This window comes from Amborella trichopoda, chromosome 13, assembly GCF_054954075.1.
Source record: "Amborella trichopoda isolate Santa Cruz 75 chromosome 13, AtrichopodaSantaCruz75HAP2 v2.0, whole genome shotgun sequence".
Classification (NCBI taxonomy): domain Eukaryota; kingdom Viridiplantae; phylum Streptophyta; class Magnoliopsida; order Amborellales; family Amborellaceae; genus Amborella; species Amborella trichopoda.
Genome location: NC_142348.1, coordinates 52,221,023 through 52,282,218, shown reverse-complemented (window position 1 = coordinate 52,282,218; position 61,196 = coordinate 52,221,023). Strand labels below are relative to the sequence as shown.

General features: G+C 34.6%; 3 protein-coding genes across 4 annotated transcripts; 1 reads left to right on the top strand and 2 right to left on the bottom strand.

Moving 5' to 3' along the window:
- The first annotated feature begins 2,042 nt into the window (after positions 1–2,042).
- LOC18445830 (uncharacterized) lies at positions 2,043–7,179 on the top strand. The gene is made up of 5 exons (XM_006855959.3): positions 2,043–2,351; positions 2,718–2,779; positions 2,877–5,552; positions 5,822–5,930; positions 6,251–7,179. Exons 1-5 carry the CDS (start codon positions 2,237–2,239, stop codon positions 6,886–6,888), a joined length of 3,600 nt encoding a protein of 1,199 aa, XP_006856021.1. The 5' UTR covers positions 2,043–2,236; the 3' UTR covers positions 6,889–7,179.
- Positions 7,180–7,293: 114 nt separating this feature from the next.
- SDH1-1 (succinate dehydrogenase 1-1) lies at positions 7,294–19,358 on the bottom strand. The gene is made up of 16 exons (XM_020674587.2): positions 18,962–19,358; positions 18,123–18,278; positions 14,194–14,281; positions 13,573–13,719; positions 13,346–13,486; positions 10,951–11,036; positions 10,683–10,775; positions 10,515–10,578; positions 10,237–10,380; positions 9,759–9,946; positions 9,473–9,647; positions 9,210–9,380; positions 9,019–9,088; positions 8,787–8,907; positions 8,648–8,685; positions 7,294–7,595 (listed from the first exon to the last, which is right to left on the bottom strand). The coding sequence occupies exons 1-16, from the start codon at positions 19,070–19,072 to the stop codon at positions 7,493–7,495; spliced, it is 1,896 nt and encodes a 631-aa protein (XP_020530246.1). The 5' UTR covers positions 19,073–19,358; the 3' UTR covers positions 7,294–7,492.
- Positions 19,359–35,990: 16,632 nt separating this feature from the next.
- DWF4 (Cytochrome P450 superfamily protein) lies at positions 35,991–42,788 on the bottom strand. Of its 2 annotated transcripts, none has more exons than XM_011629373.3 (8): positions 42,177–42,788; positions 41,504–41,828; positions 40,733–40,885; positions 40,383–40,637; positions 39,722–39,817; positions 39,516–39,594; positions 39,191–39,297; positions 35,991–37,004 (listed from the first exon to the last, which is right to left on the bottom strand). In XM_011629373.3, exons 1-8 carry the CDS (start codon positions 42,377–42,379, stop codon positions 36,930–36,932), a joined length of 1,293 nt encoding a protein of 430 aa, XP_011627675.1. In that variant the 5' UTR covers positions 42,380–42,788; the 3' UTR covers positions 35,991–36,929. The 2 variants fall into 2 exon arrangements, with proteins under 2 accessions (XP_011627675.1, XP_006856023.1); XM_006855961.4 differs by having other exon boundaries at positions 35,991–36,836.
- Positions 42,789–61,196: the final 18,408 nt, after the last annotated feature.

The following is a 61,196-nucleotide window of genomic DNA, read 5'->3' as shown; positions in this document are numbered from 1 at the left end:
TTTTTTTCTCTTCAATCGGATGGTTTTCCAATATCGAAACAACATTTTATGATGAATTTTTTATGTGCACCTTAATTCAACATTTTAGGGTTGCAACCTTATATAAACTTTTTTTTTTAGAATTGGGATTGTATACTATAAGACATATTCCCTTTTAACGTAAGGAGGTTACAACCACTCTTAGCCATTAAATGTGAAATCCGATAGAATAAGGTGTCACAACATCCAATACTCTTTATGTACATTAAATAGGTGAGCTTAGATACTGAACCATCAAATCATCTATGTCGTACTCACATAGTCAATTTCTAAAGGGCAAAAAAAAAAAAAGATTTGGAGGCTTATAAATGGGCTCAATTCAAATCTCTGTCAAAGATGATCTGGACCATCCACCTTGATGGCCATCTTTCTCAAAAGCAATTATGTTTTCACAAAATTGCATTTTGATCAATGGGAGAATTAACATGATTTGAACGTATGGCTGGTGCTGGGACCTTTTTCAGAAATGTTTTTTGTTGGTATCGACCAGATGCCAAAACTAGGTTGGTGAGAGATCCAACTACTTAGAAACAAATAATCCAAGATGAAGCTGTTGACATTGCTCCAATCTATCACATTCTAAAGCTGAATATTCATTCTAATAAAAATCATGTTCCTATTCTTTCTTCTCTTGAATCCATGGAAAAATTCCCCTTGTTTGTGTTTTGCCCATGGGACTAAATGTATAATTCGGTTACGCAAGACCACCATCCAAGTGCCTTAAAAATAAACCATGACCCTGGAGGCTAACCGGGCCTCAAGGGTCAGGCTTGGGAGAAGCCCAATTGTCAATCCAGGCCAAGACTCCACGCCCGAGACCTGCCGGCATGCCTATATGAAGCCCAAGAATTGTCAAAATGGGGCAAGGCCAATCATCCTAATGCCATGGTACAAATACATGATAGGGGCGTCTGCCGATAATAGACGGAGTTTAGCTCCAAAGTTCACAATACAGATATACTATTGGTCTATGTATCACATAAATAAATTCGTGTATTGAAACACAAAAATCGGCCGAGTAATGTTTTAAAAATTGGCTGAGTTTCTACTCGACCGAGTTACTCGGCCTCGGGCCTTGGCCGAGACCGAGTTGGGTGTCCAACTCGGGAGTATTAAAAAAAATTCAAAAAAAAATAAAAAATCCTAAAAATAAGAAAATTTTTTGGGATATATTTTTTTATGTTTTATATCATTTTGGTGAAGATTAAAAAGAAGTTTTTTCACCATAAGTACTCATTTTTATATTTTCCCATCTTTTTTTTATTAACAAGTTTTTTTTTTTAATCTAGTTTTTTACTACTTTAATATCATTTTGGAGTGATTTTGCTTAATCTTACTTTTAAACATACATTTTCTATTTTTTATAATTTTTTTTGCTGCTACCGCACTCGACACTAATCGGACCAAGTTACTCGAACTCAACCCAAGTAATCGGCTCTGGCCCAAAGCGATTACTCAATCCGGATTGCACTTTCTAACACTAGTTTAAACCAAAAAGACCATACACTCCTGAACAAGCAAAATACACATTTTCTCTCTAAGAGAAACCCTAGTTCTAAATAATTTTAGGACCCCAAGTTTTGGAATGCGACCACCTCAACCTATCAACTAATCTGGAAAATTTTGGATACTTCTTGGATCTGCCCAAAAAGAAACTGCATAAAAACAATTATGACTTAAAATTGTTAAATACCGTGTAGTGATTCTAAAGTGGATCCCGAATTTAAAGATCAAGAAAAAAATCCTCACTTGCCCAAGAGGGTAAATGCTCCTGCCAGAGCAAGATACAATGAGGAAAACAACAGGAACCTCGTGGATATAAGGCTGCAAAAGGGAAAGGCTTAAGGAAGAAGGCCTTTGTACTTTGCTTGAATTGAGGTGAAAGTCGGCTTTCTCACTCATTCCCCTGCTCCCAAGAGCTAACGTTCACGTCAAACATTCACAGCCTCTCTCTCTCCTGACCAAGACTCCTCACCTCACACAAACCCAAGTTAAAACCCCATACCAACCAACTGCAATACCCTTAACATTATAAGAAGACAAGAAGAAAAATACACGTTTCCCATTTAGCTAAAAAATGGAATAGGAAAACCATCAACTTTATGTAAGTATCTCAGAAGAGAATCGCAATCCGTGCATTTCTTGGATTTTGGATTTGTATGATAAGAAGCAAAAGCTTCATAGAGATTTTGGAATCATGGCGAAGAAATCCGATTTCACACAGAAATTGTTGGATGATCTCCGCCTGAGGAAGGAGCTCTTGGCCATGGCTCAGAGTGCGCCGGACAACTCGAAACAGGTCACTCCACTAGGTGAGTTAGAATCTCTCTCTCTCTCTCTCTTCCCTACCATCGGTTGAGATAGGACTAGAACGGTGGAGACACACTCCCTCTCTCTGTAACACATGCACGCACAATCTCTCTCTGGTCCATTTCACTTGGCTCTGCAATTGGTTAAGTTGAGATAGAAACAGAAGGGTGCGCATGCACACACTCTTCCATTGAAGTGCTAACTATTTCTCAAGTGAAATTTTATCAATCAAATCTCTCTCTCTCTCTCACACACACACACCCCAATCAAGGTCAGGTTACAACCGTGCTTAAGAAAAGTCTTGAGTATAGAGAAAACACAATTGAATTACAACTTGATCTAATTCTCCTATTTTCTATTGTGATTAGACCAGTATGAGTATTTCAAAAGATTATCTCATGGATCCAAAGAAGGAAAATTGTATAAAACTGTAAGTCCCTTGCCCCTCCCAAGTCCCCTTCCCAGAAGAATGTTTCCAAGTTCTCTCAGCTGAAAATTCTCTCTCTAAAATCTTCTCTCAAATGCAGAATCCCCCAAAGCCAAGGCCCAACAGTGCAATTCACAGGTTGCTTGATCTCCCATCCAAAGCCTCTGAAGAAATTGTATTATATGAGAACCCGAACAACTTCAAATCCATCTCCAACCTCTCAATGGCTCTAGCATTTGCAGCAGCCACTGGCAAAGAATTAAACCATGTTCTACCTGCTAAATTGATGGATAATAAGAAGGCTATAACCCATCATTCGAGGGGGAGATCTCTTGATTTAGGAAAGAAAAACAGTGACCAAAACTCCCATTACTATGGCCCATCTTTCTTGCAGATTAATGAGATCGCTAAAGGTGCACAAAAACTTAACCAAATTCTTAAAGCCTGCAATAATAATGGATTTGAATTAGATGGGATCTCTATAAATGTTGGAAGGGACCTATTGAGAGGGGCTATGGATTTGGAAGCATCATTGAGAATGCTTGTGAAGCTACAAGAGGCCTCGAAACAAGTGGCTCACACACACAGAAATGATATTCGACTCATTGAGGAGGAAGACAGGGAAACGAAAGTGGTTTCCAAGCAGAGGAAGGGCAGTGGATTCAAAGAGAATAAGGAGAGAGAAACAAAAACAAAAGCCATTGAAGCATACTCCCGAAAATCACAACATGAGGGTCCTAGATTTTCCTTTGATGGTTCCTCAGGAAACCCTCCTTCAGATCTCCGGGAGATTATTGCAAGCAATCTCACTAAACAAAAGCTCCTCACCCTACCCTCCACAAGTTCAAGGGTATTGGTTTCTGATCATAAAGCCCAAACTCCTTCCTCTTCTCACAAACCATCACACCGCCGGTCCATGAGTTCTACTCTAGATTCAAAGGCAGTGCGTGAGCTTTCAAGTGAGAGAAGCAATGCCTCTAGTTTCAAGGAGCTCTTGGTTTCAAAAGACGCCAACATTTCAGAGGGTTGTGGCAATTATTTTACTCCCAATGGAAATAAAACCAAGGATGATAAACAGAGAACTCCTGAAAATAAGACAGCAAGGATTCCTAATGTAATTGCAAAACTAATGGGTCTTGAAGAAGTTCCTCTGCAAATGGAGGCAAACAAAAGTGGGGGGCTGCGAGCTCAAGAGCCCAGGCATGAGTCTGGCGGTAGAGAGAGAAACTCAAACCAAAAGCGACAAGGAAATACAAAAGACATCGATATCAAACCCATTTTAGATACGAATTTGCAGAAGAATGTAGTACCACAACTGAAGAACAGTTGGGGGCAAAGGGGTCCAGACCCAAAGCATGAAACTGATGATAGAGGAAGAAAGTTTAACCAGAAGCAACAAGAAGTTTCAAGCAACAAGGATGACAAAACCAATTTAGCATTTAATTCATTCAAGAACATGGCATCACAGATGAAGAACAGTGGTGGACAGAAAGGTCCAGATCCCAGGCATGAAGCAGAAGATAGAGAGAAAAATATGAACCAGAAGCAACAGGAAAACACAGGAAACAAAACCATTCTAGAGATAGATTTGCAGAAGAATGTGGTACCTGAGCTAAAGAACAATGGGGTACAGAGAAACAGAGACCCAAAACAAGAAACACAGGATAGAGAGAGAATTTCAAACCATAGGCAACAAGAAAATGGCAGAAATAGAGATAACAAACCCATTTTAGAGATTGATTTGCAGAAGTATGAGATGAATGAGCTGAAAAAGAGGGAGCAGCAAAAAGATCCACACCCCAAGCAAGAAACTGGGAATGGAGAGAGAACTTCGAACCAGAGGGAAAAAGAAAATGCCAGAAATAAGGACAGCAAGCCAGTTTTATGCACTGACTTGCAGAAGAATGTGGAATCCATGAAGAAGATTGCAGTGTCCCAAGATACAAGGTCAGGAACTGTATCAACAGACAAGAACTCCCATGAAAGAGAAGTCGTGAAAAATGACGGATTAACTCTGGACAAGGATTTTCAAAACATACACAAGGCCAACTTATTGATACAAAGGGATCCTGAGAAAATGGTCCTCAAAAATGAGCCAAAGAAGAAAGATCTAAACACATATCGAGTCACAGAAGAGAGAAAGTCAGAGGAAAAAGAAAACAAACCTGACCAGAATGAAAAGAAAGTTTTAAAGGAAAGTATGTTGATGCCAAGGAGCTTATCAGAACCAGCCACAAACTCTGAGACACAAAATACTAGGCTGGCTAACCAAAATTCAGAGGCCCATAAAAGTTCAAAGGGAGCTCATAAAATGCAGATTAGAGGACCTCAGAAGAGTAATGATCATGTCGAACACAAGAACTCCATAGCTGCCTTGCTCAGAAGCGACACTGAGAAAACTACATGGCCTGTTCAGCCAACAGTCGTCACTGAGCAAGTTCTTATGCCATCTGCACAAGTCAAGGGAGGAACCCAAGAAGTAAAACTAAAGAAGGGAGTGGAGTCCAAGAAACAAGAGGAATCAAGGCCTCAGAAAGCCACACTTCGATCCATAGAAGCAAGGCCACTAAAGCCAGAGAACCTGTCACAGGAACTGAAAAAGAAAAGGAATGAGAGAATTAGGAAGTCAAGAAACGAGTTAGTGACTAGTAAACCAATGGAACTGGAAGAACAATTACCAGGAAAAGATAATAATAAATTCAATTCAGCTCCCCTTGTTGAAGATGAACACAAGAGCCCACAAGAACCAGTTCGGCCCACAACTGTAACACTAGAGGTAACTTCCCTTCATGTGCCTAAAAGCCAAAAAAAAAACTTCAGAATATTGAAAGAATGAAGCATTTTCTCTGAACAATAATTAACTCAAATTCTGCTGCTTTTCAAGATGAAGCTACGAAACTTGAGCTTTCAAAAGACACCAACAGTGCATGTTATTCTGATCATTCTGGGTGCCCTTGTATCTAGAATCACACAAAATCTGGGCATAATGCCATCCCTGATGCTCTTCTAATACTGTTCCTTTTCAACTTTTTCATTGTTACACAGGATCATGGCATGGACATAGAAAACAAGTCCTATATACAACCGCCATTGCTGGCAATGAAGGAAAGCAGCTTTGGAGATACCTTCAACACCGGAGAAATTCAATTCAGAGGTACAAAAAGTCAGCCAAAACATGGTCTTTCATCCCCAGCTAGACTTAGTCTCAATTGTTCAAGACTTGATAGTAGACTAACTGCTTGTCATTGTCAATTGTTCCACTCTCCTTTATAAAAGTAACTGCTTGTTATTTGCTAAATTTTCATACAAAAATCAACAGCCTAAGTGCACATCGGTGGATTTGCATGGCATGTACTCACCAGCCAACCCAATTAAAAGGTCTCCATGATCTGCCACCATGCACTTGAGAGACAAAAAATACTACGTAAAATATGTATGCAGTGAAGCCACCTAACGTAATTTTCCATATTTCAGGTCCCTTACATGGAGAACAAAGCTACTCTAACATTATTTCACAACCAGACCAGCATCAAATAAATCCCACATCCAGAAGCGACAGCAGGAAAATGAAAGTAACTTCAACACTCACAGACCAGGAGAACCACTTGAAGCTCTTGCTGATCAACAGTCCAAAATTTCTCAATGCAGCAGTTGCACTGTTTAACCTCCTGATTCCTGTTGGTTTTCTTCATGCAACCTCTCTCAAATCCGCAGATGAAGAGAACAAGTTGATGGCAGATTGTGCATGTGAAATAATGAGAAGGAAGAGCAGAATAAAAGAACTCGAGATATACCCTTCTTGTAAAACTAAAGCTGTTCTAGTAAAGGTGACATGCTTGGATGAATTGGTCAAGGAATTGTACAAAGACCTTGAGCATCTGAAATTCCACGGTGATGATGGTGCTGATAATTACAACACCGCTGATTATTTGCATAAAATGGTACAGAGAGATGTTAAAAACAAGCATCCTGATGTCAATAGCATGTGGGGACTGGGGTGGGAGGATACTTTGTTTGCAGAACAGGAAAAGGATGAACTTTTGAGGGAAGTACAGAAGCATATACTAGATGGCCTCGTACAAGAGATCCTTGGAGACATAATTATCCAATAACCAAAGTGGTAACACAATACCTTCTATAAGAATCCAAGTCGAAGTGGTTTTGTAGAGTGTTAGCACGAAGAATTACTACTGCAGTATGATGACTACAATAGCTACTTTATATACGGACAAAGAAGAAAGAGAGGATTATGTATGCGAATAATGGGATCAAGAAACTGTACATACATAGAAATTATGTATTTATCCTTTCTTGTTTCCAAAATAGTTTCTTTATAAGTGCTGTTTTGGTATTGGCATCCAGAACTTTTCCTATCAGAATATATATATCTTTTTATTTGTAAATCTCAACATATAAATGTGTCGTTGAAAATAAAAGAATAACGCTTCAAATATAGCACATCATAAGGAACAACATTAGTGTGCAAGTTAGCCAGAAAATGTGGAGAGATGTGGGAATGTAAATAAAAAAACCCACTTCTAATTTCAATTATTATTATCCAGAACAAATAAATCTGAATAGTTCAATCGTACACAAATGCCTCATCATTTTGAAGCAAGCAAGCACCTACTGCTGCGAGACTGCTGATTGTCACTTTATTTTGAACAGCTAAACACAATCGGTTGATTCTCCGAGACATACAAACGATTGAGGCACTCAATATACACGTGCTTTCGGAGGGAATGGTTCGACTTCTTCATCCAATGTGTACATGTGAACAGGTCTGTATGCTAGCCCGACCTTCCCATTTTCCCAGTACCTGCAAGCCAATTAAGAAAAATATGACCCATTCACCAAAAGAAAAAGGAGTTTCAAGAGAACATAGTTAAGCAAGAGATGCACAAGCCTACTCGTATTGATAAAGCTATAAGAATTACATCTAATGAGTGACAGAAGAGAACAAACAAATGCTTTGCAGCATACATGTATTGCACAGAAAGTTGTTTCAGCCACCCATTAGAGAAAAACCATGATTATTTTGATCCAGGTACCCATATACTGGACTTAGCTGCAGGTACCCAGGGCCTGTCAAAACATTTTCTGAAAAACAGACGGCTTGCTTTTTTTCATATTGAACTATTTTGCAAAGAAAACAACCACTTACACCACTCTCCCTCCACATTCCCTTCTTCTTTTTCCTCCTCCATACACACACACACACACAAATAAAAAAGAAAGAAAAAGAAGGAATCTATGGCAGGAGGTTTGGGAAGGGATTAAAGACCATAAAACCCTCTCTAACGGGCAAAGAGAGGATTTTGGTCCTAGTTCCATTGTAGCCTCTCCAATGTTTGTCTCACAACCATTATAACAACATAAAAAGTAATACAAGAATGATAGACAGTCACCATAATTAGAGTACAGATATACTAGCATTTTTTCAAGAGAACAATTTTTGCTCAAACCACTCTATTGAGAACCTAATTATAAACACTCAACCTAAAAGCTTAACATTGAAAAAATTATCCAAAAAGACAATAAATAGAGATAAACCCTGAAAGCAAACCCTACATGCAAACTTCATATGATTACCCAAAGCTCCATAATCCAGAAAGAACTACAAAACTCTACAACATAAAACAATGAGATCTTAAAACTTTCAAATGTCAAATCCACATTGAATGTAAGAAGACCCTAGAATTACAAGACATAAAGCAACACACTAAGCCCTGAAATAATGAGTAGTCCTTAGCTTTACTCATGAGTAAAATCCCAAGCGAGGAAATAGCATCATTATAGCTCAAATCCACATCCATGGACACGAGAGAGAGAGAGAGAGAGAGAGAGAGAGAGAGAGAGAGAGAGACTAACCCCAATGTATGCTTCATCCAGTTTTCATCATCTCTCATCTGCAAGAACAATCATAAGAATTATAGAAATGTCATAAAAGTATAAGAAAGGGAAGCTTATTGAAAGCCAACACTTGGTTGAAACATCTAGAATATGTTACCGGGAAATCTTCACGGGCATGTGCACCCCTGCTCTCCTTCCTAGCCTCGGCAGAGTGCATTGTTATACATGCATTTATCAAAAGGTTTTCTAGTTCAATAGTTTCTATCAAGTCAGAGTTCCTGCAATAGAGAATTTTAAATCAGATCATGCACTAAAATTATATTGGACAGCATTTGATATCTTTTAATCAAAAGCGAAACTTGATAGTGAATTCCATGCAGCTTTAATACCATATCAGGCTCCTGTCATGCAGCTTAACATCATGGAAACTCTCCCATGCTTTATCAATCAAAGTACACCCTGGAAAATAGGGGAAGTTAAAAAATAAAGAAGTTTTATGCAATCTTGGATGAATTGTCCAAAGTCAAATAAAGTTGTAAGAAACAGCATGCCAGCCTATAAGAGGACATAACATTCATACCCTCTTCCAATGTTTCCTGGGTGCGAAAAACTGCAGCGTGGGTCTGCATCACCCGCTGCATATTGAGACGAATCTTTGAAGTAGGCAAGGAACCATTAGAGTTCCTTAGCTTGTCTAACCAAGCAATAGTCTTCTGTCCAGCATCACTGGGTAAAGGCTTTTGCTTCTCACCTACAGAAAATCAAGAGGATTTTGTCATTGATCAGTAACCGCACAAATCCAAGTTTTGGCAACACCAATCTTCAACAAGAAACTAATCTTGCCTGGCTTATATATCTCCGCGACCCTATTGGCACAAGCTCGGCCGAATACAACAATATCCAGAAGGGAATTGGCACCAAGCCTGTTAGCACCATGCACTGATGCACAAGCTGCTTCACCAGCTGCCATAAGTCCAGGAACTACAGCATTGGGGTCGTCTCCCTTAATATCCACCACCTATGAAGCAGAGGGACCAATTTGCTAAGGCAGAGATCAAAAAAGAGAACACCAACAAACCGGCACGAAGGAATTACAGCACATCAAACCATCTGTAGTGCCTTATTATACCTCTCCATGGTAATTTGTTGGGATGCCACCCATATTATAATGAACAGTGGGTATCACAGGGATTGGCTCCTTGGTAACATCAACTCCTGCAAAGATAGCAGCAGTTTCTGATATACCAGGAAGTCTTTCCTTAAGTACATCTGGTGGAAGGTGATTCAAGTGGAGATAGATGTGGTCCTTCAGAGGTCCTGTAGTATGTAAGGTGTAAGAAGCCAAAGATTACAACCATGAATTCCACACACAAAAAAATCAAAGCAGCAAATCAAACCTCCACCACTAGACAACTAAGAATACATATACGCTAGCACCCTCAGGTTCAAACATGAGTAGAATATTATTTCAATGCTTAACCCCTAACAGCAAAAGGGACTGAACTCAACTAGAACTGGCGAATTCAGTGTCTTAAGACACTTATCATAAAAAAAAGAGGGCATTAAAGCAATGACTGTCAAAGGAATGGAAAAGACTGATGACATACCTATACCACGACCTTCACGAATCTCCATGGTCATGGATCTTGAAACAACATCCCTGGATGCAAGATCTTTGGCAGTTGGGGCATATCTTTCCATAAATCTTTCTCCTTCACTATTCCTAAGTATACCACCTTCTCCGCGTGATCCTGTAAGGTATATTAACAAAAAACAAACAAAGTCAAAACAACCATGTTATGCAATCAGATGGCATCTTCTAGTTCAAACAAAATTCAGCACAAAGAATAAATGGACCAGAAGCAGCATTAGTACAGAACTAAACCTTCAGTAATGAGACAACCAGCACCATAGATCCCTGTTGGATGGAACTGCACAAATTCAAGATCCTGCATGGGGACAATAGCATCAAGAAAATCACGTAAAATCTTGTGAATGCTAGAGGCCTTTCATAACCAGACTTTGCATGGTATAACCATCACCACAAACAAACCTCTAGTCCATGTCCAGCTCGTGACACCATTGCATTGCCATCACCAGTGCATGTATGAGCTGATGTTGCAGAGAAGTAAGCTCTCCCATAACCCTGATAAATCAAATCAAGCATGATGTGGCATTAAATGCAGCCATTAAGAACATGCATTCAATCACTATCACATGATTAACAATATTACAGCGTCATATGTGATTAAAAAGGAAATGATTATTTTAAACAGAACAAAAGAGAATTATGAAGAAAAAGAAATGATAATTATAACTACCCCTGTCGCTAAAATTGTGGAACAAGCACGGAATCGATGTAGAGTACCATCCTCCATGTTGAGTGCAATCACCCCCTGGCAAGAGCCTTCCACCAATAAACCATAAGCCATCAACCAATCAGGCAATTATTTTTTCAGATGTTGCAGATGAAATTATTTTTTCAGATGTTGCAAATGACAAAAACTAAAAAAAAAGAAGCATCCTTTTCTCTCTAGATATCACTAAACCTAGAACTCCATTTGACAGATGACACTCATTGAGTAATAAAGTAAAACTTCAGAACGCTTAGCATGAATGATTAGAGGCACTTAAAAAAGGAATTGGCGGTTCAGCTGCTTGCAGATTAAGTCAGGTCCATGGGATTTTGAGGCAAAAAAGAGGAAAATGTGCTTCAATCAGCATTAGAAATGACTTGCCAAATAACGGTATCAGCACTACAGTCATATCACAGTAACTCACTAAACTAAAATCAGATTAGAAAAAGGTACATGGAACACACTGATAGTGACGAAAACATGTCATCAAAGGTTCAAATAAAGCCTGAAACTATATCAGTGTTCTACTCAAGGTTTCCAATGGTAAAGAGCCGAAACTATTTGTCAGTGTTAACACACAACAGAAATAGATTCAGGCTATCCTTCTAAGTGCAGCAGTGGAAAAAGATTCACAATGGTTTTCACGACATGAGGTTCCAATCAAGTGACATGAAATTAGTGATGGTCTACTAAGGAAAGTCGAGTGCTATAGAAAATTTGGTCTATTACAACCAAGGTTTAAAAAAAAGGATCGGTGACTCGGATCGGCCACCACAAAAACCATGTCGGATCAGTGGATCGGCAATCCGGATCAGAGAATCGGTGGGATCAGCAAGATCTAGCATTAAAAAAATCACTAAAATTTCTTAAAAATCTAGTTTTTTCTGTTTTCAAAAAACTAATAATAGTATTGCATTATAATTTTTATTATTTACTAAAAACACATAAATGCTGAGAACCTGTCTCATGTATAAGTGTTATCCATTACATTTATTTTATGGCCAATTAAAGATTTACAATGCAACTTGCTGCAATAAAATGGATGTCTCTAACTCAAATTTTTATAGTGAATAAAAAAAAATGAATCCTACATAAGTTTTGGACCTTTTGATTAAATTGAGGGAAAAAAAACTATGACCATCACAATGAGCTCATGTGTTTTTATTAAACCAAAATGACAATCGAAAAAACCTATAACCCTCCATTTCTGCTTTCTTACCATAGATGCTTTTGTTATTCTAAACATTTCTTTTCTTTTTTTTTACACTGTTTTTTTTTAAACAATCTCAAACTTCATAATAGTTAGAATCATTTCCAAAAGTCTCGCCACATGGTAACGATTAAAAAAAAAATCCTCTCCACTACATGAGATTTAGCAAGCAAAAAGTATATGTTGCCAAATAAATAGATGTAAGGTGTACTAATTAATACGGTAAAAATATGGAATTTAGAAACATGAATTTGCAATCACATTTAAGTGAAATTAGGAAAATAAATAAATAGAAATGAACTTCAACAAATTGTCCATACAGTAAAGAATTTTAATGAATTCTATTAAAATTTTAAAAATTCAATTCAAGAACTTTAAATTCTTTTAAAATTGCTATTTCAAAAAATTATTTTAAAAATTTCCAAAAACCACTATTTTCCTAATGTCAATTTTAGTTCAATGATAGTAGTCTCACATTTTAATTTTCCTAATCTCAAAAGTCCTCAAAACTCTGTCGCACATTTTAATTCATCGCTATTCATTTCGTAAAGTGAAGAAGATGGAGAAATGTCCCGCCGCATCGGGGAGTGAAAGGAGCCAAAGGCTCTTTTAAAGTGCTTAAGGCTCACGTGGTTGGTATCATTTCCACTTCAGCAGCACGCACGCATGAGTGGTTGAGGCCAATTAGTGGCTGGGCCCCATTTGAAAAATATGCTATATAATATGGGGTGGGCTCTCCCGCCTCTCTTTAAAAAAAAATTCAAAACAGTATGTTCAAAAAACTCCCCCCTTAAAACTGTTTTTAAAAAATGCATGTACGAAAATTCCCCCTATCAAACCGATTCAGGTCAGAACCATCTGGTTCTGCTCTAACAGATCCGGCGAGTTTCTAACAAAACCGGCCGGTTCAGGGGGGGACCTGGCCGGTTCCTAATATATGACGGGAACTGGACTGGCTTCGACGATTCCCGATAAGGATCGGGCAATTCCGATCATGATCGCTGAATTTTCAAACCTTGATTACAACAAAATAGCCCCAAAATCTGGAAAGAACCAATTAATGCCATTAGGGATAAGCGACACCACAAGACATACAAGAAGAACTAGATTTGCTAGTTTCTAAATGTAGGAGTTCAGTTATTGACTCACCATCACTATCCATAAGAAGATCCAATGCAAAGTATTCCACAAAAAATTGTGTGTTATGTTTCATTGCCTGCCCATACAATGTATGAAGCAAAGCATGACCGGTTCGATCAGCAGCACATGCACAACGGTAGGCCTGTCCACCTGCATTATTCAAAACAATTAATCTGTAACATACAGAAATGTTGCAGATGAATATGGAAACCCACATTCTAAATGAAAAACCATACCTTTCCCAAAATTCAAGCTTTGACCACCAAATGCACGTTGATAAATTTTTCCTTCATCGGTTCGTGAAAATGGCAATCCATAATTTTCTAGCTCTATGACTGCTTTAGGCGCCTCTCTACACATATACTGAATAGCATCTTGATCACCTACATGACTCGAGCATAATTTTGCACATTAAATGTCTACAAAGTGAGAACCACAAACCAGACCTAGGTTCTTAAGACACCAAGGATAGTGGTAGACTATCATGATGAGACCTTTCTAGTTACAACCATATTCATGAGATTGGGACAACTGCTCAGACTCCAAAGAGATTTAACAATTGTGATGTTTACGGGTGGCCGATAGTCATTTCAATAAAGACTTCATTTTTTGTCACCCAAAATGTTGAAGTAAATTTCAATTTAGTAGAACAGTTCCACAAAGTTTACACTGTCCAACAGGAATCCAACGAACTCTCCATGATCCCATATCTACTTCATATATATTCAAGCATAAAACATCTTTCTAGGAGATGCTCCAAGAAATCAGAAACCAAGATTAAAAGTAATGCTGCTAATTCAATATTTAGAAGGCAACTTTTACCATGCAACTACAAAAGAAAACTGAGAAAAGCTCACCTAACCAATCACTTCCTTTGACAGTGTCATACATATGCCACCTCCAATCATCCTCAGTCATATTCCCCAATGCTGCATTAATTCCACCCTGCATATAATATATTTAGAGAGCTGCCAAAACACGTCTAGAAATGGTTATCTTTTAACTGGCATACTACTTCTGTTCAGTACATATGATGGCCAAATCTAGCTTAATTGTAGTACATAAGAAAGAATCTAACAAATAAGTTCCCCACACCACAAATATATTAATAGACATAAACATAACATCCCACCTAACAAGATGATTTACAACCCTTGTCAACACAAAAATAACATATGCAATTATGCAAACAACAATGTAACAACACCACCAGCACGAAAAAAAAAAGTAAAACATCAACAATAAAAAATGATAATGATAATGTGTACAACTAGTGTTCAAAAGCTCGCGCCAGTCGACCCAGACTAGGGGTTGTAGCTCGGCTTCAGGGGGCTGCTAAGGCCAGAATAGGGTACCTAAGTGAACCCAGTATAGTTCTCGGGCAAGTACTGTACAACCTGCATGAGTTACACAATACTCAGGCTAATTTCTGCAGTGCTCGGAGCACTGTAGATTTCTCAGTTTAAAAGGGGGACAAATTTCTTTGATTGACGGCCCTAGGGTGTGTGGTTTGAGCCAAAATTTACTCTTTAGCATGGTTTTACAACGATCTATCTATTAGAAATATTAGATTTGAGGGGGGGGGGGGAATAAGATTGTACACAATTTTTTAGATTAAAAATTTCTGCCAAGGGTTTGCCTTGCTTCAGAAAATTGCGATTTCTTCACAATTTTTGGTCAATTTTTATTGCATTTGATCCCTAAGCCTTTGTTTGGGGTTATTCATCTAATCCTCTAAAAGAGTAAGGGGAAGGCCCAAAAGAACATGGATGGAAGTAGTGACAAGAGATATGATGACCCTTAGCGTGACAGAGGATATAGCCCTTGATAGAACGGAACAGCAAAATAGGATTTATGTAACCGACCCCAAATGGTTGGTATAATGCTCAGATGATGAATGATGATTCATCCAATCATAGGCTTGTTTTTCTAAAAAAAAGAAGAAAAAAACAAAAAGTTAGGATTTGAAAGATTTACTATTCATCAAAAATTTTCAAGAGCTCAGATTTCCTAAATCCGAACCTGATACCCCAAATTGGTTTGGGTTATCATTTGGGTTGTCTGAGGATGGTTTGACAAGTATTGGAGACATCTATTCATACCAAACATGAAGCTTGGGGGATCAGCTTCCAAATTTTGTGATAAATTTCATTTCCTTTTCAATTGAAATTCATACATTTGATTTATTTCTACTAGTATCACTCAGTATAGTAATATTTATGTTCTTCACTCTTGAAGCATTTTATCAAGAAAATGAGTAAGATTCTTTTTTTTTTATTGTGCATAGAAAGATTTCTTTCAATTTTTCATCACTTCTTTGATAATTTTTGCAAATAACATGAATTGCCATCATTTTCCATGTTTTACATAAATTTTACATGGTTTGTTTTTTGCGTTTGTACCAATTTTTTATTTTTAGCCATCAAAGCTGAAGGACAAGTTCTATAGGACAACTGTGAGACCAGCTTTACTTTATGGGTAGAATATTGGGTAGCCAAAAAGCAACATACCCATAGAATGAATGTAGTTGAGATGGGGAAGTTGCGATGGATGAGTGGAAAGACAAGAAGGGATAGACTTTGAAATGGATACATTCGGGAGAATTTAGGTGTGGCAGCAATATGCGATAAGATGAGAGAAAGTAGACTTAGTGGGCTAGTCATGTGTGGCACAAACCCAGTACAACACCTGTTAGGAGGTGCAGGTTAGTTCAAGTGGAAGGCTCAAACAAGGCAAGGGTAGGCCCAAAAGGACATGGTTGGAAGCAGTGAGAAAAGATATGGGGACTTATGGCTTCACTGAGGATATAACCCTTAATAGAGAAAAATGGTAGACCATGATTCGTGTAGCCAACCCTAATTAGTTGAGAAAAGGCTTTAATGATGAAGAGATATGTTTCAGATTTTTGGGGTTTTTCCCCCCCTTTTTTGGGCTTCTTTGGGCCTTTCCATGGCTCAAACTGTTGGACATGACTCAGGCAAGTCCGAATCGACTCGCCTAAGTCACTCAGCTTCGGTAGGGTTTCGAGCACATTGCCTCAAACATGCTAAAAAACATTTACACCAGATGCATACAAGAAATAAAGATATATTTGAGATGTGGTGGATCAAGTTATCAACACTTATTTGCATTCCTAGGTTGTCAGGAAAATTTTAGGCTGCATTTCCTCTAGTATGCCTTTTGTTTTTAGTCGATAAGTGCTTTTTCGTACTTTCTATTTATTGAAATTCCAGGACAAATTTTAGCATGTAATTCCTCTAATTACGTCATCTTATTGTTATTTTAGAAATATTGTGCAGTTTCAATTTATTGAAGTACTTAAAAAAATAATCCCACAGTCCTAGTATTTGATTTCAATTATTTTGTGACAGGTTTGGAAAAACTACCAAGTATTAAAAAAAAAGAGGCTTTCTATTAATTATTGTGTGAAGATTCCGAAGCCAGATTAGTTGTCAATATTTCAAATTACAAGCTTCAAAATCTATATCTACCATTTTCGTTAACAAGATTCACTCTTCATATCCCGACTTGCCTACATTTGTTAGATATTTAATAATTTCACAGCATATCTACATTAACATTAATATGTATATTATACATGCATGTATTTTAGTATTTATTATCTAATTGACTTACCTTGTATATAAGTATAGAAATTTAGAAAAGCTAAAGAAAATTAAACTGAATAAATAGAACACCAATGTCCTTCATGTGAAGTAGTACAAGCCAAGTGCCACCAAGCATGATTATTAATTTAGTGTTTAAAAATTAGGACTCAAGTAGTTATTTGCTAGAGTCCTGAACCCGAGTCACCTCGGTTGACTTTGACGAGTCAAATCAAGACTCATACGAGTCTGTAAAAAATTCAACAAAGTTCTTTTAAAATGAGGTGGGACTCGGGGAAAGTCTATAGGTTTTGCATCCGGACATGATAGGGTCGCAATTTAGCTGACTCGGGAGATTCGATGTTGGACCAACAAATTTTTCAACACTGCTTTCAGCCAAGCCAACAAATGTCCACTTAAAATTTCAAAAACATGCACATCTTCATGAAGCAAAATGGCGAGGACTTTCACTTCTATAGAATAATAGTTCCTATGCATAAATCCTCAAACCCCAATACCCATATAGGCAGTTCAGAAATGCAATAAGTGAGTCGCATAGAACAAATAAATGTAGCACATTGTACTTCATTTTTGTAAGGTTTTTCTCCCTTTTTTTTTTGGAAAAAGTTTATATAAGGATGCAACCTTATAATGTAGAACTACGGATGCACCTCAAAATCCACCGGAAAAGGTAGTTTTAATGTTGAAAACCCCTTTGATTGATCATCTTGACATCGAGATGTACGACCATGAAAAATAAAAATATTTTAAGTCTCAGAAATAGTGCATTTTACAACATATTATCTACACCGTCCATTTTCAAGATTTTCATATGTTTATAGATCTACTTGATTTTAACCATTTTTGAAATTTAAAATTTTATAATCAGATATAAAAATAGATTTTGAGATATTCCTAAGAACATCTTACATCAAAATTATATACCATGATAAAATTTGAACGTGCACCTTGCCTCTACAGCTACGGGTGCATCCGTATGCCAACTGCACCATTTTTTTTTTGATAGTTGGTGTATTCTCAATTTCAGTAAGCAACACATCATTCACAAGAGAACCATCATAGTTTCAATAACTACCAATTTCAGTGAAGCTCTAACTTTCAATAAAGGTCAACAACTGCAAATAATCAAAAACAATAATGGCCTTTAAAACTCAGCTCACCTGAGCAGCAACAGTATGAGAACGTGTAGGGAAAAGCTTGGTAATACAGGCAGTGTTAAAGCCATGCTCTGAAAGTCCAATGGCCGCTCTAAGCCCTGCACCACCTGCTCCTACCACGACCGCATCATATGTGTGATCCACGATTGTGTAAGAACCCTACACTTAACAGACTATGATCAAATTCTGAACACAGGCAACAAGTACATGGAGTATACGATACTAAGATTGTGAGAAATGTGAAGCAGAAAGCAAGAAAGATCAACTAATCAAAAGCTTGACTGCATTGTAAAGGAGTTAAAAAATTAAATTTGTACACTAAATGGAGACCAACATCACAGAGAAGGGGTGAAATCTACAGAAAATGGGCATGAAAAGCGTAATGACAATCCAAACCCTAAATGCAATATTTACTATCCCTCACATAGAATTCACTCTAATTTTAATCTAAATCCTAGCAGATAACAGCAACAAAATTCAGTAAATGAATCTAAAAATACAGAAAATTTGGATATTTTGAGCCCTAAACATAATCAAAGGATTGCCTTAGCTAAACTCTTACAAGCTCAAACAAAAACCCAACAGAGGAAATCGCAGTTCCCTTTTATTGATGAGTATCAGAGAAAATCATAGTTGGGCCATAGATTGAATGAAAACGAAAGGGGAATGAACCGAATCACACAGAAATTTCAGGATCAACTATGTTTAAAAGATAAATAAATAAAAATAATCAAATGTTCATTAACTGTTTCTTCTGGTTGTCGTCGAGAGCTGAGACCTTAAAATAATTGAACAAAATGGCCCTAAAATGGAGGGTAAATAAAAAATAAAAAAAACATTACCGTGGTAGAAGATGACGAAAGAGATCGGGAGAGTAGAGTTTGAATAGGTCCATTAGAGATTGATCCCTTTGCATGAGCAAGGCGAAGGGCACCAGAGACGCAACGCCACATCTTCTGCAACTTTTACCTCCGCAGTTAGAGAGAGAAAGTATGAATAAACTCGCAAAAGTAAATAGTCAGATACAGAGATCACACTTAAAAGACCTCCGGAACTAGAGATACATTATAATACACGAGCCAAATGTTAGAGAGAGAGAGAGAGAGAGAGAGAGAGAGAGTGGTGATGCCAAATGATGAAATTAGAGAGAGAAACAGTGAAGATGCCAGAAAGTCTGGGGAAGTGGAAAAATGCTACACTATATGGGCTGGTATTACTTGATTTTGAGAGAGGGAACCTCTTACACCCCAATATTTTAAACTTATGACTCAGATACCCCTAGCCTCTCTTTTTTTTTTGTCCTTTTTTTTTAATTAACTGAACTATTTTTATCACTTCTACAAGGTCATGAGTACATGAAAATAAATCACTAGCTGCTGCACCAATTGCAGCTTGTGAGGATTTTTTTAATTTTTTTTTTTGAGGTTGGGGCCTTAGTTCTTTCTTGTTTGGTTAGTTCAGTTGTAGGAATCGGATATTGATAACAAATTATTTTTTTGCACCACTTTGATTTTTGCTAGCATATATGCTTCTTGATTCATTTCTCAAAAAAATACGACTAAAACTAATGTTCATTTCCCTACAAAAATATTATTTCTTCAGTATACTTATGATGTATGAAAAGGAGCATGTAGGAAGGATTTCCATGTTTCCCTCCACATACATAATTTATATACATGCGTAGATATCCAACCGTTTGATGACTAATAGACGGTTGAGAATGAGCTAATAATGATGTCCTGGTGAGCACCTTTGATGTCATAGTGTCAACCTATGCAATAGTTATCAACTCTCTCCCATTCATTTAATAAAAATTGGACAGACATAGTTATCCAAATGCATGATTTACAAGCTTTACTTGTTGTCTTTCGAATGATACATATGATCATCCAATCTTTCGATCAATAACATATAGTTGTGAATAAGCAAACAATAATACCAATCATATTACATAGTAATTATAACCTGTAAGTATATTTGGTGTCAACGTAAGCAATAGTTATTAGCTCTTTCCCAGACTTTAGATGAACTTATGCATAATTTATATATGCGTAGAGACATGTAGAAAGCTATTGATTATCTTGAATGACATATTCACCCTTGAATAAGAAAGAGGAACATGTTCTGCATGTTGATGGGCATGTGTTTTTAGATATAATAATGTCATAAGTTTGCATATTAATTGTATTTGTCAAGTCACAATAATTAATGTCTAGCATCATTATTTTAAAAAAAATAACAATATTCTTAGCTTAGTTTTGAGCTTTTGATCTCAGTCCATGGTTTCATGTCTCTAAACAAATACTAGATGCCTTGCCCTTGAACAAATTTAAGGAAAATTTATCGAAATAGCCATAAAAGGTACACTATTAACTATTTTAGACTTCTGATAGTGTTCCAACTCATGATCATGGGCTTTTATATGGGTATATTGAAATTAAAATCTTCCCTAAAACTTAACAATAGAAAGGCTGTAACTTTCAAATATGTCCCTATATCTTGTAAATTAATTAAATATAAAAGTAATACTAATTCAAATTTCTTCCTTACAGGTAAGATCATCCAATTTGTTGTAAAAAAATAAGTAGGAGAATGAGATGTAGATTTTCTAGTTCTCTTATTGGGTCAGGCTTAATTGCTTCTCATAGATTATTTTACCATCCCAAAAGAGACATTTTCTTAAGGAAAACATGAGTTCTTTGAGGTCCATTTTGTGTACATATCATCTTCTCATCAAAACAACGCTTCTCTATCCCAATGTTCATACCAGCTGCTCCCATGAAGCTCCTAATGCTAGGATTAGGGTCCAGATCCACACCGCTCCTAATGCTAGGATTAGGGTCCAGATCCACACCGGTGTGGTCTGGAGCTTGGACCCAGCTCAGGCCGACCCATTGGGTCAGCTGATTGACTCAACCCGACTGCCATCCCAAAAGGCCAAAGCCCCAATTCATAAGCTAAGCTACTATTTAATTCTCTCATTATTTTTTTTTATTTTTATTTCTTTCTTTTTAGCCCAACCTATGTGGTTCATTCATTGAGCATAAGAGGGACATTTCTGACTATTAAAACAAGCTGAGGGCTTCTAAGGAAAAGAGGGGGTAATGTGGGCATGGTTACGTTTGGGTTAGACGTAGAGGCGGGACGAGAGCCACGCCTCATAAATATTCTCGAAGAAAAAAATACAACCGCTTTTGTTATTGAATCTATGCCTTTTTGCGGGAACTCGTGGCACTTGTTTGGGGCATAAATTCCCTTTCTTTCAATTTCATGGACCTAGACCCAAAGTCAAAGGTTATTTTGTTTTTTTGTCAACCTTATTATGTAAGAATACGAAGTAATGTGCATCTAAAAAACTATCGAAAAATGTTGTTTCGTCTTCAATTAATCATTTGACCTCGATATATATATATATGAATATAAAAGAAAAATAAAATTAAAGTACTAAAAATAGTGCATTATCTAGACCATTTATTTTCAAGATTTTTTAGTGATCATAGATTTGTTAGATTTGCATCATTTTTATATCTTTCAATTTCTTTATAGAGATGAAAAATAGACTTTTAGGCCATGATAAGAGTTTTGGTACAAAAAATACATCTTTTAATGAGATTTTAAGGTGCGCCTGACCGTGATTGTTTAAAGTTGACACCTTATACCAACCTCACCCTTTTTATATATAGGAAGATGTTTGATAGGGTTGCAGCCCTATTACAATAAGTAAAATCTCACCTCATAAGTCATTGAAAATTGTAATTCAAGAATTGAAAAACCTTCATATGAGCTTGAACATTATGTTTGTGAAAAACAAATGTTTTAAATATCTTAAAATAGTGTCTATTGCAACAAATTATCTAGGCTATCACCCTAAATGTAAGTGTTCATAGAACCGTAAGATTTGTACTATTTTTTTAGTTTTAAGTTTTATTGTTGGTGTTGAAATTTGATTTTAGAGCCATCGTGGAGATTTTCATTACCAAAAGTGCTTTCCAAACAAGGATTTGAGGTGAGGCTGTATTTTGTTTTCATAATGCCTAGGCCTTATAGAAACTTCATCTATATTAAAATAGATAGTTTAATTTAACTTTGACCATTTTTGGATTATTCATTTTAGTTATTGTGAAACTATTTTCTTTTGGGTGCGGTTTGTATAGAGCCGAGGCTCTAAACAATTAAAGTAAAGTGCACCTTCAAATAGTGTCGAGAAATGTAGTTTCCACACTAGAAATCTTTGTGATAGCCTTAAAATATATTTTCATCTTTAATTATAAAATTTAAAGCTCAGAAAATATTGTAGATTGAACATACCTACAAAAACTTGAAAATATTGAAAATTGACAGTCAAAAAATGCGTTACAAGATGCACTACTTCCAAAACTTGAAATATGTTGTTTTCTATGTCCATGCATCTTGATGTCAAGATGATCAGTTTGAAAATATTTGGGTATCAAAACAACATCTTCTAATGAAATTTTTGAGGTGGGCTCCAATTTGATCGTTTAGATCCTCAGTTTTATATAAACTTTTTCCTTTTCTTTTTTATATTTGAGTCCTATTTTTGTTCATACTCATGATCGATCGGTTGAGATGATTATTATGTGAGATTTTAAATCCAAAATCTATCTCAATGTGAATTTTTGAAAGGAAATGCATAAATATGGAACCACCAAAACCATTTGCGGAGTAAAAAGTTCCCTTTCAAATCCACCAGTTATCTCCCCAAATGCATCTTTTGAAGTGATTTGAATCCAGCAAGTGTCTGAGTGTTCAATTTCTTTTTTAATTTTTCTTTGAAAATACTCGTGTTATCAACTTTTCACATTATAAAAAGTATCCATAAATAATGCCTCATCTACCCAACAATTTGCGAATCGCTTCATCAGACCCTCTGGTTTTGATGACGCTCCTCGCATCATTGGACCAAGGTAGGACTAAGCTGTGTTGTAATAGGCTAATATAGTTCCTATAGTTCAGGTTATAGGTTTTTGGGAATTAACAGGTTTGAGAATTATAAAAAAAAGGTACAGTTTGCATACGGATGCATCCGTAGGTGTAGAGATAAGGTGCACCTTCAAATTTTATCATGCTATATAATTTTGCTGTACAGTGTTCTTAGGATTATCTCAAAATCTATTTTTATATCTAATTATAAAATTTTAAATTTAAAAAATAGTTAAAATCAAGTAGATCTATAAACATATGAAAATCTTGAAAATGGACAGTGTAGATAATATATTGTAAAATGCACTATTTCTGAGATTAAAATCTTTTTATTTTTCATGGTCAGACATCTCGATGTCGAGATGATCAATCAAAGGGTTTTTCAACGTTAAAACTACTTTTTCCTATGGATTTTTGAGGGGCTTATACAGTTCTACATTATAAGGTAGCATCCTTATATAAACTTTTTTTAAAAAAAAAATTAGTCAATTTCAAATTGGGTCTCTACAACCCTAATGCTCATATTTATACTTTGTTGCTAAAGAACTAGAGGTGGCAGACAAGTTTGGTCGACCCCACATTAGTCTGGGTTTGAAACCAAATTTTGGACCAATGGGTTGGATTAAGCCTAGGCCATATTAGGTCACTCGGTTTGGGTCGGGTTGAACCTGACCTAATGTACACAAGCAAGTTGGGTCGACCCACTTGAGTCCAGGTGTAGAACCAAATTTTGAACCCAACAGCTTAGGTCTGGCCTAAGCCTCGTCAAGTTAGGTAAAATTGGTCCAGGTCAAGGTGAACTAGACCCAATATATATAAATATATTATATATAAACAATATATAACATTTAGTTATTAGTATATAACATTACTTCTATATTTATAATTATTTATATTTCTAACCGGACCTGGTAATGGGTTGTGTCCTAGTGTGGGTCGGGTCCAGAACGTGGCCCAACCCTCGAATTCACGAACCATCATCTATACCGTTACCCAAAACGCATAGTCCAAAGACTATCATCCCTATTTTTTCATGAAAACACCCTCCATAAGGTTTGCATGAAATCTTTTTTGTTAACATGACGTCAAAACTTTCTTTACTACTCGTTAACAAGTCGGAAAATAAAGAGGGCCAAATAAAAAATGATAAAAAAACAAGACTCAACGGTCAGGTTCGAGAATGGGTCCAAAAATTGGACCCGTCGGGCCGGTCCAGATCCATATGAACCAGACCCCAACTTGACCCGAACAATGTTATTATTTAAATAAATTATTACATATAACATTTAAATAATATGTAGTTAATATTATTTAAATAAATATAACTATATATTTTTAGTTATAATATTTAAATAATATATATATATATATATTTAACATAATATTTAAATCTTTTTTTTTTTTTAGTGGGGTTTGGTCAAGTTTGGGTTCGGGTCCAGGTCCGGGTCCGATAACTTCGCGTCCAATCTGGTCGTGCCTCTTCCAAAGCCAAGATTTCCCAAAAATTTAATCCAAATGCTTAACTGCTCAGCTTCTTCGGAGAGAAGCCATTTTTTGACGAGCTTCATTAAGGAAGAACGCAAGATAACCTCATGCACAATATGGAATGGATTATGGAAGAAAGATATATTCTAGGGTGAAGAATGGAGAGAGAATAAGAGAGAAACAAAGATCATAATTCTCCTAACGTACATGAAACCTCCCTATAATTCTAAGGAGGATGATTCATGTTGTGAGAAAAATACCCAAATGGATGGGAACAGTACTGATGAGAAAGAACATTATATCCAAGAATTGAAAAGATTACTTGTAAGAAAAATGACTCCGTCTTTTCTATCTTCCAACCTCTTGAACCCTTTTGACCATGTATTAGTGATCTCAACAACTTATGAAATGATTATATTTCTCTCAGTAAAACTCCATCTCTCTCTCTTTCTCTCTCTCAAAACTCCATCACTTTCTAAAACCCAACCTCCATCTCTTACTCTCACATCATTGTCTCTCTCCCTCAAAACACCATCTCTCTACCTAAAACTCAAACTCCATCTCTCTTTCTCTCAAACTCCATCTTTCTCTAAAACCCAAACTCCATCTCTCTCTCTAAAAACCAAATTCCATTTCTCTCTCTAAAACCCAAACTCCATCTCTCTCTCTAAAACTTCATCTTTCTCTCTCACACATAAAAAGGTGTGCTCGTGTTTGAGCTCAAGCTAAACCCGTTGGCTGGTACATTCACTGAGAAACGAAGAGAGAGAGAGAGAGAAAGAGAGATGGAGTTTGAATAAGGTGTCATTTAAGTGTTTGTTTGAATAAAAAATTTATGATTAAAGGGGTCCATGGGGTTGTAAGATATAAAAGATGGAGACATTTTGTTTACAAGTAATATTTTCAATTATTGGGTCTCATAAGATATGTTCCCAAAAATTAATACAAAATAAAAGTATCAAAAAGAAATAGTAAAAAAAGACATCAAGATTTACGTGATTCACCACTAATTTGACTCTTACGAGTGAAGATAATTGACAGCTTCATCTAACCTCTTAAGGTACAAAACGGCCTTTACACAAAATATTTCAATTAGGCCAAAAGCACATAAAGGGCATATTTCAAATCCTATCTTAATTGCAAATAATCATATCCATGTGCTAAATATACATCCATAATAGCTTCAATTTTTCGAATTGGGAGGAAGATTAACATAAAGAGCAATGATTTCATGCAATTATTGTATAGTAATATGATGCAACAACCTTAAAAAACCATCTTATGGCTATTTGTTTGATCCAAAATTTGAAATATATATTTTTTTTTATTCTAATGAAAAATTACAAAAAAGGAAATTTTGAAAACACAACCTAGAAAATATTTTTTTAGCCCAATTAACATAGGCCGTTCATTTTGGTGAGATGCTTAGATCTAGGCTCTAGAAGGAGTTTTTCATTTCCAATTTTTTTGGATGGATTTATTATCATTAGATGAACAATGTTAAAAATAAAAAAATAATTTTGATTTTTTGAAGGCAAAAATCTTGAAATTCACAAAATAAATGGTCTATATTTATTTTTGGAGGGGACTCATTTTTTACCATATCTAAGGTTCAAATTGAACTTTTTTTTCTTTGAGGATTGATTATTGAGATGAAGAGAATGTCTATGCAAAATTTGAGGTCATCCAAATACCACAAATATGATTTTCTATAAGTATCGTTGCATTATAGCTTCAATTTTTTGAATTGGGGGGAAGATTAACATAGAATAGTTACTAGATTACACCATGTAATTCAAAGCATAGTTATACAACACCACTCCTTGACAACTAAATGAAAATTTTGAGAGTGGAATGTCTGTTGAAAAAGCATAGAGAATATTTGCCCCCATAGTTTTAAGAGAGGAGGGGTGGAGTAGCCCATGGTGCCATATCTTTAAAGGCAGTGTCAAAAAGTGATACATCTTTTAATATAGTGCGAAATGTATATCATTCAAGGAAAAAGTTTATATAAGGAGGCAAGCTTATAATGTAAAACTACAGATGCACCTCAAAAATCCATAGGAAAAGGTAGTTTTAATATTTAAAACCCTTTGATTGATCATCTCGACATCGAAATGCATGACCATAAAAAAAAAAAAAAGATTTTAAGTCTTTGAAATAGTGCATTTTACAACATATTATTTACACCGTGCATTTTCAAAATTTTCATATGTTTATAGATCTACTTGATTTTAACCATTTTTAAAATTTAAAATTTTATAATTAGATATAAAAATAGATTTTGAGATAATCCTAAGAACATTTTACATCAAAATTATATACCATGATAAAATTTGAAGGTGCACTTTACCTCTATAGCTACGGATGCATCTGTATGCCAACTGCACCAATCATTCAAATAACATGAGTAGTGTAGATGACCGCAATCATACTTCTTATAAGTAAGGTCACAAGCTTTTATATATATATATATATATATATATATATGTTGTTTAGTCCAAAACTAACAACTATAATCCACAATTTAACTATCACATTACATAATGTAGATATTTGTTTGTAAAATATAATATATATTTTCAATTATATATGAATAATACAAATTAGTTGATGAGACCAGAAGTGGCCTCAACACAAAGTTAGAACTTTGGAGGGATGCTCTAAAATCTAAAGGTTTTAAAATTATTCATACTAAAACAAAATGAATAGAAAGTAAGTTTAGTAATAATAAGAGCAAGGCAATAAAGTAGTTAAAATTGACGGCCAATAAATACCAAAGAGACTGCATGTTCGATATCTTAGGTCGATAATTCAAGAAAATAAAGAGCTTAAAGAAAATACCGCACATAGAATTAGAGCTGGGTGGGCAAAATGAAGATGTGCAACTGGAGGTTTATGTGATAACAACATACCATTGAAGCTGAAAGGGAACTTTTATACGATAGTTGTGAGACCAGTTTTACTTTATGGGGTGTAATATTGGGCCGTCAAAAAATAATATACCCACATGATAAATGTAACTGAGATGAAGAAGTTGAGATGGATGAGTGGCAAAATAAAAAGTGATAGAATTACGAGGTACAAGTTAGTTCAAGTGAAAGACTAAAAAAAGATAAGGGATAGGCCGCAAAGGACATAGTTGGAAGTAGTGAGAAAATGTATGGGGGCTTATGACTTCACTGAAGGTTTGGCCATTGATAAAAGAGAGAAATTTCTCAAAATACACTTAAACTCTCAACTATTTTAATATTTTATCATTTTTCAACTATTACATGTCTCAATCTTGGTTGAGTTTCCTAACACTAAATAAAAAAAAAAACTAGCTAAATTATTAAAGGGAAAAGTTTATATAAGGGTGAGGCCCTAAACAATCAAATTAAGGTGCACATCAAAAGTTTCACTAGAAGAGGTTGTTTCGATGCCCAAAAATCCTCAAATTGATCATCTCGACTTCAAGATGTATGGACAAGAGAAAAAATGGATATCAAGTATTGGAAATAGTGGATTTTGTAATGTATTTTCAGACAGTCAATTTTCATGATTTTTAAGAATTCATGGATCTTCTCAATCTACACTATTTTTGAAGATTTAAATTTTATAATTAAAGGTATAAATAAATTTTCAGGCCATCACAGATATTTGTTATATTGAAAGAGCACCTTTTCGATACTATGTCGGTGCCTTACTTTGGTTAGTTAGGGTTATTTAGGGCCTTGGCCTTATACAAACCACACCCTAGGGAAAACTCTTATTGGCCTCCTTTTGTGTTCCTTCGTGGTCTCTTCTTGTTTATTGATTTGCTAGTTTTATAGTTTCACTGTAAGCCTCAACCACGATCACAAGTACATATATATATGTGTCTGCTTTCTCACTTTTTTATTTTGGTCAAAATTCATCCAAGAGATTAACTATTTAACAACAATGGGTATGATTTGTATAAGGTCGAGAAAACGGACATATACATGTAGGGGCCATTTGGATACCTAGAAATATATATTGTCTGTGAAGTATATTACGGGGTAATACATTACTGCGTAATACATTACCTGCAAATGGATTGTCACTGTTTGGGTAGTATTTAGATACAAATTGGGAAATACATTGCTACTGTTTGGCTATGTATAGAAGAAATATGAGAAATGCATTACCATCCGAATATGAAAAATATGGCTATGTTTGGCTTAATATAATTAGACTTTGGTTTCAACATGATAAGTCATTGGGATAATTTGATTGGAATAACATGATTTTATTGTGATAAGCCTTATTTTTATTTATTTTTTATAGAAGTCTTTCAAATGTCTCTCTATATATAATTTCAAATAAGCAATAAATTTATGATAAAAAAATCAAAATCTTTATAGTACAAGTTAAAAAATGGAAAGAAGTTTGATTAGTAAACTAGAAAATTTGGTAATTGCAGTAGAAATTTTTGAAGCAGTGGAGGAGACTAAAGAGGTGTCTTATTTCAATTGAGCTTTTATTAATATCTTATGAAGATGGATTATGTTGTGTAAACTTTTTTATTATGATTGTGCATCGATTACCAATTATTATTTTTGTTTTTATACGAGAGCTGATGGCGGGCTACAACCCAAATTGGGGATAGAGGAATATAAATTTTTTTTATTATGATTGCAGTAGAAAATTGTCCCTCATCAAATTCTACACTGGTTTAAATCAATTTAGATTTCCCCTTGCTTTCACTTACCAATTATTAAAAAAAGTTATTTTTATATGAGAGTCAGATGAGTGCTACATCAAAATTAGGGAGAAAGGGATGTAGAAATTTTTTAGGGAAATTATTGCTAATATACCCATATTTTAAGGAAATTGAAAAAAAACCCTAATGCAAATAATATTAGGGTTATTTTAATTTTTTTATTCTTTTGTTTATCTCTTCAAATGTGCGCTGGGATAATTAGGGTGGATAAGAGTTTATATTGTGCTTATCTACTATCAGTTAGGTTAGTTTGGTAAGGTAAATTGATAAGGTTAAATTAGGAGAGTTAGTTAAATCTAAAAGGAGTTTTATTAGGAACGTTTTAGATAAAAACGTGGGAAGCATGGCTTTGGATAAAAAGGGATAGTACGTGAGGTTAAGGGAATAGAGAGAAAATAGGGAAGAAGAGATAAAATAGGAAAGTGTAGAGAGAGCTTTTCTTGTTAATGTTTAGCTTATTTTTTAATCTATTTAAAGAGAGGTTTCCTTCAATGTAAAAAAGATACATGAGTTAATAAAATTTGGTTTGGTGAAGATATTATTTTGGGGTAGATTCCTTTGTAGACTTTGAGAGAGGGTATATTATCTCAACCTTGGGGTGAATTCCCTTGCAGACGGTGAAATAGTGTATATTCTCTCAACCTTTTATTTTTAATTTTTTTGGTTTTATTTTTTTACATCACTTTTCAAAACCTCACCCACACCATTTTTCACGAATTTTGGTTTTTTTTGGACGAAACTACTATTTACGGTAGTCTTTATACCGTAAAAAGCATTACGGTATTAAGAGTATCGTAATGAGCATTACGATATTAAGGGTACCGTAATGAGCATTATGGTATTGTTAGTACCGTAATGCTCTTTAAATGTTTAACAGTCATAAAAAGACCGTAATGAAGTTGAATATCATTACGGTACTAAGAGTACTGTAATGATCTTTTTGGTGTGGATATGTTTCATGACATCGCTGCTTGAAAGAAGTGTCCTTGTAAGGGGTGTCTTTATGGAGGCATCGTAGAGAGAGAGTAGGGATGAGTCCTTTTGCACCCACAATTATACTTTTCTCGACTAAACATTACACAATTCTACCTTTTCTCTTCAGATTCCCGGAATCATTGCCCACTCGAACACTGGAGAATCAGTTGCAAACCAATGTGGAAACATCAACCAACAAAATAAGATGTTAGATGAAGCATTGTAGGAGAGGGAGAGAGTAAATAGAAGTCTCAGGTGGAGGGGAGAGAGTGGTAGACGACTAAAGAGAGAAGATAGAGGTCAAGCATATTAGGAAATTATGGGCGGTTTGAATGAAGAAAGGGAGAGGGAAATAAAAGAGAGAGAGAGAGGGAATCCGGAAAGAGAGAGAGGCGTGGGTAAAGCGGGGGATTAAAGCATGCGAGTTACACCACCGAGTCATGATGAGAGCGATAACAAAAAAAAGAAAAGAAAAGTGTTTGGATTGTGGATAAAGAAAGGTGGGTTTTTCCCCTTAAATGAACCACAAAGGTTCAGAAGCCTGGGCCGTTTTCACCAACTCATCCATTGCTGTCAATGCAAGCTCTGCAAGCATCGATCTTTAGGGTTTCCATGTCCCCATCACATTTAGTATCGGACTAGTGATGAAATTAGCACCTTGGGGCAACGAAGCGGTAGTTTTTTAGTAGAGAAAAGGTATAATAGTTGGTGCAAAAGGATCCATCCATACTCTCTCTCTACGATGCCTCTATGAAGACACCCCTTGCATGGGTGCTTCTTTCAAGCAACGATGTCTTGGAACATCTCCACACTAAAAAGAGCATTATGGTACTAAGACCGTAATGATATCCAACTTCATTACGGTCTTCTTATTACCTTAAAGCATTTAAAGAACATTACGTTACTAACAATACCGCAATACTCATTACAGTACTTTTAATACCATAATGTTTTTTACGATAGAATGTAAATGGTAGTTTGGTCCAAAAAAAGCCAAAATTCGTGAAAGAAGGTGTGGGTGAGGTTTTGGAAAGTTTGGGTTATTTTTCCAATTTCCTTAAAATATAGGTATATTAGCGATAATTTTTCAAATTTTTATTATGATTGTAGTAGAAAATTGTCCTCGTACACCTGTTAAAATCAATTTAGATTTTCCTTTTTATATCCCCTACTTTCACTTTCTATTTACCTTAATAAGTATACAATACAGCATATACTTGAGAGAGTGAAATGTTTTTTTAAGTGGGGATAGGGCAGAGACGCATTCGAAACATTTCCATAAATTACCCATCAACCTCGTGATAGATAGATTTCCAAAAATTACCTGTCAACCTCGTAATAGATAGATTTTTCAAAAATTACCTGTCAACCTCGTAATAGATTTTTTACCTCACAGCGCGTAATAGATTTTTTTTTTTGTTATTTTTTGGGAAATCTAGTAATAGATTTTTTACCTCCGCATAATAGATTTTTTTTTTGTTATTTTTTGGAAATCTCAGGTAATTTCTTTCTATTTCCTTCTTATAAGATTTCGTTATTTTTTTGAGAAATCTCAGTTAATCTCGTTAATCTATTTTCATTTTCTTATTACTAAAGTATATCAAACAGTGTAAATGTCATATTTCATTTATAACCTATTATTACGTAATAGATTTCTACCCAATCGGCCCAATTAATCTATTATCACGTAATAGATTTCCACCCAAACGGCCCATATTCCACTTGTGAAGGTCCCAATAAAGCTATGAAATTAGCAAACGAGGGAACAAGAAGAGACCACGAAGTAATGCAAAAGGCCGCCATTAAGAGTTTTCATATTCTATTCGTGCACTTCCTCTCTTTAGGGTTGACAAAATGTAACATTAGGTCTCACAATTTATTTTGAGGTCTGCAACTCTAAAAACATTCATATTTCTATCAACTTTCACTGTTTTTTTTTTTGCCCAAAAGTATTATTTATTAAAGCAATGGAAAATTGTTTCATGGGGCTGGACCGCATTTTTACATATGCGGTCCAAAAAGGGTAAAGCATTTATATTAAAGATGGGTGCAAGTAAGTGTTAAATTTAAAAACAATGGAAACTAACGGTCCAAATGTTTTTTTACTAGAATTATTATTTTTAATTTTCAAAATTTATTTATTTATTCATATTCATGATCTCCATGTTGGAGATTACATATCCTTAAAAATTAAATCTTAAAATCCATCTCAAAAATAAATTTATCAAGAGGGCCGTATTTCTACATATGCAGGCTTGGCCGCATAGGAACAAGTCCAAAAGCAATATATCGATTTCAAGGTCTAATGCAAAGCCAACCACGTATTGTACCTTCAAATAGGCCAAAAATTTGGACATGCATGCAGTGCTAGTAATTGGCTGTACGGCCCAATCCGGACTTAAAAAGAAAAAGTAGGGCCTCGGCCACAAACTGTGGCCCCACAACCAGGCTATGACCCAACATACCTCGGCTCTAATTGGGGCAAGGATGGCTCTATGGGGACAAGGGACAGGCCCGATCCAAGCCCGGCTCATTGCCACCCCTACATGAATGGGTCTTGAAAACCGAAGAGCAAACCTAATCACCAGTTCTATAAACACCTGGTTTGTTTGGATTTTTTGAATTGATTATGTACTGTTTCAATAAAACTAATGTTGATAATGAATTATATGTTTTTTGACGGCATTCGTCAAAAAATTATCTTAGATAAACTTTTAGCAATTGAGTGCGTATACTATGCTCCCTCAAAGTAATTTATTTCACATATAAGTTTATCTTTTTGAAAAGCCATTTTGGTTTCATCTAAAGTAATTTGCTAAAAATGGCATGTTCTTATCTAGAAATCACTAAATATAGATATAAATATCAAATAAATAAAAAATATTATATACAATAAAAAAATATGTACCAAACAACTAATAAAAAGGATTACACAAAGCATAATAATTTCAGATAAGATAGCCTATTAGAAAAAACAAAACTGTAATTCAGACCTGCCCCAACTTTATGGCAATTATATTTTAAAGAATTATCGCTTACTGTCATAAAATTTTGTCAATATTTTTAGTATTAAATTTTTCATAATATTAATGTTATAAAAAAAAAGAGAGAATTAAATGGATTGCATGCTTCTATGGGAATCGATTGTATACTTCTTGGCTCGGGCGAAATATCTACTTTGTAAGATTTTTTTTTATTTGAAATTTTGCAAAATATCTTCGATTCATTAGAGGAACAATTTCAACAATGGGGAGATTTTGAATCCTTAAAACTAAAGTTTTAACTTATGTGAGACTTTTTTAAACAACAAATATTTCTAAGGAAATTTTCTATAAAGTTTCCATCATCATCATATGGAGTTGAGCTATAGGCCATTAAAGATTATCCGGAAATATTTCAATAAAAAAAGTCCCCAGGTTCTTAGGGGTGGCAACGGCTCGGGTTTGGTTGGATCCAGACCAAGACTCGAATAGTACTGAGTCCAGGTTTTGGACCTAAACCTGATCCATCAAGTTTAAAAGTTAGACCCATACCCATATCCATCGGGTCTTGGGTTTGGTTGGGTTCATTGTCACCCTCACTATGAGGTTTTGTTTATTTTTTTAATTTATTTATCCGTTATTACTATCATATACCCATATTATTGGCAACAAGGTCACAAACACCTGCCATTAATAGCTAAAAATGACTACGAGTTCTTATTGTATACTATTGTTAATAACCTCAAACGAATATGGCCTAAAATATTTTTTCTTCAATAGTTTACGAGCATGGGTCGGGTCCAACCAGACCAGGTTTTGGACTACACCAAACCCTCCGGGTCCTCCCATACCTGAACCCGTGTTGGGTATACCCGGCAGGTCCAGGTCCATTGCCACCCCTATGTGCTATAGGTAGTTGGGTTGATCTCCTAAAACGCGCCCAAAGCTCGCAACAGGCTAGGTCATACCTAGGCCAATGTCACGACTGAGTGAGGCTAGCCCATCCAAGTATGTGCTAGGGGTGGCAACAGATCAAGTCCGACCTGGACCAAAATTAACTGGACTGGGGCCTGGTCCTAAATCCAAAAATATAGCGTGGGACTCGGACACAGACCCGACGACCCCGCCAGGTCCAATTTTTGGACCCATACCCGTACCCAAATCGGGTCTACCCCTCATATACACGTATGTGCCAAGGCCGGGGAAGGGGTAGGGCCCTTTTGGCGGAGTCCAAGTATTGCGGACCATGCCCATAGGGGCCCAGCTGCACCGACTCAAGGCTGGCCCAGCGTATTCGCCAGCCTTACGTTTTGTATTGGTACATGATTTCTGGTACGTCGGTGCACCTTAGATTTCCTCTTTATGAGTGAGAAGGAGAAAATACTCATCTCCCTTCTTTCTTGAAAGAACTGCTCTCTCTCTCTCTAGATTGGGATGTCGGCACAGAGAGAGAAAGAGAGATAGGGAATGACTACAAAGGCCATGGATTCAGTGGAGCTTGCTTAACACGTGTGAACGAAATCGTTGGGGGGTCCCTCAGTCTCACATGCATTGTAAAGGAGATCAAATGTCTAGATACAGAGAGAGAGAGAGAGAAGAATAAGTTGGAAATGTATTCTCAAATATCTTTCTTTTTATGTCTTGATATCGAAATTGAAGTTAGGTGAATTATCCATCGACATCATCATCAAAGCTTTTTTCCAACTAATTGGAGTCAGCTATTTGAATTTTGGTCCGTCGTTCTGTTCTATTAAGGACCGTACCTTAATTCAGGCTATTTGAGATCGGGTACACAAATTCTATTTCACTATATTTTTTATGAATTAATTTATTTAATTATGAAAATTATGTCCAACATACTCAAAATTTGATGAGAATGCTTCTATAATAATAAGCGAAATTTATCAAATTACACAACTTTTTAATTGTTTAACGTTGTACTCTTTTTTCTACTATTCCAACTCAAAATCATGATCCTTTCCATAGACATTTTGAAACTAAATCAAAACATATAGGTAGATTACTAATTAGTTCTTGCTTTAGGCTAATATTAAAGATTATGTAGAATTACTTCGGCGATATTTTAAATTTAGAATATACACATTATCTATTTATATACTATAAAAATGAAAAATGTTCACATAAGATGTCAACTTTATACTAAAGAAATAATACATAATAATACATTTTCTTAAAGGGGTGTAGTTTGTACAAGACGTCGACCTTAAACAATCAAAGCAAGGCACACCTCTAAACTACGTTGGAAGATACAATTTTGGTGTCCAAAACCATTATGATGATCTAAAAATATATTTCTACTCCTAATTTTAAAATTTAAAGCTCCAAAATAATGCAGATCGATCAAAACTATAAACGCTTGAAAACCTTTAAAATGAACGGTTCAGATAATGTATTATAAAATATAGTATTTTTACAAATAAAAATCCTTCTTTCCTTGTTTCCATATCCACAGTTCTTCCAACAGTCAACCAAACGACATTATTTTTAAAACCGGTTGTTACATATACTAGAATCAACAAAATCAGGTATTAAGAAAAACCCCGACTTTACGTATCCATGGATCCAAACGGACCCTTAAAGGAAGAAGTGCTAGAATCTTCTCATGCTTAGAGAGAGGGGTTTTTCAGGTTCCTGTGTATAGGCTTAATTTCATGTAGCATTAAACTTTTGCACGTGTGCAGTCGACAACATTAATGAAAGGACGCTCTCAGCATTCAAAAAACAAAGAAAATGGCCCCCACATTGAAATGATGAATACAACTACTCAATTCTCATATCTACGCATATTAAATGAATACAGCCTCATCCCTAAGTATAATAATATACAAATTCTTACACATAAAATGGGTAGAGAGAGGAGAGAGAGAGAGAAATTAATAATATACAAATTCTTACACATAAAATGGGTAGAGAGAGGAGAGAGAGAGAAATAATTACACATAAAATGGGTAGAAAGAGAAATATTTACATATGAAGCCTATCTTTATGATATGCTTTTTGTTTCTAAATGGTCCTAGAGAGAGAAAGAGATGTGCATGTATTTATGATTATTTGTTTCTCTCTCTATCAAACTGTACACAAGGCTTTGTCGATTCGTCAAAAGCCAAAAACCATGCAAGGCTCAACAATGATACAAAACAAGAACACGGCCAAAATCCAATAAAACGGCCCTGAAAAATCCAAAGCTTATCCTACTTTTATCAATAGCATAAGTGGCTTGAACTTGCCGGGGAAAAAGCAAGCTTTTGGAGCATTCATCTACAAGGCTTCTGAAATCTTGTGTGTCGATTTTCTCTCTCTAAGATCCTGTGGCTGAACTTTCTCTCTCTAAGATCCTGTGGCTGTAGTTTCTCTCTCTAAGATGGTGCTGGTCGTGTTTGATGAGAGACGATGGACGGTGATGGGGAGGCCCTTGGGGAAATCAATGAATGGGAAGGCCGTTGGGATATCTGGTTCTGTCACTTCCCATGTAAAATTGAGGACGAGGTGATGAATAAAAATGGCCATTTCAAGCTTGGCTAAATCTGCACCAGCACAGAGCCTCGGACCACCACCAAATGGCATGAAGTTACTACTGTTGTTGCTATCCTACAATCACAAACCATTTCTCTCTCATAAAAATATCTCTTCCTCCCAATGCTCTTTCCCTCTCTAGAACCTCTCACTGCAAATCCTCTTGCATTACAATCTACAAGTTTGCGTGAAGTTGTTACTTTTTCTATGTATAAATTGCCTTCCGGATGTTTTTCTATGGGCCTGGTTCAGTCAAAAATCATTTTAACTGTTAATTAAACTAAGCTTTTTTTAAAAAAATATTTAACGAAATAATAATTTATAAATATGAAATATATAAAATTTCCCAATTATAATTAACATGTGTAACTAATAAAAATAAGCAGATTCGACGAGCCAAAAACCAATCAAACTCTCTCGCTGCACATCCTATTCGACGAGTCCCTACCGAGTTTGTTGAAATGAAATCACAAGTTATTCTCCCTCCTCTCTCTTCTACGTAACTTGCGATGTGGTGAGACATGGAATCTCTATCTCACTATTATTATATTGAAAAAAGTTTATATAGGGTTGCAATTTTAATATGTAGAATTACATATGCGTCTCAAAAAATCTATCGGAAAAGGTTATTTTAATATTGAAAAACCCTCTAATTCATCATCTCGACATCGAGATGCATAAATATGGAAAAAAAAAAAAAAAAAAATTTAGTCTTAAAAATAATACATCTTGTAACACATTGTCTAGGCCGTCCATTTTCAGGATTTTCACGTATTTGTAGATCTACTTGATTTTAACTATTTTTGAAATTTAAAATTATACAATTAAATATAAAAATAAAAATTTAAATTATCCTAAAAAAATTTATATCAAAATTACATATTACGATAAAATTTAAAAATGCGACTTAATTGAATTGTTTAAGGTGACAACCTTACATAAACCACACCCTATTATATTATCAGCTTGAAGTGAATCTCGACCTCCAAATCTCTCCTCTCTCTTTCTCTTCTCTTGTAAGTAGTTTCTCTCTCTAGGCCCACGAGTCACCATCTGCCGTTATATTACTAGCTTGGGTGAACCTGAAAATCTCTCTCCTCTTGTATGTAGTTACTCTCTGTAGATCCACGAGTCACCATCTGCCGTTATATTATGAACTTGGGTGAACCCGAAAATATCTCTCTAAAAATCTTTCTTTCTCTCTCTACCTTTGCCGTTATATTATAAACTTGGGTAAAAATCTCTCTCTAAAAATCTCTCGTTCTCTCTCAACCTTTAAGCGAGAGTTAGGCACTTGACATCATTATAGGAAACCTTAGCAGGATTGACTCGTCAAAAGAAGTGCAAAGGTGTTGCATTTTGAAGGACACATGTTGTACTTAAATTAATCCAAATTCATGATTGGAGATTATTATCCTATCCTAGGATGTTAAAAGCATTTAAAAAACTCACCCAATTTTATACTCGTGTCAAGAAAAAGCATTTTCTCTAAATTGAGAACTCATGGAATTTATAATTATTGTTAAAATGTTGTTGTGTATCTTTACGTACATATAACTTTATATGTTCATCTTAATTGAGCAATTGAGAGTTAGTCGAAATAATAATATAGGTTGGCAATCAAAGAGTTAACTAAAATTTGTTAAAACAGAAATAATATATGAAATTATTGTCAACTCATTCTGCTTTATAGTTAAAATCAAATTGGTCAATATTCAAATAGATATTTTATGGACACATAACAAAAGACTCATATTTGAATCTACCCTTCTCCCTCACATACACATAAAAATTAACCACCCATTCGCTCATTCTACGTCAAGCACCACCCGTACTCTCTCTCTCATATAAAAAATTTAACCACACATTTTCTTAGTCTCTAGTAAAAGGAAAAAATTTATATAAGGTTCCAACCTTATAAGAAGTTCAGTAGGAAAGAATGTTTTGAAGTTAAAAAAATCTTCCCATTGATTATCTGACCTTAATATGGATAGCCAAAAAATAAATAAATATATCTTATAACAAATTATTTGGACTGTCTATTTTCAAGCGTATATAGATCAGCATCGTTTGTAAAATTTTAAATTCCATTATTTTGAATATGGATTTTCAATTTATTACAAAGTTTCCAACACCAAAACTACAAACTTGCGGCAAAATTAGACACTTATATAAAATATAAATTGGCACCATATAGCAAATCCCCACTCTCCCTCTCTCTCTCTCTCTCTAAATTAACAACCCATTCATTTCTCAAGATTGCAAACGCCCTTCTCTCTCTCTAAACTTAGTTACCCATTTTTCAGAGTATGGCAAAACCCTACTTTCTCTCTCTCACTCTCACTCTCTAGGAATATAGTGAAGCACTGTATTTAAATTCAACCACGTTTCATTCATAGTGATGTTATTGTGTGCATTTTCCTACTGACCTGCCATCTCCAAGGATTAAAATGATGGGGTTTGTGGTGGTTGAGAGGGTCCAAATGCACTGCTGCAAAGACAGGAAGAACTTTCCACCCTCTTGGTATGTCGTACCCTGCTTTTCACAACAATACAAACAAACCGTCCTTACCATACTCAAATCCCTCTCTCTCTCATGATATTTCTCTCTAATATATCTGTCGTTCACTCTCTCTCGCTATAAATCCTCTATATCTCTCTATGAATCTCTCTCTTGATCGGTCTCTCTCTCTCTACGAATCTCCCTCTCTCCCTCTCTCTCTCTCTATGAGAGCAAATAATTGATCGACCAACCTTTGAATTGAACGTTGCAAAGCGCCTTGCGATGAACAAACTGAACAACGTTTCCAAGTCGAAGAGTTTCATTGATAACCTTTAAGAATTAAAAAGAAAAAAAAAAAACAAAGAAAGAGTGAACAAATTCATACTTTTGCTCTTGGTTATTTGTGGAAAAAATCCATATATTATTACTAAATCCTTATAAGAAATAATATACTTACACTATGTGTAAACTCCATCCTCTTGTAGTCTTCCCAATTAAGGCCACTGGATTCTCCTTTCTCTCTCTTCTCTCTAGCTATTCCCATATGCTCCTCCTAAAAAGAATTAAACCAAATTAATATGGCTGCTGTTTGTATAGAGCCGAGGCTCTAAACAATCAAATTAGAGCCTACCTTCAAATAGTATCAAAAAACATAATTTCCATACTAAATTTTTTTGTGATATCCTTAAAATATATTTTTCATCTTTAATTATAAAATTTAAAGCTTAAAAAATAGTGTATGTCGAGCATATCTATGAAAACTTGAAAATTGGCCGTCAAAAAATGTGTTACAAGATGCACTATTTCCACACCATTTTTTCTCATATCCATGCATCTTGATGTTGAGATGATCAATTTGATGGTATTTGTGCATCAAAAGAACTCCTTATAGTGAAGTTTTTGAGGTAGGCTCTAATTTGATTGTTTAAATCCTAGGCTCTATAAAAACTTTTCTTAATAAATATAGAAAAGAAAACCATTCTTTCTCAATATTTTCCTTTTTATTTTTCAATAAAACCATTATAATAAAAATAATATGGAAAGCTCTAAACAACAAACTAATATTATTAGAATTCAAACTTTCAGTATTTTTTATCTCTTTTTTTGTTGGGTTTTACCTGTAATTGCTCAATTGCTCTAGGGCATCCATCTAAGAAGTACATGGCCATGGTTATGGCCACTGTAGAGGTTTCATGGCCAGCAAATAAGAGGCTTAGTATTAAATCAAGAATTTGTTCACTTGAGAGATCAGATTGCTTCATGACCCATCCAAGAAAGTCTTCTTCTTCCTCTATTTCTGGTTCTCTTCCATTTGTTCTCATTTTCTTCTCTTCCATCTTCATCTCAAGGACTCCAAGAATGGTCTTTCTAGACTGCACCATCAATGGAAAATACATAAAATAAAAAACAATTACATATCATATGGGTTTTAAATTTTCTTCAGAGTGAGTTTGATTTATTTATTTACCTGTAAGGCTCTTCTATAAGATGTTCCAGGCAAATTGATAGGTGCTGATATAACTCCTTTCATGAAAGTAATGTACTCTCTCTTGAGGCTTTCAGTTTCTGGCTTACCAGGTTTCATGCTCACTATGTTTTCAGCCATCAAATTAAATGTAAACTGCAAAACAAGATTTTTTATATTCAGTTCCCTTATTCAAAATTCAAATTATCAATTAAATGGACAGATTATCAAACTAAAGAAAAAAGGCAAGAGAATTCAATCCTGGGTTATGAGTAGGTAAAATTAGAAGACTAAAGAAAAAAATTTGGATTTAAATAGATAAGAGAATTGAATATTTGATTATGAGAAGGTCACGTCTTTTTTAAGGGATGAATGTTCAGTTTGTATATCCAAGAGAGAGAGAGAGAGAGATAGATGGGTTCCTTAATTAGTGAACACCCCAAAAAACTACCACCTTCTTGAGAGAGTGAGCAGATGGGCGCCTACCAACTGAGAGAGAGAGAGTGAGAGAGATGGGCTGATTCATTACACCATTTTTAGAGGGAGAGAGAGAGATGGACTCCTTAATTACACCATTTTTGAGAGAGAGAGAGAGAGAGAGAGAGAGAGAGAGAGAGAGAGAGATAGAGAGAGAGAGAGAGGGGGAGAGGGAGAGGTTGGGTTGTTGAGTTATTACCTTCAGGCCTCTTCTCAAGGCCAGAGAGAGAGAGAAAGAGAGAGAGAGAGAGAGAGAGAGAGAGAGAGAGAGAGAGAGAGAGGTTGTTGAATTATCACCTTCTTGGCCTCTTCTTTAGCTGAGAAGACCTGTTTCTCTCTCCAAGCACCAAGAACCAGCAAAGTGTGCTTCTCAATCTCATGCAACAAATGCACCCTCAGCTTAGTGTTGCTCATGAAGTTTAGAGAGAGTATTCTCATGTTCCTATGCATATCTCCCACCAAAACAAGCATAGACCATTTCCCTAAAATGCCCTCTATGCTCTTTGGATAGCTGCTCTCAAAGAGCTTACCCTCATTTTGCAATATAAACTTATTGAGCCCAAGGTCAGCTGAAACAATGGTGGGTTCTCCAAATAAATTGGACACAAATATTTTTCCATACCTTCAAAAAGAATAAGCAAAAAACAAAACAAAGAAAGAAAGATAAATAGCATATATACAGAAACATAAATTCATTTAAAATCACTAATTGTTTTCCTTTTTTTTGGTGGGTTACTGGTTGAAATGACGTACAAAATAATCTAATGAAAGCATATTTTGCAATACATTCCTTTCTTTCTTTTTTCTTTCTTTGATGTGGGTGAGTGAATGAAATAAAACAAAAGAATGCATAATTACAACATATGTAGGCATAATTGGCATTAGAAAGTGTTTTGTTTTTTGTGTTTGTGAGTGGATAAATATCTGAAGCAATGGGTTCTGGTTTTTTATTTGTTTCTTGTTGATTTACCTGGATATATGTTGCTCCATGAATTCTCCCATTGAAGTTGAAGGGTGGGGCTTGAGATAGGCCAGGGTTTCTCCCACAAAAGGCCATCCCATTCTACCTGGAGGAACCTTCTGAAACTTTCTCTCTCTTTTCATGGCTCTCCACATTAGAATAGCCACTGAGATTGCAGAGAAAAGGAGGAGAAAAAGCTCTGTTTCCTCCATGGAAAAAACAAAGAAGTAAATAAATAAATGGGGGGGGGGGGGGGGTGGATTTGATTCCCCTGAGTTATTGCTTCAGACCTCCTCTTTGGTCAGAGAGTAAAGTAAGTGGAGAAGAAACCCTTATAAATGGCAGATCTTTCAATGAACTAAAAACAATGATACATAAGGAGTATGCAGCTTTAAAGCTTTCTTTTGACTGGTTTTTGTGCTGTGGTGCTACCCCAACACCATGGTTTTGAACCTTCTTTTTGTGGAGAATAATACCCAAAATACCCTCCAATCACTAGGTACAGGCACTCTTGGGACTTTGACTAAAGAAGACTTGGACTTTCCTTTTTGACCAAAATGCCCCTATTTGGACTCAAGAGTGAGATTTGTGCTCGACACTACTAATCATGGATTTGTGTTTGAGACTAATAACAAAGGCACCTATGGGTATTTATAGTGTGGTTTGCTTAAGAAAGGCCTCTTATTATTAGTTAGCCCTTTTAATTAAGAAGCTAGCTGTCAATAATCTAGATTTGGGACCAGCCTAGGTTATGTGAGACTGGCTTGATTAATTTTGTTTAATTGATGAAGCCATTATTTATGTATAAATCATGGTTTATGGAACTGTATTTGAATAGAGAGGAGGATTTGATTACGATTTTATATTTATTTGGTTTATTGAGCTGTAGTTTAATAGATAGGAGATTTTGATTTGGGTTTTCTATTGGTTCTTTGATATGGATGGATAGCCCCAAGTTTATATGCACCTCCAACAAATCTATGTGACGTCCTCTATCTTATTCATTGCATCTATTGATGAAATTATTTGAAACATCCTTCCTCTATCAAGGAAACTAAGGGGAAGGAAACAATCCTGTCTCCAAAGCTAGAGAGAGAGAGAGAGAGAGAGGCTATTTTGTTATTACAAATTTTTGCCTCAATATGATCTAACAATGTGGACAGTAAACTTTTCTTTAATCCGTCGGATATAAGAAGTGGGTTGTGTTATTTAATCCGTCGGATATAAGAAGTGGGTTGTGTTATGTAGGTTTTAGCGTAAAATTTTAATAATATCTTATCATGAATCATAAACTTTTGTTAGAGTAGAGGAAAAAGATTCATATGACCAACCCAAATAATTGCGATAAGGCTTGCGGATATAAGAAGTGGGTTGTGTTATGTAGGTTTTAGCGTAAAACTTTAATAATATCTTATCATGAATCTTAAACTTTTGCTAGAATAGAGGAAAAATATTCATATGACCGACCAAAATAATTGCGATAAGGCTTGGATGGTTATGAAAACGACTTGTTGCCTCAGTGCAACCAGCCAATATTTTAAGGTGCAAATTTTAACTAGCACATCAACCATGGTAGGTTAGAGAGAAGGCGTACTAAAAATATGAGTGTCCTCCCGCAGGAGGAGCACACTATACCCTTATACGACAATCTAACACTCCTCGGGGGATCCTTTCTAAAGTGCAAAAAAAAAAAATTAAGGTTGTAACCTGGCACTGTAAATGTGAGGTGCACCTCAATATTAAGTAGAAAAGAGTGTTCCGTAGTTAGAAAACCTTCTAAATAATCATCCCAACATCGAGATGCACGTGGTCTCGAGATGTATGTATAATAAAGAAAAATAATAATTTCAAGTCTTAAAGGTAGTGAATCATGAAACAAGTTATTTGGATTGTCTATTTTTAAGATTCTCAAATATTTATAAATATACTCGATTTGTAATATTTTTTGAAATTTTAAATTTCATAATTAGGGTTTTAACATAAATTTTCATGCCGTTGTAAGGTTTCCAATGCCCTGAACTCCATCTCACAATAAAATTTAGAGGCACGTCATACTTGTACAGTATAAGCGTAGCCACCTTATACAAAAAATAAAGTTTGCAAATATCCACATTGTAACGAATGATTCTGACCTATTGAAAACAAACATATGATCGTCCATCAAATGGACAGATAGGTGATCCAGCATTTGTGCGAAAGGGGCCTTCATTTGGACTATTTATTGGGCTTTAAGCAGTGTTTTAAAAAAATAGATCGGTGACTAAGAATAGGGACCCAATAAATTGGTTTGGATCAGTGAATCGACAGTCTTGATAGCCATTTTACGGTGAGGAGAAAAATAGTGAACAGCAAAAAAACACATAAAAAACAGTGAACAGACAAAAAATCGGTCCAAATCAATGGATCGATGGTCCGAATTACCGTTTTACTGTAGATAATCGTCGTCTTACTATGCGGAAATGCCATATCCCTTTCATACTCGGCCATTTTCTTATATATAAGCCGCACCGAAACTAGATGACCGATTCTCAAGTCGGACCGAATGATTCCGTGTCGACCTGGCATTTTTTAAATCACTCGCTTCAAGTAATTTTTTTTTCAGATTGCTCTTAGATATCGCCAATAAATATCATTTCAAAGATTCTTGAGGTGAAATAAATCCCCTTGACAAATATATTTTATCAGTTGGAGCAAGTGTACAATGTGCCATCGCAAGAACACATAATCTTTTTACAAACTTTTAGCATACCTCCCTAAGGTTTAAAATGAACAGTAATTTGGTATTTAAGCCCAAAATCCACAATTTATTACTTCTCCAATTAACTTGGAAAACTTAATCAACATTCCGTTAAATCAAAACCCCTAAAAGGCTAAAACTATACAAATTTGTCGCAAATCACTAAGGGCACGAGAGGGCATTTTCGACATTTAGATAAATACTTGGGGCAATATAGTAATTTTACATCGAAATGTCCTTCCTGAATGTTGAAACGGGAGCCACCCTGGAAGACCACAAAACCCACGTGTGGTGACATTTGCTTAGGCTCCATCCAATGGCAAAGCAACATGTGTCTTTAAATCATTGGCTCACACGTGCAACGTGTGGTCGCGCGCTTTGTCCTTTGATCTCTCAAACAAGCGCCGACTACCATCCATCTATTATTTACTTATTAAAACGTAATAATTAAAGAGAGTTACTGAGCTGGCCACCCACATTTTCAGTAGTCCACCTCAATTTTTTATCCTTCCACCCATAACATGGGTGGCAGCAGTGTATAATCTCTACCGCTCCATTTTGAATAGAGGACTACGATTTCCCTAATCACAATGTCACATCTCTACACTATTTTATTTTTAATATTTTTTCTACAAACTATTTTAACACCAAATTTTGTACATCCAATCTTCTATTAAACTTGCACTAACGAAAAAAATTAAAAATTTTCAGTAAAATAAAATGATCAAAATACCCCTGAAAATTTCAAAAGGTATTTAGGTTATTATATTTTATCGAAAAAAAATTTAATATTTTTTATAGGTGTGAACCAATGAGAATATGGCTCGTACCAAATTTCATATTCATACAATTTGTATAAAAAAACTAAAAATAAAATACTTTAAGACGTAAGATCTAAGATCAAACAATGAGTCACTCTCTTGATCAAAATTAGACGGCTGGAAAGTAAGGGAAGCATAGATCTTCTATGTTGTAGAGAAGGTTTAGAAACCTTTTCCAAGACTTATTAGAATTATATTTTCAAAATAGCTATGGTTTAGGGTTTGTTTGTTTGTTGGCCAAAGTATGGATTGGCGCTCTTGGGGTGGAATTTTTTATTGATGAGAATTTTGTGGCTGAATGGTCACTGTAGAACCAAAATAAGTATCCAAACACTTGAAAAAAAAAAAAAAAAAAACACTTTTTCGTGAGTGAGATGAAAACTAGGTCATACTTCCACCAAGATCCATTAGTTTGACATCAATGTGTCTAATGAGCTTTCAATAATATCTTATTTCTAGATACTATAGAGTACAAATGTGTATGGCTTTAGTAGGGGATCATTCTCACTTTTGAGGGTAATGGGTCTCTTTTTCTTTTTTCTTTTTTAGTATTGAGTAATGGGTTAGGCTAATAGTGGTCAGCTTTTAAATGAAGCTCAGAAGTTATAGACAGACGAGACCCAGGCATTTCCAAGATTTTCTTCCTTTGAAATTGCCTAGCTCTTAATCCATTTAAGCATCATTGATGAATTTTTAATGGGAAAAGTATATAAAAAAACCATTTACTTTTGGTACAAAAATGTTTTAATCACTATTGTCTATCAAATTTCAAATCAAATAGTTGTAAAAGTGTCATTGACTAAAGGAAAATTGTTTCATACGGGTTGGACCGCATCGCTACAATATGTGGTCCAAAGGTATAAAGCATCCATCTTAATGATAGATGCAAATAGGCGCTCCATCTAAAAGCAAGTGTAACTAACATAAAAGCAAGTGTAACTAACAGTCCAAATGTTGTTTTTAATATAACTATTCTTCTTAGTTTTCAATTTTATTTTTATTTTCCATATTCATGATCTATGTGTTAAGGATTATATATCCTCTAAAAATTGGGATCAAATAATATTTTAAAAATATATTATTTGCCAAGCCCAAATTTCTACAATATGCGAGCTGGCCGCATAAAAACCATATCCTTGACTAAACTCTATATTAAAAAAAAATAAAAAATATTCTCGAACTTTATGATACACCTTAAAACAATTAATTTGACATCTAAAAGCTATAAATAATTGTGTCATTCTTGTAACAAAGATAAATGACCTCATAATATACAATCCATTTTCAATACCTATATTTCACTCTGCCACTCTAGTCTAAACCATCATAAAACACACTATTTTCACCACCAACTATCATTTGAATTTGAATAAAGGAAAAATTTATATAAGGTCGCAACCTTAAAATGTAGAATTAAATATGCATCTAAAAAATCCATAGGAAAAGGTTGTTTTAATGTTGAAAAACCCTCTAATTGGTCATCTTGACATCGAGATGCATGAATATGGAAAAAAAAAAAAGAATTGAGTCTCATAAATAGTGAATCTTACAACACATTATCTAAACCGTCCATTTTCTAGATTTTATGAAAATGGATTTTAAGTTAGGGAAAAAGTTTTAATAAGTTTGCATCCTTAAAATATAGAATCACAAATGCACCTAAAAAATCAATCGAAAATTTTGTTTTAATGTTGAAAAAACACTCTAATCGATCATCTCGACATCGAGATATATGAATATGAAAAAAAAAAAAACTTTTGAGTCCCCACAATAGTGCATATTGCAACACATTATCTATTCTGTCCATTTTCATATATTTATAGATCTACTTGATTTTAACCATTTTTTAGATTTTAAAATTTTCTAATTATGTATGAAAACATATTTTAAGATAATACTAAGATATTTTTACAATAAAATTACATGTTATGATAAAATTTTAAGATGCACCTTAATTGGGTTGTTTACGATTGCAACCTTATAGAAACTGCACCCTTTAAGTTAACCCTAAGTACTTTTTTCACCCAAATGACATGTTATGATAAGATTTAGAGGTGCACTTTAATCGGATTGTTTAAGGTTGCAACCTTATAGAAACCATACCCTTGAATAAAATCCCAATTCCAATCACTTCTTTTGATTTTGCCACCCTATATTTTGGTGGATTTCTAAACAATAGGTGGCAAGTGATACCCTAAATTGTAATGTACTTACGACTTCATTTCAAAAAAAAAAAAAAAAGTATAAAATGAGACTATTTACCTTTTATATAAGGTGATCACAATAATCTTGTCTACTGGATGTAAATTTGGTTGGCTGCAATTATTCTATTGACTAAGCTCAAATTTTAAAAGATTTTTTTTTGAATTTTATGACACATCCAAGCTATCAAATTTCACATCAAAATGGTTGAAAGGAAGAGTGACCACTTTGTATAAAAAGTAAATAGTATCGTTGTATACAATTTTTTTTCAAAATAATAATAAAAATAATCTCACACCGATGTGTGTCTGAGCTCAAAATATCACTATTAAATTTACAAATCTCTAGAAAGTCAAATTCCACACCCATGTGATAACTTTTCTAGATATCCATAACAACTTTAATGGTGATCATTTGAGGTTCTACGCACATGAGTGGGGAAGGATCTTACAGGATCATTACTCTATTAGAATAACATAGTAATAATCGTATAATACTTTTTCCCACTAATGTGTATAAGACCCCAAAGCATCACCATTAAAGTTTTTACAGATCTCTAAAAATATTATCACATAGGTGTGGGACTTGATTTTTCTATAGATTCGTGTTAAATTTAATAGTGATTTTTTGAGGTTCTACACATATAGGTGGGAGAGGATCCTACATGAACATTTTTGATGATAATAATAATAATAATAATAATAATAATAATAATAATAATAATAATAATAATAATAATAATAATAATAATAATAATAATAATAATAATAATAATAATAATAAAATCAAAAAAATTGGGTGAACGGCAAGGCTACAACCAAACGTATGCGGTTGTCCTTCTTACTTGTCGACGCGTGTCGGAGTGGATGAGGAGGCGAGTCGTGTCACAAAAGAAGCCCAATCATTGGCTCCAAGAGCCCATATCCAGTTATCACTGCTTTTCCACACGTGTGGAACCCATCAAAGAACGAGAGTCAGAGAGTGATGGCTCTGCAGGGGCCAATAATCCGATGGACGGTGAAGATCGGGTCCCACGTTTACGAGGAGGAGACCCAGCCGTCCGTGTGACGTACCTATTAGAGGCAATTAGATTAGTGCAAATTTTTGTATTTTAGTGTATAGTGCCTAACTATAGTACGATGTCTTGTGTTGTCCTCTTGTGAAGATACATTCATATTGTTTGACTAAATGCTTCTAAAAAAAAAAGAAGAAGAAAATTATAAAAATTATATTTTTATTTTTAAATTATTAAAAATAAACTCTAAATTTTCCAAAACCTCTTCGTACCGTTTTTTTACATGGTTCGACAAAAAAAACATTAACGGTAGTTTTATATCCATAAAGGCATCATGATCAAGTGAAAATCATGGTGGTCCTGGCGGGAACTAAATCTAATGTAATTTTAAAACATCACGGTATTTAAAGAACTGTTATATACAAAGTCAACATAACAGTTTTTAAATAATGTGATGGTTCCTATCGATACAGTAAATAAAAACCCTCAACAACTATCACGGTTTTTTAAGTGCCGTGATAGTTTAAAACATAGAACCCCTCAAGCCCTCATGACCATCACGCTTCTTAGTCTGCTGTGATGTCATCATGGATCTAAGATTATCGTGAAAGCTATTTTTGTCAAAATAACATAAAAAGTTCATAAAAGACGGCTATTTTTATCAAAATAACGCAAAAAGTTGAGAAGAGGGGTATGAACGAGGTTTTACAAAATTTAAGGTTTATTTGTAATAATCTAAAAAAATATGTATTTTTTATAATTTTCTAAAAATTTATCAAAATATCTTTGTGATGAACTATTTAACACTTTACTCATTGTATGGATAGATTGTTTTTTTATATTGAATCACTAGATCAATAATTTAGATCAAATTTGGATTGGTCTAAATTGGTGAATTAAAGAAATATTTTAAAATATATGAAATAAAATATAGATTTTAAAATAGAGTTATAGAGTGGTTCCGAGAGTTTTTAATAGAATGGTCCGAAATGGTGATTTATAGAAGGGTGAGGTTTGTATAAGGTTGCATCCTTATACTATAGAGGTCAGGTGCACCTATAAAATTTACTTAGAGATATCGTAAAATTTACTTAGAGATATCGTTTCGGCGTCAAAAATCTTATGATGGCTTCAATTTCTTATTTTAAATTCAGTTAAAAAATTTAAAATTTTAAAAATGGTACAGATCGAGAAAATTAATAAACATTTGAAAATCTTGAAAACGTATGGTCCAGATGATTTTTTACTAGATGTACTATTATTTGAACTTGGAATTCTTTTTTTTCTTCATGTCCATTCATCTCAAGGTCTAGATGATCAGTTGGATATGTGGGAACACTCTCCACTGTAGAATTTTTTAGATGCAACTTTCATAAGGTTGCAACCTTATACAAACTTTTTCCTTTATAGAATTAGATTTTGTATTCAAGAGTTTTTAATAGGGTCACAAAGTGGGGCTTTATATCCTCCAACAAGCAATTGAACTCGTATAACGAGTAGCATTCATGTTTGAAACTTTGATTGCAATAGCTCAATCTAAGTATTATATGTTCTAATGCAGGGAATGGGTTGTAAGATAGGACCACACCATCTCTCTCTCTCTCTGTCTCTAAGCTATGGGTAGTTAAGATTGGACCACATGATCTCTCTCTCTCTTCCTCTTTGAAGCATTGCAGGCGTGTAGAATGAGTAGTATTCTTTGAAACTTTGAATGCATTAGCTGAATGCATATATTATATGTCCTAATGCAAGGAATGGGTTGTAAGATAGGACCACATCATCTCCCTGTCTCTCTCCTTCGTGTTTCCTCTTTATAGGAGCGTTTGTCGGAGAAAATTTGAAGCAATTTGGTGCATTGGCCTTTTCAGGAGAAGATTTCAAAGTTTTTTTAAAACTTTAAATAAATTAGATATTCATATATGAAATAATATAAAAATTTCAAAAAATAGATAAAAAAAATATTTTATATAGATATTTCTTTGCTTAGGTAAATCAGCCTAAAGTATATTGTCATCTGACCAAAGCAACCCGAATACGTCCGACGTAGCCCGAATATGACCACATCGCAGCACCAGGCTTCACTTCATTTCGGTCTATGCCTAAAATCTGAAGGCTTCGGCCTCTTAGCTGAAGCGTGGTAAAGTTGACAACACTGTTTGGTACCTGTTTAAATTTGGTGTTATTAGGATCGGTCCAGCAACCAAAGTAGTAAGGGGTTTGATTCAATGAAAATTGGTTTAATTAATTGAATTAATTTGACCGGATTTTCTGGAAAAAAAGGGATATAATAGTTTGAAAATGTTAAAATGTATTAAAAAATATCCCAAACTTCATTTAGCTCATAAAACTAAAACCAGTTGGTCTGACTAGTCAGAAATAGTCAACTATCAGTTTTGACTGATTCTTGACCAAATTTAGTTTATTCTTTGGACCAAACCGCTAAAGGCGCTAGTCAGACCACTAGTTTGGCCCAGTTTTGATTATTATGGTTTTAAAAAGCGAACTTTTTGTAACTCCAAAAAATAGTTATGAGTATATGTATTGGGGACTTATAGTTAAATGATATTTTTATCATATAATTGTTATTGTACCATCAACAAATGCCATATATTAATTATAGCATGACAATAATAACTATCATTATATATCATATTGTCATCGGCCCACTGATAGCTCTCCGGGTGAGGTAGGATTGTTCTCTATCTCCATACACATAAGTTATGTGCATTGGCTGCATCATGTACTTTTTTGGCTAAGTATATAGTCTAACTCATGATCATGTCTCTTTTTATAGGTATTTTGAAATTAAATCAAACAATATAGGTATAATGTTAAGGGATAGTATACAATGAGACCATTTACCTTTGGTACAAGGAAGTCACAATTACTTACAACCATCCGTTGTGAAATCTAATAGTATGAGTGTGTCACAAAGTTCGAAAAAATTTCTTTTTAATTTTGAGTTTCGTCGATGAAATAAATGCAGCTACCCAATTTCACATCTAATAGTCAAGATTAATTATGGCCACCATGTACCAATGGTAAATGATCACATTATATATTTTCCCTAATGTTAAATAGTTAATCTCACACAAGTAGTTTGATAAATTTCCTAATTTGAATCCTAGTACTGAGTGAAAAAAAAAGAAGAAGCTAAATACTCTTTTTTGAGCAAACCGTGAGTTAAAAAAAAAGTAGAGTTGGAAAAAGGGGTTTTTATATATTTACTTTTGGTACATTGTCACAATCAATTTTATTTTTGAGATGTCAAATCTAACTACTTAGTATGTGTCACAAAGTTTGTAAAATTTTCTTTTGAATTTTAATCTTAGTCAATGATATAATATCCCTTGTCGATTTCAAATCTAGCGAGGAATAGTGGTTGTGACATGAACTGAAGCAGTTAATTATCAATATCGCCTGTCAGATCGTAGGTGGACCCTTTCCCACATCTATCAAGAGGGCAATATGGTAGCATATACACTTGCCTATAAGGCAACATTTTTATCTGATCCTATCGTTTGACGGTTTAGATCAATTGTATGTACTTCATGATTTGGCATAACTGCTCTACTATATAGTTGTAAAGATAGAATCAATATTTTATCTATTCTTATTGATGAAAACAGGTAGGGTTTTTTTCCCATTTTTCCGAAAAACCTAACCCAGGGCAAAATAATTTGATGCAAACTACAAAAGAGTATTATCCCAGTACGCTATCTCCCACAATAATTGGCGATTTGGACAACACTAAGATTCAAAATCTCTTGCATATTTTGCCTTTGTCGTTTCAATCGCAATTAAAAATTTTCCAAATGAATCATGGGTCCTCACTTTTGTGACTTTGATTTGGACACGAAACCCTAACTTCACGTAGGGATATGCCCTTGAAGGGAAGCATCTTTTTTCTTTGATTGGCTTTGGCTAGTCTAAACTTTAAGCTTCAAGGCAAATAATAAAGTTTGAGAGAAAAAAAGAAAAAAAAAAAAACTTCATGGCAAAGAATGTAGATTTCATATTTGGGCCCTTCATGCGAAAGTCACATATTGTCCCACCCAAACATGGAAAGAAAAGTCCAATGCAAATGGTATAGTATTATGGCATTCATATGGCTCTCTCTCTCTCTCTATATATATATATAAGAGTAATGATTATATAGGACCCTCCCACATCTATGTGTGTAAGACCTTGAAAGATCACCATTAAAATTGGTACGGATATCTAGAAAACTTATCATATGGGTATGGGACTTGACTTTTCCATAGATCCATGCCAAATTTAATGGTGATCCTTTGAGGTCCTACACACATAAGTGGGAGATGGTCTTATAGGATCATTTCCCCTATATATATATATATATATATATATATATATATATATATATATATATATGTATGATCATTTCTCTCTCTCCATATACATACCCTCCCACACCCATATGTTTAGGACTTCAAAAGATCACCATTAAATTCGACACAGATCTCTAGAAAAGTTATCACATAGGTGTGTGACTATTTTTCTAGAGATCTCTGCCAAATTTAATAGTGACCTTTTGGGATCCTATACACATGGGTGTAGAAGGATCTCATAGAATCATTACTCTATCTATGTAATAATCTAAACTTCACAACCGTTCCTTCAAATAAAAAAGGTTCAAGAGAGAGTTCTGAAGGGTGAATTTATTTAATTTTGTAATCTATTTTTTAAAAAAGAGTTACTTTTGTGGAGGCAATTTTGTAGATATTACTACAAGACAAATGTTACTTTTGTCATCTCCATAAGGGGTAAAGTTAAAATTTTAATTAAAGGATAAAGGTACGCTACAAATAGAGTTTTAAGACACTAACTTCCAAAATGCTATTATATTTTTGTAAAAATTTCAAATTTGCTTTTGCTTGATGGTAAAATTATCTATTTAAATAATTTTTTAATAAAAAATAATGATTGTTTTGATAAATATATCCATCACAATAAGAAGTTGTTAACTATAGACAAACCATATCCATATATATATATATATATACATATAATGGAAAAAAAAAAGGTCATCTGCCTGCCAAATGGTAGATTGTTATGACATCATATCTCTCTCTAGATGGAAACAAAAGGTCTTATGCAAATGGTAGTTTATCGTGACATGGTCTCTCTCTCTAGATGGAAACAAAAGGTCTTATGCAAATGGTAGTTTATCATGACATAGTCTATCTCTCTCTCTCTCTCTCTGGACCACATGAGGCTTGACTTCCATGAGATTGCATTCATATATCAAAGGTTCTTTTGATAAAAATATCTGATCAAAAATATCTAAGGGTGTAGTTTGTATAAAGCCGAGGCCAGAACGGCTAAAGTAAGGCCCATCTTCAAATAGTATTGAAAAAATATTTTTTTAATATTAGAAATATTTGTAATGGCCTGAAAATTTATTTTCATCTCTAATTATAAAATTTAAAGCTTAAAAAATAGTGTAGATCGAGCAGATCTGCTAATACTTGAAAATCTAAAAAATTGACGATCCAAAAATACATTATAGGATATAATATTTTTAAGACTATAAATCTTTTTTTTTCTCATGTTCATACATCTTGAGGTCGAGATGATGATTTGAATATTTCTAGGCATCGAAATAACCTCTTCCAATGAATTTTTAAGGTGCGTTTTAATTTGATTGTTTAGGGCTTTGCTCTTATATAAACTCAACCCTTTTCTAGTATCTAAACAAGCTCTAAACTTCATATGACCTTTGAAATAGACTAAGGTTTTGCAAAGTTGGCAATTGAGAGGCATAATGGCGTGATGTGTGAAACAGGTCTATTTTATTACGGCGAATCTCTTATTGAGAAGTTTCCTATAAATGGCTTATTTTCTTCTTTTTTTTTATTGAGATGCACCTATAATTGCCTTTTGAAAGGGCTAATAAGACTTTACAGAAGAAGTCCTAGATACACTAACAATCCACCCTTTTGGGTCAAGGATTAGTTAGTAATCACTAAACTAATCCTCATTAGGTCAAATAAGTTAAATAACAAGAAAAGGTTTAAAATTAGATTGAGTTTGATTTACAATTAAGAATACGCATAGATGGGCCATCGCCATCCATAACCAATAATGGGTGGTAGAGATTAACCCAAGATCTTACAATATCTCACCATGGTTAGTAAAACCAAAATGAAGCTCATCTCCGGTCCATGTGATTAGGACAGATTGGATGGCTCACGTGTGTATGGTGTATAATATCAACATGATGTGTATGGTATACTTGCCCTTTGGAGTATTATTGCAATCCTCACGCGTGACAATGAAAGGAATCGAAATTCATCTCTTTATTTTCTTATTGGATATTTAATGGTTTATTCATTTTCGCTAGATATATTTACAAGTGGGAAAATAGTTTGATAAGACTGCAGCGCTGTCAAAATAAGTAAAGCCTCACCTCATAACTCATCGAAAGTTTTAATTCAAGTATTGGAAAACCTTTATATCGATCATCTCAGCTTGAATATTATGGTTGTAAAAAAAATTTAGAATTTCATGCTCTAAAAGTAATGTATGTTAGTACAAATTATCTAGACTATCCATCTCGCCATAAAAAATGAGGGTTCATAGATCTACAAGACCTATACCATTTATTGAGTTTAAGATTTTACTATATTGGAAATTGATTTTAGAGTCATGGAGATTTTTGTTGCTAAGAGTGCTTTTTGGATGAGGATTCAATGTGAGGCTTTATTTTGTTTTCAAAGCCTAGGCCTTATAAAAACTTCATCTGCGTAGAATTATACAGAAACGAGATTGTATACAGGCTTCAAATTTTCACGAGAGACGGGATAAGTTAGGGTTGTCAACGGATCGGATCAGGTAGTGGTCCTCATATATGGACCTAGCAGAAAGTCCCCCTCACAAATAGTAATCTTTTCTAATATATTCTCTCTTCTATCTTTCTCCTGAGGCATTAATATAAATAAGGTGATGAGTGTTTGCATAATCTGTGAGCTGTTCATATGTAAGATGGTCCCAACATCCTTGCATAATCTCAAACGAAAGCACACGCATGCTTGCATGATTCTCTCTGGTTTGAAAAAGTTGAATAGAAAAGGGGCAAATTTTTTATATTTTTGGCCACGTAGTAGTGTTTTTTTTAAGACAATATTTGCCCCATTTCAATACAGTAAAGTGTGCATCAGAAACACAATTCATCTTCAAGATATAGGAAAATAGGGGTTCTCTTGTTGCGCTTCTAAGTTCCATGCACTCGAACCAGAAGCCTAGTGCAAAGCATCATAATGTTGTATTCTTAAAGAGAGACTGCAGAGCAACTGAATGTTGTATTCAAAGATATTAGTAGGCACTGAAATAACTTATTGGGATGGCACGGCTACCACATAATGTCGATGTTTAACAGTTCAAATTGAACCTAACCTCATCCAATAGTTACAAAATAGTTTTTTGTTATGGTGCATGAAATGAAAATAATAAAAATGTTTTAAGCATTATCGCCCCCCCCCCCACCCCCCACTTTCAAAAAAATATAAATTTTATAAAAAATTAAAAAATAAAAACATAATCATTTTGTGGCCAATGGATGATGCCTTATTCAATCTGAACCAGTGGAAGGGTGGTACACCTTCCACCATCTACATGATGTGGACTCCACAGGAGCCTTTCTATAATTAAGGATATATCGTTATAATTTGAAATTTGTTATAAGCCCCGCATGTGTTAGGGTGAAGTATGCAGCTTATGCTTTTCAAATCCCAACCGCAAGTTTGTCCATGAATAATAAAAAGGTTAACGTTTTTATAAGGCTTAGGCTTATGAAAGCAAACTAGAGCTACCTCAAATCCTCGGCTTTATGAAAACAAAATAGAGCTACCTCAAATCCTCGTCCGGAAGGTACTTTTGATGACTAAAAGCTCTATGATGGCTTTAAAATCAATTTCTAATTACACCGACAATAAAATTTGAAACTAAAAAACAGTACAGATCCTGTGGATATGTGAACACTTGTCTTTTCAATAAACTAGAAAGTCTAGATAATTTGTTACAAGATATATTATTTTTAGAATTTGAAATCCATAATATTTAAGTTGACACGATTGATGTAAAGGTTTTTCATTGCTTGACTTACAATTTTCGATGAGTTATGGTGTGATGATTTACTTATTTTGATATGCTTGCAACCCTATCAAACTAATTTCTTAATAAAAATAGGGCCTGGACCACAAAATATCAGGGGTATATCTTGTAAACCATAACCTATGGGTCTTATCTGATTATTCCCTGTAATAAACAAGTGATTTTCTGCTTTTCCAAAAATGAAACCAATGATCATAACGTTCGGCAGGGGCCTTTAAGCAATGTTATAATAACACTTAAAACACCTTTTGAAATGAAGAGACTAGACTATATAAATGCAGAGAAGACGGTTCTACGAGCCGACCGGCCTATAGATCAGTATAGGTCAGAAGACCGATTGAAGGAGAGGAGACGAGATAGAATGGCAGACTCATTTTACCCCAGATTTTCTTGCATTTTTTTAAAAATTTGGGCCCCTAAATGAGACCTATATGTGTGCAAATTTTGGGGTCTTTTAGAGCCATGCTTCTTTCAAAATCCTAGCTTTATTAGATTAAAATCGGAGACTTTCGTCTATTTCTCTTTCAATCTTAGTGGTCCGGCTTATATTATACTATTAGCTAGTCGACCCGACCCAGACCCAATCTACCTAAAGTTCCACCGGCTATCCCCATCCAAATTCGGATCAAGCAAATAGGGACCCCTCTGCATATGGCTGTTAAGGTGGCCAGCAGCCATTTGGCTAAAGGGGTTAGCACGACCCTCACTTTTAGCAAGACATGTCAATACTTAAAGACACCTGGCTATATAAAAAATAATTAAAAATTATGGAGATGAGATATATTGCTATGTAAAAATAATTAAAAATTGTGAAGGAACTCATTGAAAGGCTTATAATTTTATATTTTTTAAATCCGAGCCAATCAATTAGACTGGTTGTCAAACCAATCTTAACTTTAACCAAACCTTTTACCAGTTCGGTAGCCGAAATCCAATCTTGACAACACTGCCTTTAATCCACCCGCCTTACCCAAGAAACAATACCCAACTAGAGGAAAGAGACGCTCCCAACATTAACTCCACTATACAATTAAGTCCTAATGATATGGGACTTTCCATAAAGAAATATATGTGTGATGTATCAGTCCAAGTAGGAAAAGCCTAAAACCACGTTCCTTTTGAACCCACTTTCATTATTCACACATGCATTGCAAGGTTAAAGTTCAAGAACCACCATGATGACCTCTCTAAATTACACTAGGGAGTGGCAACTTGAATATTTAAATTTATCAATCATTCAATATTTTACCTATTTTTAACTGTTTCAACTGTGTTTTGATTTGATGAGACGTCAAGACTCTTTTAATCAAATCAAAAGATGAGTAAGATGTTAAATAGTTCATTTCTTAGGTGTATTTTGATAGATTTTCTTTTCTTGTATGACTTTTATAGTGCTAAAAGACTATTTGTTTCTGCGGAAACATATCATATATTCATTCTCCACTGAACTGGTAAATTTTGGAGATGTAACCTCCTTCATCACGCCATCGACCTCATTTATTTCTGGTGAATCGGGGACCCCTACCCCTTTCATTATTTAGTTCAAAGCTACCGCAAAATATACATCAAAAGACCCTCAGAAAAGGAATATTGGCAACATAAGAACTCAAGAAATCCAGAAGACGAGAACGCCAAATTGTAGCCTCCGAGCATCTTCATACTTTACTAATGCATCAACAACATGTTGTGCTTCTTTAAAAACATGATTCATGGTCCAATGCACATCCCAAAAATGCCACAGACAGTTATGAACAAGTGTGAAAAATGCCAAAGGGAACACTTAGTACCAGACAAGGCCATAGGGAATTTAAGCTCTTTAACTAGCTGAATACCACTTCTCAAAGCCATAAACTCCGTTACGTTATTCGAGTCCAAGCCAATTGGAACTGAAAAACCTGCCAGAAATCTACCACAATGATTACGAATAACTGAATAACTGCCCCGCTTCTTCATCTACTTTGATTCCCCAAAGAAGCCCCATCAATGTTTAGTTTGAAACCATCTAAAGATGGAAAACAACAAAAAACAATGAACCTTGTAGAGGCAGGTGCCTGCATCCATTTCAATTTAGGGTTGCAGATGATAGCTTTCTCACTTTAACTGAAAGGATCATGTCGTTACCTCTGCCGTCTCAACAATGTCATACATGGTTCTCTCCCTAGGGACCACTTTGCTCTCATGGATTCGATGATTTCTCTCCTGCCATATAAACCAAACGGTGACCGAGAAAAAGAATTATGAATATATGGCACTTTTTAGGCGCTCCAAAAAAGGGCAAGCTTTTTATGCTTCTCTTATAGCATAGAAGTTCTATCCTCCCCCCTTATTCGACCATCCATTCTGAATGGAGAGCTAAGATTGCTTCAATAACAATGTCACGTCTCTACACTATTTTATTTTTAAATTTTTTTCTATAAACTATTTTGACACCAAATTTTGGACGTTTATTCTCCTATTAAACTCACACGAGCGAAAAATATATATTTATATATATTTTTAATAAAATAAAATTACCAAAATACCCCTGAAAATTTCAAGGGGTATTTTGGTCATTATATTTTGTCAAAAAATTATTTTTAATATTTTTTATGGGTGCGCCCCAATGAGAAGATGGCATATACCAAATTTAATATTCATAAAACTTGTATAACAAAAAACTAAAAATAAAATCCTTTGAGACGTTGGAGCTAAGATCAAACAGTAAGTGGCTGTCTTAATCAAAATTGGACAGCTAGATGGTAGGGGGAGGATAGAACGTTTATGCTGTAGGGAAGTATAGAAACCTTTCCCCTCAAAAAAAAATCATAAAAGATAAAAGATTCAACAATCACGGTCTTATTTTTTGATGGTTAGATCTTACTGTTTCTATTCTAATTTTATTTTTTGAAAGTACTAAATGGATCCTGAAAATTCAAATTGAAAAATATCCACATATTGTCGTTTGCATGGGGGAGTAAGTGTATAAGTGCATAGTGTGCTCTTGTGAGAAGTATGTACATGTGCTCCATCTTAATTAAATCTCTTAAAGGCATTGATTATAAAGTTTATTAAAGAAGACGGTGTATTATGCTCCAGTAGGAGTACAATACATTTACTCTTTCGGTCAAAATACCTATGTGGGAGACTTTTTTTCAAATCTTAAATTTTGGAACCACCTAAGAATAACTAGATAATTATTCTCAAAAGAAAATTTTTTAAAATTTGAGTTTTCTAACACTTAGATCTCACTATCAAAAAATTGGACGGTTTCTATTCAATCTTGAGACATTATTTTTTCAAGTGCATAAAGAGTACAATTGGGGTTTTTTTTTTATTATTATTGATGTTAATATATAGGTTAAAGATGTTACATCCCCTAAATTTAGGGTTTTAAAATTAATCTTAGAGAGGGATTTACCCAAGGGAGTAAATAAACGGTATAATCCCGCGGGAGTATAATATCACTTGACATTTGTTTTTGTTTAGGTAGTTCAATAGAGATGGAGTCCCTGAAAATGAAACTCAAGAGATCATGCTATGGTGCCTTTGGATGCTGACCACTTAGCCTCAGCAAAATTTGGAGCCCAAAACCGCAAATAGAACAAAGAAAGTCTCAAAAGTAAAGTGATGAAACTGGATGTATATCTTTTTTTCAATGTTTTCTTTCTAGAAAAAGAGAAATATAAAATTTGTTATATATTGTTTTTCAAAAAAAATCATTAATTGTGTATTTAAGAAATCATGAATATCACAATCATTCCTACTAATTAGATTTCAAATTTAATGGTTTGGAATGAGTCACAAATTTAGAAAATTTTTATTAAATATATTATTAAATAAAAAATGGCACTACCATTAGGTCAATTATGAAGTTCTTCATTCATATTTAAGTACCGGGTAATAAAAAATTATTTTATTTTCTGAAAAATATAAATACTAATTTATTTTACAGTTTTAAGCCCCGATATACCAACCACTGATGTATTATATTGGTGCAAAACCCCAGTACTCCAAACTTCTAGATTGGGATTTTCACCTTTGGAACAAAAATAGAAGTGGGGGGAGAGACTAAACCTTTCTATTGGTATTTTCAACTTTGGAATTAAATTATAAGATATAGATAAATTGTTAAAGGAAAAATT

Bases quoted from the DNA above. Each gene is read 5' to 3' on its own strand.
- LOC18445830 (XM_006855959.3), top strand. From the start codon at position 2,237: ATGGCGAAGAAATCCGATTTCACACAGAAATTGTTGGATGATCTCCGC. The intron at 2,780-2,876 runs GTAAGTCCCTTG...TCTCAAATGCAG, and splicing joins AAGGAAAATTGTATAAAACT to AATCCCCCAAAGCCAAGGCC. The intron at 5,553-5,821 runs GTAACTTCCCTT...ATTGTTACACAG, and splicing joins CCACAACTGTAACACTAGAG to GATCATGGCATGGACATAGA.
- SDH1-1 (XM_020674587.2), bottom strand. From the start codon at position 19,072: ATGTGGCGTTGCGTCTCTGGTGCCCTTCGCCTTGCTCATGCAAAGGGA. The intron at 10,381-10,514 runs GTTTAGTTCTGT...TATACCTTACAG, and splicing joins TGGTTGTCTCATTACTGAAG to GATCACGCGGAGAAGGTGGT. The intron at 8,686-8,786 runs GTAACATATTCT...TTGTTCTTGCAG, and splicing joins ATGCCCGTGAAGATTTCCCG to ATGAGAGATGATGAAAACTG.
- DWF4 (XM_006855961.4), bottom strand. From the start codon at position 42,379: ATGGAGGAAACAGAGCTTTTTCTCCTCCTTTTCTCTGCAATCTCAGTG. The intron at 40,638-40,732 runs GTAAATAAATAA...TTGATGGTGCAG, and splicing joins CTTATAGAAGAGCCTTACAG to TCTAGAAAGACCATTCTTGG. The intron at 39,818-40,382 runs GTAAAACCCAAC...AATTCTTTTTAG, and splicing joins GAGCAATTGAGCAATTACAG to GAGGAGCATATGGGAATAGC.